This window comes from Natrix helvetica (genome assembly GCF_964273705.1).
Source record: "Natrix helvetica genome assembly, chromosome: 7".
NCBI classification, from domain to species: domain Eukaryota; kingdom Metazoa; phylum Chordata; class Lepidosauria; order Squamata; family Natricidae; genus Natrix; species Natrix helvetica.
In genome coordinates, this window is record NC_138558.1 from 20,376,579 (window position 1) to 20,448,667 (window position 72,089).

The 72,089-nt window shown below is 41.0% G+C and overlaps 3 protein-coding genes and 1 long non-coding RNA gene across 4 annotated transcripts; 1 reads left to right on the top strand and 3 right to left on the bottom strand.

The window, feature by feature from the left end:
• The first annotated feature begins 12,254 nt into the window (after positions 1-12,254).
• On the top strand, positions 12,255-21,086 carry LOC309395727. The gene is made up of 3 exons (XR_014175978.1): positions 12,255-12,648; positions 15,157-15,248; positions 20,119-21,086. It is a non-coding gene; the product is annotated as an uncharacterized lncRNA (long non-coding RNA).
• LOC309395721 (alcohol dehydrogenase 1-like) lies at positions 12,646-27,328 on the bottom strand. Its single transcript, XM_081960215.1, has 10 exons — positions 26,212-27,328; positions 25,783-25,904; positions 22,480-22,581; positions 21,165-21,306; positions 19,849-19,936; positions 19,128-19,350; positions 18,079-18,339; positions 16,249-16,384; positions 14,926-15,064; positions 12,646-13,597 (listed from the first exon to the last, which is right to left on the bottom strand). Exons 2-10 carry the CDS (start codon positions 25,798-25,800, stop codon positions 13,573-13,575), a joined length of 1,134 nt encoding a protein of 377 aa, XP_081816341.1. The 5' UTR covers positions 25,801-25,904; positions 26,212-27,328; the 3' UTR covers positions 12,646-13,572.
• Positions 27,329-32,130: 4,802 nt separating this feature from the next.
• Positions 32,131-50,713, bottom strand: LOC309395723 (alcohol dehydrogenase 1-like). Its single transcript, XM_081960217.1, has 9 exons — positions 50,644-50,713; positions 47,331-47,432; positions 44,823-44,964; positions 43,041-43,128; positions 42,718-42,937; positions 41,122-41,382; positions 38,000-38,135; positions 37,298-37,436; positions 32,131-33,199 (listed from the first exon to the last, which is right to left on the bottom strand). The coding sequence occupies exons 1-9, from the start codon at positions 50,659-50,661 to the stop codon at positions 33,175-33,177; spliced, it is 1,131 nt and encodes a 376-aa protein (XP_081816343.1). The 5' UTR covers positions 50,662-50,713; the 3' UTR covers positions 32,131-33,174.
• Positions 50,714-54,244: 3,531 nt separating this feature from the next.
• Positions 54,245-69,275, bottom strand: LOC309395725 (alcohol dehydrogenase 1B-like). Its single transcript, XM_081960219.1, has 9 exons — positions 69,118-69,275; positions 67,794-67,895; positions 65,705-65,843; positions 64,494-64,581; positions 64,202-64,412; positions 62,716-62,979; positions 60,256-60,391; positions 57,080-57,218; positions 54,245-56,087 (listed from the first exon to the last, which is right to left on the bottom strand). Exons 1-9 carry the CDS (start codon positions 69,133-69,135, stop codon positions 56,063-56,065), a joined length of 1,122 nt encoding a protein of 373 aa, XP_081816345.1. The 5' UTR covers positions 69,136-69,275; the 3' UTR covers positions 54,245-56,062.
• Positions 69,276-72,089: the final 2,814 nt, after the last annotated feature.

Here is a 72,089-nt window from a genome sequence, read left to right on the forward strand (position 1 = left end):
GAACAATTAATCAGTGGAACAACTTGCCTCCAGAAATTGTGAATGCTCCAACACTGGAAGTTTTAAAGAAGAGATTGGACAACCATTCTATTCTAAATTATATATTAATTTCCCTTCTCTCCTTGACAAACCAGCCCTTTGCATTATCATGCTTATTTGTCAGCAAGAAGCATTATTATATGTATTTGTTGCTTTGCTTAAATACCGTATTTTTGGAGTATTAGACACACCTTTTTCCCTCAAAAAAGAGGCTGAAAATCTGAGTGCATCTTATACACTGAATACAATATTTTTGCCTCCCAAAACCCCGCCCCCTTCACCAAAATGGCCACACATAGCCTTTAGGAGGCTTCCAGAGTGCTCCTGGGGGGTGGGGAGGGAAGAAATGAGTGAAAAACGGACCATTTTTTGCTCAATTTTGTCCCCCCCCCAGCCCCCACGAGCACTCTATAAGCCTCCTAAAGGCTATTCATGCCCTTTTTTTGGAAAAAACAAACCCCGAGCCCGTTTTTGTGAAAAATGGGCCGTTTTGGGGAGGTCTGCAGAGTGCAAAAACTTTTTTTTTTTAATTTGCCTTTTCAAAATCTTGGTGTGTCTTATACTCTGAGAAATATGGTATATACAGTATACTATCCTGCCTTCTAACCACACTTTTTTCCCTAGCTATTAGTACATTGTGGCCTTTGATCTTATCCTTAGTCCATGAACAGGAGGATAGTGAATACCGAACTTTGGTGGGAAATTTTCTTTAGGAGAACAGGTTCAACTCTCCATTGATTAGAATTTCTAAAAGCAAGGATTTTTTATCTGAGAAAATTTTCAGGTAGCCTGTTTAAATGTTAGTAACCATCTCCCTCAAATAAGTGTTTTAATGAGCGACATAAGGATATGCTTAAGCAAGCTATTTAGATTATTGAGATTTCAAAGTAAAATATCAGACTACTGTGAATCAAACCACTATGGATCAAAATACAATCATTGGTTTATTTTTGGCAGATAATGTTCTGATGTTTGAGAAGTGTGATTTTAGAGATGTTTGATTTATTTTTATTGCCTATTATTTTGAGCCTTCATTGGGGGTTTACGTATTTTTTAAAAACAATTTAAAACATGAAATGTTTAAATTTTCTGGGCGGCCAACAAAGAGTTAAAAACCAAATCATTCTAATCCCTTTCAATCACAATGTCAGTCATGTGAAAGTTCATATCCATATTGGGATTGTAGACTCGTATGTTTGGACTAAATCCAGTTTTCAGCACTTGCCAAAATTAGTTTTGCTGGCTTACTTTCCCAGTATTACTTTGGACACATCCCAGAAACCAGCTGGCTCTAGTTTCTGCTCAGTGTGAACTGCCAGAACCATGTCAAACCCTTCTTAATTGTTTTGTAAATATACAAGCAGATGGTATCCAGATGCAAGTAAGATATAACCATTTGATAGACTGTTTGCCAAAAAAACGCTATTATACACACACCATGTACAGTACATGCAAAGTTATTTTTTTGCATGAACTCTCTGCATTACAAGGGATGTGTTCCATGGTTGCGTGTCCCTACGGTGCTGTGAGATAGCCAACTTTCTTGAAAAATTAGGTTGATTAATGCTGCATGCTCCAGAGAAAGGGGTAAGTGTGATAATTTTGCAATGCTTTCTGCTGAGCTACAAAGGACAGGATAACTTCCTATTGGTGTGAACTTCTGCCTGCCTCCAGAAACTAAGATGCCCAGTGTCCTAGCTTCTTTCTTCTTGCCGTTTTTTCTGCCAAAATGTAGGGAAGGTCTTGCTGCTTTTGTTATGAAAAATGAAGATTAGGGCTGTGAACAAGGACTGACGGATTTCTTTTCTTGGAATTGCTCTTCCATTGGCTCGCTAGAGGAATTGCGAGCCACCCGAGGGAGTGCTGGAGTGTGCGGAGGCAAAGGGGAGGATAATTGCTGGACACAAAAGATGGCGTGTGTGTGTGTGTGTGTGTGTGTATGAGAGAGAGAGAGAGAGCGAGCGCCAGTAGATATGTGGAAGTGCGTAAGTATTAACTCAGATTAATGCTGGTTTATTCCACTTTCTCTTTTAAAACCAAGCAGGATAGATAGGATCAGGAACAAGGGTGGGTTCCTGCCACCATTACTACTGGTTCGCCTCCGGAAAAATTGTGCGCGCACGCTCATTACGCTCGTGCACAAACACACACTCCGCGTGCATGCACATTTGCACTTAAAACAGTCTGTGCATGCGCACATTAAAAAATGAATAAAAATTACATTTTTTTCATGAAGATTGTTCTGTGCATGTGCAGAACAGAAAATCAAGATCCCGCCGCCGAGGATAGAACCAGTACGGTCATATGTCTGCCAGAGTTACTATCTATTCAGCTGAACCGTACTGTACCGGTAGGAACCCACCTCTGGTCAGGAATGATTGTTCTCTAACACTTATCAAGAATTGCTGACACTCAAGTTTAAAAACTGAAGCAAACCCTGTAATTGACTGTACTCATACTTTCTGCACACTATATACAGTGTAGGCAGAAGGCTGAGGCACAAAATGGTTTGGAGCAGCCCTGAACATTATTCTTTGAAAGCTCTCACTGTGGCAACTTTTGTTTGCGAGTGTGTCATAGTTGATGCTGTGAGTGAGATGACTACATGGTGTGAGATGCTACTTCAAAATGGGCAGAGTGATCCTGAGTCTAGTCCACTCCGGAGTTTTCAGGATTTTCCCACTGTTATTTTTGGAGGAATATTGGGGAAATGGTATCTTCTCAAAACTATATTTCCATTTAAGATTAGCGTGACGTTTACTTCAAAATGTCTCAAAATGGTCATAAATTGGACTTTGGAATTTCAATTCATGATCGGCATTTAAGAGACACCCCACAAATATAATATAATAGACCTCAACTTGCAACCTTTTGTTTAGTGACTATTCAAACTTACAACAGCACTCATGAATTATGACCGGTTTTCACCCTTAGGACTGTTGCAGCATCCCCATTGTTACATGATCAAAATTTGAACGTTTGGAAACTGGCATGTATTTATGACAGTTGCATTGTCCTGGAGTCATGGGACCACCATTTGTGACCTTCCTAGCAAGCTTCTGAGAAGCAAAGTCAATGGGGAAAGCCGGATTCACTTAATGACTGGGTTACTAATTTAATAACTTCAGTGACTCACTTAACTGTGGCACAAAGATTGTAAAATCTCACTTAACAACAGTTTTGCTTAGCAACTCACTTAATAATAGCTTTGCTTAGCAACAGAAATGTTGGGCTCAATTTTGGTCGTAAGTCAAGGACTATCTGTATGGGCCAAAGAACATCAGTTCACAGGGCCAATTAGGTTTGCAATATTGAGGGGGACAGAGTTGTGATAGATTCAGGGTTTGTAGTTGTTGAAATATCATAAACATTTTTCTTAAATTATTTGAACACCTTTGAAAATAATGGACATGAATGAATCCTCTTTATGAGGGTGAATAGGCAATATGGATAGTTAACACTGCTTATAACTTTGCCCTGTGGTGCTGTTTATGTTTTTTTTTTGTGATGGTTTCAGAGCTTTCATGGTCAACCTTACAATTTAAATCCTTGTTTCAAATATCTGCAGGGTTTGCCAAGGGATTTGTTGGTTTTTTAAAAACTCATTCTATCATTTGCGAAGCACTTTGTCCAATACATACATAATTATGATGGCATGAGAAATGGGCTGGATAAGTACAAAGAAAACAATGGTTTCCTGCTGTAGCGAATGCCATTCAATATTTGTTGTAAACATTATTGTAACATATCATTTGTCAAAACGTCCCTTTGTTCCAGAAGGAGGTTCCTGTTGTTTTTTTGCAGCATTTAAATTTGTAACAAGAATTGGCAGCATATTTGCGATATTATATTATTTATAATATAAATAATAATATTTATTATTATATTATAACATTATATTATAATGTTATGGGACACGGTGGCTCAGTGGCTAAGATGGTGAGTTTGTCAATCAGAAAGTTTGGCAGTTTGGCGGTTTGAAACCCTAGCGGTGCGTCCCCGTGTGAGCTCCCGTTACTTGTCCCAGCTTCTGCCAATCTAGCAGTTCGAAAGCATACAAAAATGTAAGTAGAATAATAGGGACCACCTTTGGTGAGAAGGCAACAGTGCTCCGTGCACGTTCAGCATTTATTCATGCTGGCCACGTGACCACGGAGACGTCTTCAGACAATGCTAGCTCTTCAGCTTTGAAACAGAGATGAGCACCGCCCCCTAGAGTCGGGAACGACTAGCACATATGTGCAAGGGGAACCTTTACCTAATATTTATATTCCGTATAAATATTTTGTAAACAATAAGTGTTCAAAGCCTGTAAAATTATTAGAGTGATATTACAGTATTTCCATTATTATTCAGCTATTCTATGGGTTAATTCTTTGGTAAAAGATTGATTGCAGAGTAACATCATGTTGAGGTAGTTGGGCCTTAATGCAATAAATAATCTTATCTCTCCATTCATGCCTCTTTTGTTTTGCTCTGTCAATACTAATTTATTTTCATTAGAACCACTGAAGTGCATTATTCAGTGCGTTCTGTGCTGTGTACTATTACTGATAAGCTGCTCATTCTCATCTTATCGCCTATTCAGATTTGTCCTTTTTTCCCCCCTCTTGTTCATTATGGTTGTTGATTAAGTTTTGTTTGCGACCACGGAGTCAGAACTATTATGAGGGATATAATGATCGTCTTGAACAAATTTTGCTAGCACAAAGGTAGGCAAATATTTGGGACCATGGGCTGATGTTGAAAGATTATTGTGGGCAGTGACGAAATGGGTCATTCGTGACAGCGGCTTATTATTACTCACAAAGTATCTGCCATGGTGAGCCCAGATAGTCATAGAGCAAGGAAATAAGATGATGTGGCCTCCCATCATTCCTTACCAGCATAGATTACTTTTACACGTTTTTCTGACATGGCTGAGCAGGTTTCCAAATGAAGAATAGGGAGCAGTACAGAGTCTATAGATGATTCTCTACTGCAGGGATGTCAAACTCAAGGCCCAAAGCTTGGATCCGGCCAGAAGGGTGCTTAGATCGAGCTCATGGGACCAGCCTGGAAACAGTAAAGTACACCAAAGTGCCTCCGCTAGTAAAATTGGAGCTGGAGGGCTACGCGTGGTTACCCTATGCCACGACAGCCTCCTCCAGTCCCCTGCCAGCGAAAATAGAGTTCCATTTTCATTGGCAGACGGCTACAGGAGGCCATCCAAGCCGAAAATTGGGCACGGGGGTTCACAGCCCCCCCCCCCCGGGTTCCATTTTTGCTGGTAGAGGGCTATCAAAATAAACTAAAAATAAAACAGAAGGAGGAATGTGTCCCCTTTTGCATTTGAGCATGCAAGAAGGAGAAGGGGAAAGAGGAAAAGCAAAGAAAAAGTTGGGAAGATAGCAAGGAAGGGAAAATAAGGAAAGAGGGGAAGGAAGAAGAAAGGAGAATGAAGAGGGAAGGAAAAAGAAGAAAGGGAAGGAAGGAAGGAGATTATAATGAGAGTGAGGGATGGTCTCAGGGAAGTCTTAGCATTTGGCCACTACATGTGCCCCCGACATGAGTCCCATGTCACATCCATCTTGGACATGAGTCATGCTCTCCATGTCCATGCCCACCATGGCTGCACCCTATGCCCCATCCCTCCCTCCAAGTCAAACACAACCCTGATGTGGCCCTCAATGAAGAATTTGACACCACTGTTCTACTGTGTATCTGTTATTGTTTAATTAGCAGAATGTATAGTATTAAAACCATGGGGCAGGAAGGTGGACAGAAGGCAATGGAAATGTATAAAGCCAGCACTGTATCTTCTGCACCATGTTACCTATCCCTATTTCAGGATGTTGCATTGATTTCTTATTCCATATTTGTAGATTGCCTGCAAGTGGACGGTTGGTCAAAAATAGCAAATGCACACTTGCTTTGGAGACTGATGATGGTTCATCTCATTTAGTTCTTTGGTTTTGTGCCTATCTTCTCTATATTTATCATCAACTGTAAAACATGAACCAGTAATTGTCTGCGTTTCCATTTTACTACACAGGTTTTTTCTGCAGTGAGTGAACATTTCATTTTAAGAGGACTTTTAGTCCATCAACAAGTTCCAGGAAACTGAAAGCAGGGTGAGTGACAGAATCATGCTTTTGGTCATTTATGAAGCATCTTAAATGGTTTCTTCATAATTTCTCCCAGGCATTTATCCTCTTAATGACAGTGTATAAATAATTTAATTAGCACTTTGAGAGAAGAATGTGTATTCATGGTAAACATATATAGCAATTAGAAGGATTATAAAGGTAGCACTCTCCTAGTAGCAAATATGTTGCGTAACTTGCTAACTGCTTTGCGTGTTGCCAGGTATCAACCAGTGTTTGTGACAATCTCATAATAGATCTTTTTACTCTTTACAACCAAAATTTAGTCTTCAATTAAAGACTCTTCACACAAAATAGGATATTGTAGATCTAAGAAACTAACAAATAAACACATTCAGTCAATAGAGAAAAGAAGGACTAGGGGGTGACATGATAGCAGTATTCCACTATTTGAGGAGCTGCTACAATGAAGAGGAGGTCAAATTATTTTCCAGAGCACCAGAGGGGAGGACATGAAACAATGGATGGAAACTAATCAAGGAGAAAAGCAACCTGGAATTAAGGAGAAACTTCCTAACAGTGAGGACAATTAACCAACAGAACAGCTGGCCTTCATCACTGGAGGTTTTTAAGAAAAGGCTGGGCAGTCTGAAATGATATAGGGCAGGGGTGTCCAAACTTGGGAACTTTAAGACTTGTGGATTTCAACTCCCAGAATTCCCCAGCCGGCTGGCTGGGGAATTCTGGGAGTTGAAGTCCACAAGTCTTAAAGTTCCCAAGTTTGGACACCCCTGGTATAGGGTCTCCTGCTTGAGCAGGGGATTGGACTAGAAGACCTCCAAAGTCCCTTCCAGCTCTATTCTGATTGAAATTTTGATTAGCTGTCCATTATAATGGAGAAGTTTATACTGTAGATAGCATGAACTGTCTGCAGGAAGAACTTTCAAAGAGGGGCAAATTTTTTTTTGGTGTGTGTGCATTTGGCAAATGGCTTTGAAACATGGCTCTTACAAGAAAGTGATTTATATATTCTGAATTAGATTTCAGTGACCAAGTTTTGTTTATTTTGAACGTAGGATAGTGTGTAAATCCAAGTGTTGCGGTTTCTAAGTTGTGGTTTATGTTTTAGTACTTGTATGAACTTAGCCACTTTTGATTTTAAAAAATGACTTAATACAATGTATAAGCCAGCTGAAAACTCAGTTTCAATTTGTCAATGCTGATATGGATCTTTCAGCACGCCTTATAATACGGGATAGACTTCATTTCAATAGTATTTACAATATAGTGTGTAGCTCATGTATTAACAGATCAGTTATTATGGAACCTTCTATTACTCATTGCATTCTTTTAAAATGTCACACCAATTGTTTAACTTTGTTTTGTTAACAGTTTCAAAGAATAAAAGGGCTTTCAAATGCATCATATGTAACATATTTTTCCTCTTTGATGGAAACAACACTCTATCAAGATATTTCACTAAATATTTAGACTATGAGTTCCTTGTTGGCTGAGCCAAATATTTTACATTAGAAACTTTGTATAAAGTTTCATAGTTCAATTAACAAGAGGTTGTGATTGTAAAAAGACTGTCCTGCCATAAGAAGCAGCTAAATAAACTCTTGAGAGCCAAGTTAAAATAAGCTACAAATGGTAGGTTTTGTATGAAATGTTTTAAGCAGTGGTGAAATTAATCTGGTTCCAACCGGTTCAGGCCAACCAGTAGCGCTGGTGGTGGGAGGCTCCGCCCACCCGCCTGGACGTCATGTCCTTTTTTTGACACACTGCGCATGCGAACCGGTAGTGAAGGTAAGTTTATTTCACCCCTGGCTTTAATGCAAATATCCATTTATGATAATGTACCACACTAAATACAGAATATACCTGTTTTCAATGCCTGGAATTAAAATCTAAAAGTTTCTTGACAGCCGCCTGAACAAGTCTCTGCGGTTTTTGTAGCAAGGTTTATCAGAAGTAGTTTGCCATTGCCTCCTTCCGAGGGCTGAGAGAAAGTAACCGGCCAAAGCTCAGTCTAGAACTCACAGTCTCCTGCCTTCCAGCCTGAAGCCTTAACCACTATATCAAATGGACTCTCAATTATTGTATCATCATTTTAGCCATTGTCTATCCACTGCAGGATGAAGGCCTCTTCTGCATGCTTCCAACCAATACAATCCTGAGCTTTCTTTTGCTAATTGGGCCTGCCATACTTGCTGATGTCGTGGATCCATCTTGTTTTAGGTCTCTTTCGTGGACGCTTTTTATCAAGTTGGATTCATTCTATGACTACCTTGGTCCACCTGCCATCAGTTCTTCTTGCTATGTGAGACCAGGTTTGGTCTCAATTCTTTTACTCTCTTGATGATATTGTGTACTTTTGTTTGTTCTCTAATCCATATGCAGGCTTTTCTATCTTGTCTTGTAATGCCCAGCATGTATCTTTGCACCACTCTTAGCTTTTGTATCTATTGTGAGGTTAGTATCCATGTTTCACCGGCATATGTTAGAGCAGGTAGCACACATTTAGTTTAGAGCCGTGGTGGCGCAGTGGTTAGAATGCAGTACTGCAGGCTACTTCTGCTGACTGCTGGCAGCCAGATGTTTGGCAGTTCAAATCTCACTGACTCAAGGTTGAGTCAGCTTTCCATCCTTCCAGGATTGGTAAAATGTGGACCCAGATTGTTGGGGACATTATGCTGACTCTGTAAACCACTTAGAGAGGGTTGTAAAGCATTGTGAAGTGGTATATAAGTCTAGGTGCTATTGCTTTTTAACACACTATTCAATTTCCTTTATTGTATCATCTTCCATTGAGAGCCATTGGCCAAGGTATATGAAGTGGTCTGCCATGTGTAGTTCTTCTCCAGATATATACCTACTAGTAAATGAATACCACTAAGAAGATATCATGGCATTTGGTCATGTAAGCTAAGAAGTGGCAATTTAAAATCCCCATGCATGGCGTGTTTGTGTTTGTGTCTGCTTACACATCTGAATTTTATACAGTTTTGAGTTCTAAGAAAAATGTGTGTGTGTGTGTGTGTGTGTGTATTTTGGGTAGATATAATGTAGAATAAAATTAGAATAGAATTCTTTATTGGTCAAGTGTGATTGGACACACAAGGAATTGGTCTTCGGTGCAGAAGTTCTCATTGTACATAAAAGCTACAAGTGATAAATCATAACCATAATCATCATAAAAATACACTCATCATAAATAATAAGATGCAATAATGATAGAATCAATGTAAATTGTACTAGGAAACTAAATAAAACAATATCAATCGTAAAGATACAGGTAACAAAGTTATAGTCATAAGTAGAAAAGGGGATAGGTAATAGGAAAAGAGGAGAATAATATTAATACAGTCTTACTAAATAGTTTCACAATTTTGAGAGAATTAGTTGTTTAGCATTAGTTGTTTGGGGGGGGGGGAGAGTTGTCCTTGTGTCTAGTTGTTCTGGTGTGTAGTGCCCTATCATTTTGAGGATAGAAATTGAAACTATTTATATCCAGGATGTGAGGGGTCTATAGATACTCTCACAGCCCTCTTTTTGACTCGTGCAGTATACAGGTCCTCAATGGCAGCTTAATATGGCAGTTTAAACTCAGATCCTCCCTTATCTCTGCTCAGGGTTATACTAGGCAAGTCGTTTCATTTTATGCATCCTGCAACTGGTAATAACCTGAATCAGGCCCAACCCATGTGAAATGGAGGAAGTCTAAGCTTCCAAGACAGCGAAAACACCAACTGTCTCATGCATGAGAGTTTTGTTTGTGTCTATTGAAGGAGAACGAATTGTTTTCAGACAAAGGAGGGGGGAGGAAAAAAAGGAACTTCCTCATATATCCAATTCCATATACTTGCAAGGATTAAATAAACTCCAGATCTGGAACAGAATAAAATACTTTAGTCCTGTTGGTGGATTGAATTACTTATTTCCAAGCCCCGCCAGTTGTATCCTGCTAACTGAAAGCTGAAACCCAAAACTGGGTTGAAATGAACATGTAGTGCTTTGCAATTAAGAATCTACCTCTATCGTCTTAGATTGTTGAGCAAATTCCTTTCAGGTAATCTCTCCTCTCACCCCAGGTATATTCATTAAAAAAAATCACTCTGGCATCCTTTCATGATCGACCTAGTTATCTGCGGGATCGTATCCTGCCCCATACATCCCTTCGGCCGATTCGCTCTCACAGAGAGGGACTCCTCCGGGTGCCGTCCACTAGGCAATGCCAGCGGGCGACGCCCAGGAGTAGGGCCTTCTCTGTGATGGGCCCGACCCTTTGGAATGACCTCCCCCCAGATATCAGGACTACCACCGACCTCCGCTCCTTCCGTAAAAAACTAAAGACCCACCTGTTCAATTTAGCCGGCCTGGCCTAATTCCTAATTCCCAATTTTAGTTCCTCACGCCTGCATTTTTTAAATTTTCTAGGGGTATGCTTTTAGTTGTTTTTAATTTAATTTTTAATTTTTACTTTCTGTACAGTTGTATGAGGTTTAATTCGTTTTTAAGGGTATAGGATATTCGTCTTTTGTTTTCTTTTTAATGACACACCTGTACACCGCCCCGAGTCCCTTCGGGGAGAGGGGGCGGTCTATAAATACTGAAAAATAAATAAATAAATAAATCTGACATAATTGCCACTTTGGCAACAACTTGTTAAGATGTGTGAATTGAGACCTTTCCTCCAGTTGGGTGTAGCTATTAGCATTTAAAAAAAAAAAGTCAAATTAGAGAATGTTAAGATTTAAAGGCCACCTTAGAAACTCCCTGCAGGAGAAGGTTGAAAAAGGAAATGTGAAAAGAAATTGTGGACCAAAGAGCTTTCTACTTGCTGTTCTGCAAAAATATATTTAGGTGGTTTTGTAGGTGTAAAAAGTTAGCACTCACCTCTCTTAGAAGAATGAAATATTTTAGGAACTATTAAAAAGGCAGAATATTATATTTTTCCTAAAGGAGAAACGTGTTTCTAAAGACAGAAATTCAGCCCTAGCTCCCTGCCCTGGGCAGATATTCGGTGCACATTGAGAAGGACTGGACCAGCCTATCTACAAAACAAAAGACCTTCAGCTCTAGGGTGATGGAATTAAGATCCCTCAGGACATAATAGGATTAACCCATCTAGCAGCAGGGCTCACTGCATTGCAAAACCTCCTAAGGACATTACATCAGGCCAGGCTCCAACCAAACTTGATTCAGACAAACATGACCCCCACAGGAGTCTGAAAGTCACCAATAGAATAGATGCCCTTGCCACAGGAACAGGAAGCTCAAGGGAAAGGCCCAAGAGAGGGTACAAATAACCCTCCACTCAGTGTGGTCGGCTACACCAGGACCATGTGTTAAATGATTCTGCTCCATTAAACCAGCTTTCCAATCAGTCTCCATGTTTCCAGTGTCTTCCAATATCCAGAGGGATATTTCTTCCAACAGTAGGAATAGAAAAGGAGTGCCAGATCTGGATACAAGTAGAGAGAAAAGCAGCAAAAAGCCAAGTGGCAAGTGGAGAATTTTGGAGAGCTGTGAGGGGAAGCGAAGTAAGTGGCTGGCATGCAGAGGAGAAAAGGGAAGAGAAGGTGAGAGAAGAAGATGAAGGCAGAGCAGTTCCAAAGATAGAAGAGGAAGAAAGCAGAAAGGATGGGTAGAAAGGTGGTGTAGACTATAGCTGGTTTTAGCCACAGAAATTCAATTTTGTTGAAAAACCTTCATGTTGCTTTTAGGCATCTCATTCTTGGCTCAGATCCTTGCCCTAAAACTCCTAGAAGGTCACACAATAGCCTTATCAAAGAACACGTTTCATTCTGAACGAGGACATGGGAAAAGGGCTGCCTCCCTCTTCATGTTCTAAACAGATTACTTAGAATGTGCTACCTCCTCTCTTCCTATTGCAGATACATTAGCTAGAAAGTTTTGCATACTTGATTATCAGCCTTATCTATTAGGGACAGAAGGGCGAGGGCTGTAATATTTTAGCAAAGAACTGATCTTCTGGCAGGGCCATCCTCTACCAGGGGTGAGAACATTTTATTGCTTATTGCTGATTTCTTGCTAATGATCATGCAGGTTGGTTTTCCAAAAGAGAATAGAAACTATACTACTCCATGTATTGGCGGGGTTCTAGAATTATGATTTAATCCAGAGACAAAAAAAACCCCAATTATGTTAGTCCACAAAATAAATAAATGGAAAAATCTATAATCTATCAATGCCTTTATTATGACCAATGAAAGCGACCAGTGGTGAAATTCAATTTTTTTTACTACCGGTTCTGGGGGCGTGGCTTGGTGGGTATGGTGTGGCTTGGTGGGTGTGGCAGGGGAAGGATACCGCAAAATCTCCATTCTCATCTCATTCCAGGGAAATGATACTGCAAAATCTCCATTCCCACCCCACTCTGGGGCCAGCCAAAGGTGGCATTTGCCGGTTCTCCGAACTTCTCAAAATTTCCGCTACCGGTTCGCCAGAACCTGTCAGAACCTGCTGGATTTCACCCCCAAAAGCGACGCAGAAATGTGTGCAAACATATTGCTTTTATTCTTTCATTCCTACATTCACTCAATTTAGAAGATGCTTAATCACAAAACAATTCAAGGTGGCATACAGGTTTTCTTTTAAATTCAAACCATTTATCATCCTAAAAGAGAAGAACCAGTTATAAAAATGGAAGGATAGTGCAGCACCTCAAGGAAATTATCTAAACTTTAAATATCTCATTTGAGGACAATGTCAACTTGCATCATGGCCCATTGGAAAAATCCTTTTTTAAAAGCTCTCCTGAAAGACATCATGGTGGGGACTGTGCAAACTTTGAAGAAATGTGGTTCTGAAGGGTAGTGGTGGCAGTAGTGTTGACCTAACAAAGAGTATTGTCCCAAGAATGGATTTGACAAAGAAAGTTCAGACAAGTTTGAGCTATGTCATCAAATCTGTTCCAGATTTGGAACAGCAATTTTGGTGGCATGCTAGCTACAAACATAGCAAAAAGCAATCTCATTTGTTTAATAATGGTTAGCTAAAATGCAATAGGTACAAGTCTACTATTCAAAAAGGATTATAATTGATTCCATTTATTATTGCAACATAACACAATTAACATTTCCATTTGTTTGACACAATAGGACATTTCCATCTAAGATTCAAGATTCCATGTTTGCTTTTTCATTGAATCTGGCCAAATGGCAAACATAGCTTGCATGCTGTGGAAAGATGGATGGGTCTCTGCAATGGTGATGGGGAGGATCAGCTCCCCTTAATAGTTTATCAATAGCATTTTTCCACAGCAACTTATAAAATAAATAGCTTTCCATATTTGTTTACCAATGTAATTGGTTATAAATGTTTTCAGCACAGATTAAATGGTTGTACAATATTAATTGAGATGCTATTAAAACTGCACAAGACTGCAAAAGAGACTGTGAGCTAGGTTACATTTGTAGTTTTAAAACAGCAAAACGGAGCGAATGCTGAAAGAAAAAAAAGGAAGAGGATTAATACATTTGCAGTCTCTGTAACAATAGCTAATGTACACTAAGATGATAGTGCAATAATCTTGTCTTCATTTCCATTAATCAATCAATCAATCAATCAATCAATCACATGTATATAGCTGCCCATCTCACAAAAAGCAATTCGACTATTATGTAACAATAGTTTATACAATCATAAACAGATATAAAAATATAAAAATCCACACTAAGAGATAAATATAAAAAAGAATATTTATTAATCAAATTCGTATAGCCACCCAGCTTCCAAAAGTGACTCTGAGCAGCGTGCAAGAATCAAATGTAACAATAAATATAAAAAAACAGTTGTAAAAATCCACATTAAAAGATAAATATTATAAAAATGGTATTTATTTATTTGTGGTATTTATTTATTTAATCAAATTTGTATAAAAACACAAAAAGTTACACTAGGCAGTGTACAACAGTTTGTACAATAACAAGAACAATTTCCATTGATTGCATATTTTATTTGTATAATTTGGCCAAAGCCAATCTTGACATTTCCAAAGTACATGGAAATTCATGTTCTTTGGGCTGGAAAGTGATGTTGATCTCTTGATCAAAAACGTGTGTTCCAGAGGTGGTATTCAGCCGGTTTGGAACTGGTTCTCGCAAACTGGTAGCAGAAATCTTGAGCAGTTCAGAGAACCGGCAAATACCACCCCTGGTTGTCCCCACCCTCCCGCCCCCGTCGTTACCTATCCTACTTTCCCTTCTTTTTTTGCTCAGCTGATTTGTGCGGCACAGCGAATTGCTGCGCCTCAGCTGAGCTAAACAACAGCTCAGCTCACCAGCGCTGACACCAAAGGCGGTCTTTGAGTGCTGCGCACCCGCGAAGCATGCTCTCATAGAACCGGTAGGAAAAGATTTGGAATTGCAACGCTGGTGTGTTCAAATTCCTACAGAACCTCCTTCTGAAGTTCACCGTGAACTTGGTGTTTTCTGAGCTTGGTGGTTTTTTTTTGCAGATGTTACATTACCAAGCTAGATAAAATAATCAGAGCTAGTACTGATGATGGTACCTAGTTTGGTAATAAAACGTCTGCAAGAAAATTTTCAAACTCAGAGAGCACCAAGGCCCCTACTGTTTAACCTGTTCTATAAATATTCTCTTCCATAGGTATGACAGGTTATCCTTGTGACATCACTACTTCTTAGCCTCACGTACTTTAGAGATCAGTTATAATGATGAAACTGTATCAGCATGAAATCTTTAGAAGAAAGATATGAAAAAATGAGAGAAATAAAATGTGACAGCCTATAAAGGGCCAACACAATCATACCTTTTTCCAGAAAGTAAAAGCTCAAATCCTTCACTGATCTTCTCAAAAGGCAATACATGAGATATTAATGCATCTGTATTAAATTTATGTTTCATATAATCCAAAACAAGTTTAGGGAGAGCATCTTTTAATTTCCAACCTGGGTTTTAAAAGAAAACAAACAGGTATACTAATTGAGCTATTCATTTCTTGGCATAAAAGAACTGAACATTTAAATTTTTTTTTTTGCAGGATCACCAACTCTGATGTACCTATAATAAATTTGTCCTTCAAAATATTGAAATGATGCAATTGGAGAACATTAGGCTGGTGAAAGGTGAACTGTAAGCATATTCTCCAATTATATCACAATACTTACAATGGTAAATGCTGTTATACTAGAAAGGGGTTAGTATTTATTATTTATTTGTCATTATAATGTCATTTCTTAAGAAAAATGTAGCTAATCTCAAGGTTTGTCACAAAGAGAGAGAGTCAAGCTATTCTGCAAAGCACCCGAGGGCAGTATAAGGAGCAACGAAAGGAAACTAATCACGGAGAGAAGCAACCTAGAACTAAGAAGAAATTTCCTGAAACTTAGAACAATTAACCAGTGGAACAACTTACCTCCAGAAGTTGTGAATGCTCCAACACTGGAAGTTTTTAAGAAGAGATTGGACAACCATTTGTCTGAAATGGTACAGGGTTTCCTTCCTGAACAGAGTGTTGGACTAGAAGACCTCCAAGGTGCCTTCCAACATTCCATTCCATTCTCCTTCATTCTATTCTATTCTATTCTATTCTATTCTATTCTATTCCATTCTATTCTATTCAAAATATTGAGAATCTTGACCAAAACAGCATTCTTAACCAAAGCTTCCTACTCTCTGCTTAAATTCAGCAATGGAAAATGGAGACAATTCAGAGGCTGAAACGAAGCAGATAGTAGATAGAATTTTTTACAAGACAACTTTATATAATTTTATAACAAGCTGGACCAATCTGAAACTATATCCAGCAGAGGTGAGTTCCTACCGGTTTGACCCGGTTCGGCCGAGTAGATAGTAACTTGGCCTGCCATGCCCGTGAACTGGTTCTATCATCGGCACTGCCATCTTGATATTCTGTGCATGCGCAGAACAATCTTCATTGTAAAAATTTAATTCCCCCCCCCCCTTTTAACATTGTACGCACATGCAGACCTTTTTAGGTGCAAATGCGCACCTAACAAGCAGTACTGCCAGTAGTAACCCACCCCTGATATACAGTACCTTCTTTTGAAAAATGAATCACATACACATACTGGTTAGATGTATCTTATGACCCACATTAGCCAATGCGTACCTCCAATCAGGCAGCCTACTAGTTTCCTTCCTGTGAGCAGGAGAGCAGGGTCAAAAGAGAGCTGTGATTTTGCAGGAGGTGCCCCCACCAGCACACAAATCCCATGGCCCAGGTGGGAAGATGCAAGGGCGCTGACCTATTTCAGACACAAAGAAAAAACAAGCTAAAGAATTCGAGTGAACAGACAGTTGTCTAGGTTTTCCATGGATAGCTTGTACATAATCCTAGAGGTGTTGGCTTATATAAAAAAGAGAATATAACTATATCCAAGAGTGAGCAGGAGATCCTTAGTGCATTTGACTCAGCATTCGGAAACAAGAATTAAAGATGGACAATAGATTCATTCAGATAATGGGGTTTGGTTGTTTGGATGGGTTAGCTGTCTTCCTTGCTAGAACAAGGTACCTCTTTCTCCTCATTTTTGTTCTGATCTAGGCTTCCCCAAAATGCACAAGGCAGAGTCCTGGTCCCGACAAAACCCTTTTTATTAAACGAATGTGAATTCCTCTCATTCGGCATTCAGCAAGGCCTGGCAAACAAGTCTTTCAAAGGTGTGATTATGACTACAGACCTTATCTATCTTGGAAAGCTGCCATGTAAATATTTTCCAAATGAGGTACTGTGCAAGGAAAGACTGGGCACAAAGTCTCTGAGATTCATGGACAGATCTTCACACTCCTGAAACGAATCTAATGACTGAACAACCAAATAGTTTCCTATAAAAGCCCACTCCCCTTTCGCTCCTCTTTTATAATCTATGGAGGAGCCAATAACTTCCACCTGTGACTTTACTCTCACCTCAACCCTGATTTCTGAGTTGTTCTTTTCTTCTGGCAGCTCTGCACATGCGCATACTGGGAACAGGCTCTAGCTGTTCCTCTGCCTCATTGCTGTCTAGCTCAGTAAGCACCTGATCACTGCCAGACGGCCTTGGCCCCATCTCTGCCTCCGATGCAGAATCGTTGTCCGAGCCTTCCCCAGCCTCCAGGACTGGCCGATGCTCCTCCCCAACCTTCTCATTGTCTGACTCTGCGGCCAGCTCTGCTGGCTGCTGGCAGGCCACAGCAACTTCTTTCTTTTACCTAATGTCAAAATATGGGCAGTACAGGTAGTCCTTGACTTACAACAGTTCAACAGCACTGAAAAAAGTGACTCATGACCATTTTTTTACACTTATGACTGTTGCAGCATCCCCTTGGTCACATGGTCAAAAGTCAGATGCTTGGCAACTGACTCACGTTTATGACAGTTGCAATGTCCCGGACTCACGTAATCCACTTTTGCGACCTTCTGACAAGCAAAGTCAATGGGGAATCCAGATTCACTTAGCAACCATGTTACTAACTTAACAAATGCAACGATTCATTTAACAACTGTGGCAAGAAAAGTCGTAAAATGGAGCAAACTCATTTAACAAATGCTTCACTTAGCACCATGAACTTTGGGCTCATTTGTGGTCATAACTCAAGGACTACTTCTATATACTTGTAGTTGGAAGGACCAACCAATACATCAGTTTGCTCATTTGTCCTCTGGGTAACAGAAGAAGAGGAGGAGGAGGAGGAGAATGTGGTTACTTATAATCATAATCCCAGATGTGACTCACAGACACTACTACAAAGATACCAAAGTGTGCGTGTGTTGGACATATATTTAATGTTCACATTTTTTCCTAAAAAATGGAAAAAGATTCCCCCCAAATATAGAATATGTGATCACAAAACACTATAATATTTTCTGCTTGAATGTTAATCCTAATATCTGAAGGTGTTTTCTGATACAAAATGGAAATTGGAACCTAAGAGATTATTGCCAACACAAATTACATACTTCTGTGTCAATGCGTCCAATCACTTCAAATGTATAGTCCACTCCAAGACCAGTCTTCTGTACAAGCACCTCGTGAATCGGCTTCTCAAAATCTCGGGGGCAGAGGCATTCAGTGGCTCCTAATTCTTTGGCCTTCATAAATTTATCCTTGTTGATGTCAATCCCAATAATCCGGGATGCTCCAGCTGCTTTACAACCCATGATCACAGACAAACCAACACCTCCTAAGCCAAAGACGGCACAGGAAGAACCAGGCTCAACCTGAAAGATAATCACACAAAGAAGAATCCTGTGTTGGAAGACACCCAAACAAAACCAGGAGCTGGATGGATGAAGATGGCATGAGAACTAAGAAAACCTAGATTCTAGGCTTTAGAACAAAAAGGCAAACATGGACACAAAACTCAAGAGTCACCTCAAACCACAAGATGGGTAGCATCTAAATTTAATAAATAAAATAACTAAAACTGAGCAGAATGCAATAAAAGTAGTTTTAGTTTCAAGAAAAAAAGAGCAATGGCACAAAATCAACCAATGGACTATAACAAGAAGGTTGGAATACATATGTAAAAAAAGATATAACAGGACTGGAAAGAGTACAGAAAATATAATTTATTGCATGATGTGTAATAAATTGACAAAAATGTTTGACATTACTTCTCTGTGTCCAAACTAGCAGCATGATATCCTTGCAACACTTGTGTGTTTAGAGCCATGATTGAGTTTCCATGTTACAATAAGCCATTGTTTGCCACTCTGTTGTACTAAGCCACGAACCATGATTTACAAATCTTAATAATTGGATTCACAAGATATATCAAGCCAAAATCACACAAGCCAGAGACTGACATCAAGTTAACCCATGGTTTACAGGTTAACACCATATTTGCAATGTAAATCAATCACAATAGATCAGGATTACTCAAATCATAGTAGTTGTATTTATACCACAAGCTACAACAAAAGCCAAACAAATCAAGGTTCATTTCTAGAAGATATGGAACAAACTCATCTCCCAACCTATGCAGGAAGCATGAAGTTCTTCTTACCTTGGCACAATTGATGGCAGCCCCATAGCCAGTTGAGAAGCCACAGCCAAAAAGACAAACTTTATCCAGAGGCGCATCATCGTCAATTCTTACAATAGATGCCTCAGGCATCACCGTATACTCGGAGAAGGTACTTATCCACAGGAAGTGATGAATCTGTTTACCCCGGCAGGTAAACCTGCTGGTTCCATCTGGCATCACACTTTGAAAAGCTTTATAAATGCTGTTTGAGGAGATTCAAGTCAGTGTTTTGTCAATAAACTAGATTGGTCAGAAATGGTCACTGTAACTCAGGGGTGTCAAACTCGATTTCATTGAGGGCTGAATCAGGGTTGTGTTTGACCTCAGGGGTGGGTGTGGCCAGCTTGACGTCACTCGTGTCAGGGGCAACTGTGGCGGCCTGAGCATCCTGCCAGCGAAAAAGGGGTTCCTGAGCTCCATTTTCAGCCATGACGGCTTCCTGCAACCCTCTGCCAGCAAAAACAGAGCTTGGGTGGGCCACGCATGCCCCCCCAGCCACGTATTTGCTGGCAGAGACGCTGCGGGCTGGTCCTTCGCTGTTTCCAGGGTGGCTCCACGGGCCAGATCTAAGCACCGGGCCTTGAGTTTGACACCCCTGCTCTAACTGGAAAACCCAAATAAGTAATATGTACAACAATAACCAATTTTGTTGTATTTAAGTACAATGACAATAAAGATTATACTCTAATCTCAAACTTACTGGGATTTGAGACAGCAGTTTGCTTTTGGGCTCAAGCAGCAGTCACATTGTCCGCACTGAGGAACACAGAGAGGAATGACTTTGTCACCTTGCGGGGAATAAAAATCAATCTTAATGTGAACTTTAAAAATCTCACAGCATATTAATAATAATTCAAGGAACCAATATTTAAGCTATACACACAGAGAATAATTCCTAGGATGTATTTCAGATCTTAGGTCATCACCTCTTTGCTATTCTTTAAAACAGCTTATATATATTTTTTTCCAGGCTTTTGCATGAGCCAGGAGGAAAGATGCTGCTGTTTTAAGAAGTCAACAGAGGTGGATGCCTACCAGCTCGGGGGCCTGCCACGCCCCCGAACCAGTTCTATTGGCGGCACCATAGGCAGCGCCAGCTTGTTTTTTGTTTCTGTGCATGTGCAGAAGCTTTTCTTTACTACTGCGCATGCGCACAAAGTGCCCCCCTTCAAAGTGCATTCCTGAGCAGAAGGAGAAGCTGGAACCCACCCCTGGAAGTCAACTGTTAACAAAGTTTTTAAGTAGCTGCACCTTCCCCCCACTGGGGGAAGTTTTTACAGCCTACCCATTAGAAGAGTTTGGATGAAATCAGAGGTGGTATTCAGCCAGTTCTGACAGGTTCTGGAGAACCGGTAGCAGAAATTTTGAGTAGTTCGGAGAACGGGTAAATTGGCTGGCCCTGCCCCCACTGCCTCCCAGCTGATCTTTTGTTGCCCTGAACAGGAGAATGGAGCCTGAAAGCAGGTTAATGGGGTGAAGAAGGAATGGGGATTTTGCAGTATCTTTCCCCTGCCACGCCCACCAAGCCATGCCAACCAAGCCACGCCAGGCCACACCCACCAAGCCACGCTCACAGAATCGGTAGTAAACATGTTTGAATCCCACCACTGGATGAGATACAACAAAATAAAAATATAAAATAGTTCAGAACAATATTGGAACTCTTAAAAAAAGCTTGGTAATGCATGGGCATTCTGGATCCTCCAGGAGTAGAAATTTCTATTGTGTATGAGCTGCAGCAGAAAAGGCATCCGTGGTTCATGACTCTAACCACTAAGGCAGGGGTCTTCCATCAATACGCATCAAGTTCTTCCGAACAACCAACAATGTTGGAATACATACAGTGTAGTATACGTGTGCATTCAGTGTGTGTGGCCTTTTGTAATTATTATCAAAAGAGAGTAAGGAACCTGATGCCTTTTGAATATTTCAAAATATAGATGCATATTCAAAATTGCCTGAAATTTTTAGTACTGTGCTATTCCAATGTGAATAATTTATCTATCTTATTCTTACCTGGTTTTACACAAGTGACCTCTGGCCCAATACTTTCAACGATACCTGCTCCTTCATGGCCCCCAATAACAGGGAAGTCTATATTTGGAAAAAACCCTTTCCATACATGATCATCGGTCCGGCAGATCCCAGTGGCTACCATCTGTATGAATAAGAGTATGTCATCTCAATGCTTAGGTCCCATTCATATTTTTACCTAAAAGGTTTCACCAGAACCAAAGCCCATCTAATCCAGCATTCTCTTTGCACAGTGAATCCAGCAGATGCTTGGTGGAAGCCTTCAAAGACAACATTCCTCCCAATCATACCACATAACAGTTATGCAGTTAAAGGAAAGGAGACTAAGGGTTTTTACTTTGCCTGGAGATCCCAAGAAAGAACACCAAATGTATTGGTCTCTGTGTTGCACTTTTCAAAATGAGTTGTTTTGGGTGTTATCAAAATTTGAAATGTGGTCTCATTAAAAACTAGATCGATCAAGTAGATACTAGTTGTCGTCTTTATTCTGGATGCAGAATATTCATTGATGCATAATCTGTTGTTGACAGGTAAGATGTTGTAGCAGACAATTTTGTGTACTGTGCTTAGATGATACTGCAGGGGACGTAATTCCAGATTGTCCAAGCTCAAAATTTCAAGTCTGGTGGCATAGGGAATTTTATTGTGAGTAGAGGAGTGGAGTACTCTTCTCGCGAAGTACCTCTGGATCCACTCAATCGTATTAATGTCCAATGCACAGTGTGGATTCCAGGCAGATGAGCTGTATTCGAGAATTGGCCTGGCAAAGGTTTTGTATGCCCTAGTTAGCAATACAATGTTACCGTAAGCGCCGAAGAGCTCAAATACAGGTAAGGATGGCGGGCGGTTGGGCGGGCTCTCTGGAGCACCGGAACGGAATGGTACCCAGAGCTCTTGGCAAGCACCGGTACGCCTGTACCAGGGCGTACTGCCTGCAACCCACCACTGATATGTATGTATGTCTATGGACCACCAATAATGTGATATAGTCAAGAACCTATTTCACAAACAGGTACCCGAGCACAAAAGGGGGGTCAAGAAGCTGTGCAGCAATACAAAACATTTATTCCAAAATGATTCTGAAGGGAAATCCTTTTGGGAAAAAAAATCTAACAAGAAGTGGATGATTGATAGAGCAACCATCAACAGGAACATTTCGGATAGCAGCATCTTGGTTCACATCTTGTTTGTTATTTATGTTTTTCTAAGCATTAGCCTTTCCAGCAAGTCTCAATAGTTTTAGGTATTAAGATAACTGCCAATTTTTATTACAATAATAATTGATTCACTGCATTACCTTCACTCGAATTTCATGACTCTTTGGTGGTGCTACTTCTATCTCTTCAATCGAAAATGGTTTGCCTGGCTCCCAGCTGACTGCAGCTTTACATTTAATCACCTGTGTATACAAGGACCATCAAAAGAAGTCAGAGGAATGAGCAAACATATCCTCAAAATACATCTTGTAAGCCAGAGGAGTGACAAGAACTGTTAACCCGGGAAATGAAGGCGGTTAAACCTGGCAGAGGGTTGCAGGAGGCTGTTGCAGCTGAAAATGGCGCTCGGAAGCCTGTTTTCTCTGGCAGAGCATTTAGGCCACCACAGGCGCCCCCGACACAAGTGACGTCTAGCTAACCACGCCAACCCTGGCCACGGCCACCCCAGCCCCCCAAGATCAAACACAATCCTGATGCAGCCCTCAATGAAATTGAGTGTGACACCCCTGAGTCATATTGGAGCAGATGGTTTGCTGGTGACCCTGAGAAGTCAGAAAATTGAAGGCAGCTTTTCTGGCATGGGACATGAGGATGTTATTGTTGATCTGCAAGCCAAAAGGAAGACAACTCAAATTGCAATCAAGACTACCAATTCTATGCTTGTTTAGTTTTCTGCAGGGTTATAGATGGGCGAACACTTTAAATAGTGGGAGGAGGGATGTCTCCTACTCATATTTATGCAGAATATTAACTGGGCTTTACTTTCAGCTAACTGTGTATACAATTGCAGCTTAAAATATTTGTAATCTTCAATGGGTTCACCAAAGGAAAAAAAGTATTTATCACAGAAGGTCTTGCCTTATGTTAGGAGATATGCTTGCAAATACAATATACAGAATTGCAGCTAAACTTCCATGGAAAGATGTTCATAGAAAGATGTTCACATACTAATTAACTGAACTTGCAAAAATCAGAAACTAAGAAAATGTTTTTTAGAAAAAGAAAACTGTACTCTTTGTACTATCTGGAAATACTACAGAACTTCCACCTGTTGCCAAAAAGTAGTTTGTAAATTTTAACTATGTAATTAATTATAGACCAGATCTGAGGTGGGTTGCTGCCGGTTTGGCGGAACCGATAGCAGCCTGGAGCAGCTGAGAGCGAACCGGTACGGTGGCTTGTTTGGCCCAAACGCCCAGGCTCTATACCTGTTTTTTGGCAAAAGGCAAATTGCGCATGTGTACATAACGTGTGGCACCTGTGCGAGCCCCAACAATCAGCTGGTTGTCACAAGGGTGGTGGATTGCACACGCACGCGCAGCGTGTCAGGCATGTGCACAAACGGAATGTGCTTCCGCATGATCAGCAAACCGGTAGTGAAAGTAAGTGCAACCCACCACTGGACCAGATAGATAGACAGACAGAAGTAGGTTGGTCAGTACATAGGTAAGTAGGTAAGTAATAACAGAAGTTAATTTACTTATGAACCAGTTTGTGTAGTGGTTAAGGTTCCAGGCTAGTTACCAGGAGTCAAAAACAGATTTAAAGGCACACAACTGACACAAATAATAAAAGAATACATAGCATAAAGAGTAAAGGAATGTCTAACATGTACAGTTATGTTATGCATAACAACTATTCCCAGCTTTCATTTCTGGTCTGGTTGTAATTGTACAACCTCTGTTCACATGTAAGAAATGGGTTTCCCTCGCCCCAAGCACACATACATTCACTTTGTCTCAAAATAGTTCTCTTTTAAGTTTTACCAGAGTTTGCAAGTCATAATATTTTACATGTTTTATAATTTATTACTAGGTTAAAAAAAAGCTACTGGAGAGTCTCGTATACCATAAATGCAAAACAAACGAAAGAGGGAAAGTTGTCCCCATATTTAGATGAGCTTGTAAAGCCACAAAAAGAGATTCAAAGAGGGAGAAGTATTAGCTAAATACTAAATCCAATGACTTCTGAAAACCCTGCTCTGAACATTACTCTGGAAACAACACACACAGGCACATACACACACACTATTTTTCTTTACTCTTGGCACATTTCTCTTAAACGGCAGTGAGATTCAATTAGTTTTCTGCACGGAAGAAGAAAAATAAGATTTTATTATTGTTATAAATAACTCAAAGCTCAAGGTAGCAAGCATACTTAAGTCTCTTCTCCCGCCTATTTTCCATACAACAACAGCCCTGTGAGGCGAGGTGAGAGTGACTGGCCCAAAGCAGAGGTGGGTTCCTACCGGTTCGGATTGGTTCGGCTTAGCAGGTAATAACTTGGCGGCCTGAATTGCTGGAAGTGGCAGCGCCCCAGGCCTGCCACGCCCCTGAACCGGTTCTCTCAGTTCATCTTGTTTTTGGCTTCTGCGCATGCGCAGAAGCATTTTTTTAGTACTGCGCATGCACAGCGTGCATCAAGCGCGTCTGCGCATGAAGTGTCCCTGAGCGAACTGGTAGTAGCAGCTGCCGCAACCCACCCCTGGCCCAAAGTCACTCAGTTGGCTTTCAAGCCTAAAGTGGGATTAAAGCTCAGAGTCTCCTGATTTTTAGACCGGTGTCTTCCCCAATAGACCAAACTGGCCCTCAATAATGTTGGTCTTCTGCATGGTGAAGAACAAAGGCTTGTCTACATTCCCATCACCAAACCCTTTGAATGAAAATACTATCCATTTAAATCCAAACATGGTACAATATTTAAAGCCCCCGAAGGTGAAACTGCCTAATAACATATTTGGGAACTAATACTTGTCCACATGGCTGATTAGATGCTCCTGCTCCTGCTCTCATCCTGGAAATTCCTCAACAGAACAAAATAACAGGAAACACAACAACATAGTTTTCTACCCTGTGCCGATACTATAAATTAGATTGTGATTCCATGATCACTAACCAACATCTCCAATGCAATCTTGAAATGACTCGAGAAAATCCAATACATAGGAAGAAGATATTGTGAGTGTTTTAAACACTCCATAGACAGTACTAAGTCTTAGTACTGTAAGCACAAGACCGATTGGGTCAGCATTTTCCTGCCTAGAGTTCAGGTGAAGGATAAGAGTACTATACTCTAATAAACCAACCAAATGACTATACGCTTCCCCCCCCCCCCCCCGGCAGAATTTTAACAGTCATTTTAACAATGCTCCAGAATGCTTAATTTTTTTACTTGTCAGGCAGCTTTGCTTTTTGAATTCACAAGTGTTGAATGGTCCTTCAAGGCTGACCTTTGCAGAATATATAGAGCAAATCAGTACTGGTGAAATTCACACAATGCTCCATACGTTTTTATGGAGCACTTAATGCTTCCATTTTAGAAGTGGTCTAATAACCCTGTACATTAAGCTGCCCAGGCAGGTTTTGATTAAGAGTCTTCCTTACCTTCCCAGCAGTCGCCATGTATGCCAAGATCCCTGCTTAGAATCTGTCCAAGCTCTTCTATAAATGACTTCTCTCCTTGATTACTTTGGCTCTGAGAGATACATGAGCAACTTTTCTCCACCCTGTGCAACACATAAAATGTTTAATCTATGATAGGTCGGCTCAGGAAGGGGAGGGTTCGTTTGCAACTGTACTAAGAAGTTCAATGTTTTTCCAAGAGTTTTGCTTAAAACAATCCCAGAAGAAGCCATCCAAAGATAACTACCATCTAGACCCAGAAGATAGATTCTAAAAGCGTACAGACCTCAGGGCTTAGTTCCAAAGAAGTTTCTGATTAAGAACTAGTCTGTACCAGCAAATAAAAATAAAAATAAACCAGAACAAAACACAAACATCTTTGATTGATGTTCTCTTGCTTAAATTACTTACATAAAGGATAAGTACAGAGTACATGATGCATTTGGGCAACCGTATTAATCCCACAGGTTTGGTCTCTCCCTAGGATCATAATTGAGAAATATTAGTCCTTGTGGAATAGCTGTTAGACTTGCATTGTACATATAACACATTTGCCAAGGCGAAGATTTGTTAAAATAAGTGACAGTTCGTATGACCAAATAATATCAATGGAAAAGCAGCGCTTCTTTTTTATGGACCTTTAGCAAAATTAGCCCCAAAAGTACAGCTGTAAATTTCTCACATTGCCTTGGAAATGTGAAACATCAAACATTAAATGACTCCTCACAGAAAACAGCCACACAAAAGCTGAAATTGCATGCTGTGCTTAACCATAATTGATTTATTTTATTCATTAATCCATGGCTTCTTAAGATTGATTCAATTATCCCATTTTTATTATAGCTTATTATAGCTTAAAATAATTGTCAAATTCTACTCGTGTGTTCCTGGAATGCAAGGCTACAATGTATTCTCTATTGACCCAATACACTGAACTATGAACTAACTCTTCCGGTTATGTTTGCATAATAATCTAGACTAGATGTATCAAACTTGATTTCATTGAGGGCGGCATCAGGGTTGTGTTTGACCTTGAGGGGAGGGGCCGGGGGGGCATGGCCAGGTTGGGTGTGGCCAGTTTGACATCATTCGTGTCGGGGGCGCCTGTGGTGACCCAAGGGCTTTGCCAGAGAAAACGGGCTCCCGAGCTCCGTTTTCAGCTGTGACGGCCTTCTGCAACCCTCTGCCAGCACAAACGGAGCTCGGGAGGGCTGTGTGGAGGCCGGTCCTTCACTGTTTCCAGGCTGGCCCTGTGGGCCAGATCTAAGCACCCCGCGAGCCAACTCCGGTCCCTGGGCCTTAAGTTTGACATCCCTGTTCTACGCTGAAATATATTTGACTATTTTGTGTGTCAGTATATCACACAAGCACAGCTAGTGCACTATGTTCTAGGCAAAATTGAGCCAAATAAAACAGCCTAAAAATAAATGCCGCTGCAATCAGTGAATAGAATTGAAGCATAAACAACAACTGTAGCAATCACACTTGAATATGAAATTACTTCAGCGGTTTCCTGGTAGAAACGTACTTGGCTGGCACAATACAGAAGAGAAATTTTCAAAAACAAAACACAGAAAGGGGGAGAGGGGGAATCTTCATTAAAAAAACTAAAATGGTTTAAATAAAGAAAAACTTAAATCATGGATCATGTTATAATAAAATATATTTTTTAACCAGGAGGGAGGGAGATGGATGGATGGATGGATGGGTGGATAGATGGATGGGATGATAGGCAGGCAGGCAGACTTAAACATAGCACAATCTCTAGGACACTCAGCTCCTGTTGGTAAACCAGTTGGAAGTTATGCTCAGCTTCAGTTGGTGCACCAATTGTGTGCCCATTTCTGGAACAGGGGATGTTGTAACCTTCATCATGCCCTCATCACTTTAAATTTGGACCATTAATTCACTGTCCACAAGTCTGCCTTTCAACACCATCAAGAAACGGCAGTTAGCCAAAACGTCCACAATCCGGTACTGCTTTGTAACACCAATGATACAGGAGTTGAATCAGTAGTCCCTATTCAGGATGCTGGTTATATTCTTTAAAGCCTTATGTGGCTTAAGAACTGATTATTTGTTATTGAGGTGTACTGTGAAGGAAGCATTTTCTCTTGTAGGTTCCTCCCGTGAAATGTTTTACCAACAAGAACTGTATTATCACTCCTGATATTTAGAAAGTATCTTTTTCAAATAATATTTAGGTTGTAAAAACTAGGAATTATTATTTTGAATTTGTTATATGATTTAACGTATATGGTTATAGGGTGTTTTTGTGTGTGACTACTATACATTGATGTTACTGTATTTTTGCTTGCGATTAGTTTAGAGGTAAAATGATTTAAATTGCAAAAAATCATTTGTGATAAATAAAACAAATGGTTTATTGCTAAGCATAGCATATACTGCAAATTACCTAATTGGGACTTGTTCAGCAGCCCAATAAACATGATCTAATATCATGCATAAATTGAATTCTTGTCTGATCTGAATAAATCACTGGGTCATGAATCAAAGATTGTACAATGACAAGGAACAGTACTTTACAAAAAAAAACCAACAACACCCTGCTATCAAATACTGTCTTTTTTTCTCTTTCAGCCACAATTTAAACAGAATGCTTTATAGCCGTGATGACAAACCTATAGCACGCATGCCGGAAGTGACACGCAGAGCCGCCTCTCTGGGCACGCGAGCTGTTGCCCATTGCTCTTCCAGGTTCCAGCGCACTGCCCAGTTGGTCTTCAAGTACATGGTAGTTCCGGAAACCAGAAGAGTAGCTGCCTGGTGTGCATGCGCACACCGAGAAGACGATCTTCCAGTTTGCAGTGCGTGCATGTGCACTGGCCAGCTGGTCTTCCGGTTTCTGGCACACGCACATGCTCCCGTTTTGGAACATTGTGCCGAAAAGGTTTGCACCAACACTGCTCTATAGCAAGTTTTATTAAGATGAAAGGGGCATACAAGATTTTCAGCAAGTATTTTCACGTCAACACCAAGCTAGATTTGTGCACACGAAGATCAAAATTCCAATTCTCTTTCTCACAGGAAGGAGGCAGGATTCCTTCTTGATTATGGGAAACATAAGAGTTTAGTTGTTTAAATAATGGTCTCCTAAATCTTAATCAAGAAGATAAAATATTTTCGGAGAACTGTCTCCTATACTGTCTCTCAAAAGCTTTTTTAAAAGCCATTTTGTTTCGCTTACGGCAGTGTTTCTCAATTTTGGCAAACTGAAAATGTGTGGACTTCAGCTCCCAGAATCCCCCAGCCTGCAGTTTCATCCATAAGTAGACATTCAAATTTGCAAAACAGTGTGCAGCTCTATATCATGTAATGATTTTTTGTCAACTTCTATTTACTTAAGAGATTTAGGAAAACAAAGTATTGCATGCAGCGCAAGGGTGAAATACTACTGGTTCTGACTGGTTCGCCTGAACCCATAGTAAAAAAAAATGCTACTGGTTCGGACAAACCTGTAGCTCTGATGATCAGCTGTGCGACAATCAGCTGTGCTGCATGATTTATATTAGCTAGAAAGCAGGAAATCCTGCTTCCTAGCGAATCTAAATCGCACAGCACAGCTGCCCCCCCCCCGCTGTTCTACTTACCTTTGCAGACTCAGAAAAGGCTTCTTAATCCTTTTGCGGTGTTGCGCGGTAGCGCCTGCTGTGCGCCTGCACCCGCGCAGCAAACCAGTAGCAAAGCGAACCGATAGCAGCCTTCCCAGCATTTCACCCCTGGTGCAACTACAGGTAGTCCTCCACTTACAACCATAGTTTACATGTTTCTGGGCTCAAGGGGAGGGCGTTTAAGTGATTTGTGCCTCATTTTACCCATCTTTCTTGCCACAACCAGGTCATGGCAGTTGTTAAGTGAATCATGTCGTTAAGAGAATCCAGCTTCCCCCGTTGACTTTGCTTGTCAGAAGCTGGGTGGGAAGGTTACAAATGGTGATCACATGACCCCAGGACAGTGCAATTATCATAAATACGTGTCTGTTTACCAAGTGACCAAATTTTGATCACATGACCACAGGGATGCTGGAACTTGTGTGTGAAAACTGGCCCTGCCATTTTTTCCCCGATGCTGTTATGTCTTTCAATGGTTACTAAACATATGGATGTAAGTTGAGGACTACCTGAATATTTTAAAAAAGAGTTCTCTAAGGCTGCCTTTCATGAGGATTTCTAAAACAACTTCTCTCATATCAGCATTTTTTTTACTAGCAGTGCATAATGTAAAAAAAAAAATAGCATCCGACTCTATTTAAATGAAAGCGTTTTTAAAACTGCCTTTGATATTCAATCTTCTTCGAGTCCCGAGATATACTCTGACGGCTAACCTTTTTGTCATAGCGTGCGGAAAGCATGTGCCTGCGCACGAGACATACCCTGCAATGTGCGCATGACACCCCATGTGCGCCCTGCCTGTGTGTGCAACCCCCTGCACTCCCCTCGTACATGCACATGTGACCCCCCCAGCCCCCCCACCTCCCTGTGCCACATTTTGGCCTAGTTGGCCTCCCTGCAGCCTCCTGAGAGCAAAAACAGACCGCAGGGGGGACACGCCGTACCCCCCAAACCCCGTTTTGGGCCTAGTAGGCCTCCCTGCAGCCTCCTGACAGCGAAAATGGGGTGTGGGGGACACACTGCACCCCCCGGTACCACATTTTGGGCCTCCCTGCAGCCTCCTGAGACCAAAAACAGGCCATGGGGGGGGGGCGCCACAACCCCGTGCTTCCCCTACCTACGCATGCGATCCCCCCATGCATCTGCCCACGTCTCCCGCATGCGCCCTTCCTCCCGTGCATGCGTGACAGAGACCCAAAAATCAGCCGGCCATTGGAAGGCGTGCGCACATGCACGGTGCAATTGAGCTGGGGTGATGGCTTTCATGCCTTCAGAGAGGATCATAGGTTCCCCATCATGGCTCTAACTTGTTCAAGGCTTCCAATATCTGACTGGGTAACACAAAAGGTAACATAAAGCATTCCTATTTTCGTCCTGTCAGCACAAAAGACCACACAACACAAATGATTTCACTTCATATAAATCCAAACAAAATGGCTGGTATCAATTGAAAAAGATTCCCCCCCCCCATCTTTTCTCTTTTCAAAATAAGATCAAATCTTTTGATCTCTTTTCTACTCCAAAGCATAACCCGAATTGAGCTTTCAGTAATTTTCAATTCAATAGTCTCCGAACTTTTAGCCAGCAATTTATTATCAATATCATATCCCGTCTTAATTTTGAAGCCCAGAAAGGTATTTTATTCATTCATTTATGATAGAAATCACCCATGTCCTTCTCAGAGGGACCCTGGATGATGTACAAATAAAATATTAACATGTAAAATGTTGAAACAGGATAAACAAATGTGAACATTTAGAACAGGCTTATAGTTAAAATATAACTTTAAAAGTTAATTATCAAGGGATACCATTGGCAAACAGTTCTTAATGTCCAGTTTCATCAAGCTTTTCCAAGATAGGTGTTCTGTAATTGTTGGACCTCAATTTGTATAATCCCCAACTGGGTAGTCTGGAATTTGAAGTCCACACATTTGACAGGCACTCAATACAGGAAGTATATCAAAGAGGCTGACAGTTGATTTATGCTACGGACACTGTAACAGCATGGTTTACTCCAGCGGTGGGATTCACATACCTTCCCCACTGGTTTGCAAATGGGAGCATATGTACTGCATCTGTGCATATGCATTGTCTTCTGCACATGAGCAGTGCTCACGCATTATGTTGGGGCAGTTGGGCGGAGCCTCCCATAGCCGCCGCTACTGGTCTGCCCGAACCAGAGAGAACTGGCTGAATACTACCTCTGGTTTAGTCTTGTCCTCATGATTGCTGGCTCTAGGTATCAGTATGACTTTGAGATCAATGGCTTTGCGTTACAGAGGCAGATCTTCAGTATTTAAAATCTACTTGGTAAATTTGGGAAGGGTGGGGAAATATCAACAGTACTTAAACATTTATAGCTCCGTAGTACTTTACAGCACTCTCTGAGCAGTGTACAATGCCAGCATATTGGCCCCAATAATCCAGATCCTCATTTTATTGACCTTGGAAGAATGGAAGTCACCCTCGAGCCATGTCAGGATCGAACCCCTGACTGTGGGTAGAGTAAGCCTACAATACTGCATTCTAATCATTCCACCACCAGGGAAATGGATGTTGGCTAAAAGAACTGTAAAATACTGCAATGGAAAATGTGGACATGATTTATGACTAAAGATTTTTTTACAGCTATGTGTTGCCAAATTTAAATTAACCCCTTTCAACCAAAAGACAAGGAAGAAAACTTTAAAGCCATGTAATCAAAAAGTTGTATTTATTTAATTTATATCCCACCTTTACTGTTTTTATAAACAACTCAAAGTGCCGAACATAATTAATACTCCTTTCTCTGCGGGCACGCTCCTTCTGTCACGCTAACGGCCACCGCAAAAAGAGGGGCAGCTCCAGCTATGCGCAACATAGCAACAGCCATGAGGTGACCACGCTCGTCGCTTCCTACACCTCAAAGCTAATAAGAGCTCCCCGAAAATAATAAGCCCTTATTTCGGGGCTCAAAAGAAAATAAGACCCTGTCTTATTTTCAGGGAAACATGGGGCACATTTTATATACCGTATTTTTCAGAGTATAAGATGCACCAGAGTATAAGACACACCAAGATTTCAAAGAGGCAAATTAAAAAAAAAGTGTTTGCACTCTGCAGACCTCCCAAAAACGGCCTGTTTTTTGCGAAAACAGGCCTGTTTTTTTTAAAAGGGGCATGAATAGCCTTTAGGAGGTTTGTAGAGTGCTCCTGGGAGATGTGGGCGGGGGGGGGGGAGCAAAAATGAGCAAAAATCAGCCCGTTTTTGGCTCATTTCTGCCCTCCCCAGCCCCCAAGAGCACTCTGAAAACTTCCTAGAGGCTATGCACGACCATTTTGGTGAAGGGGGAGGGGTTTCAGGCCAAAAATGCTATATTCAGTGTAGAAGACGCACCCAGATTTTCAGCCTCTTTTTTGAGGGGAAAAGGTGCATCTTATACTCCAAAAAATACGGTAGATACAATTGATTCCCCTTCCCCCCACTTTAGAGCCTTAAAATTGGATTATGCTCTTTCTGTGATAATTAAAACTAAGATCATGATTTGGATTATTATTTTTTGCATCTGGGGCCAAGTAAAATCAACTTTCCATCGTGTAAATCGTGTTGTTTATGCTATGGCCCAAACATAAACACGCCGAGAAACAAAATAGGAATGTCTTTTTCCAGTATTTTCAGAACAAACGTAGGGCCAAGGAAAAGGGTAATCTTCGTGGTTCCCATGCTAAAGACTTCCAGACCGATTCAGCAAGCTGAGCCACTTAAAACATCAAGACCGTACGAATGCTGAAAAATAAAACACAGGCTTCACTTTCCACATCCTCTCGTAAAGGAACATGATCAAAACACAAGTATTTTTAAATTCAGGGCCTGTGACTGATTTCCTATTTTCAAAGCTTGCTGACAGATATTATTGTTAATCTCGGAATATGGGAAAGGCAGGCTGTGCAGTTGGGAAATGGGACGGTTGCACTTGCTTGTGGCAATGTCAGGACACCAGCACTTGCCATTCGTAAGAAATCAGTGCTGTGGAAAGCTCATCTAGTCAAGTAGCTATGGGCCACAGAGAATGGCACGCAATGTGTGTATAGTGTAGATCAGCGGTCACTAACTGCTCATCTGTGGACCACTGGTGGTCTGCGAGAAAATTTTGGTGGTCCGTAGAAAAATAAATTGCATTTTTTTATATTAATCAGGGGTCCTCAAACTACGTCCCCTAGGATGGATACATGCAATGAATATTCGTGTTAGTGCAGAGAGTCTCCCCTTTCGGGGTCTTTTTGTGCTGGTCAGAGGGGGGGGCAGAAATTCCGACTTGGGGTCTGCTTCAGCCTCCTGGTGCGGGGCTTTGGGTGAAGGCTGGAGGGAAGTGCCGCTGGTGGAAAAAGCTGGAGAACCTTGTTTCAGTGAGACTGCATGATGGCCTGGAACTGGCTGGCCATCTCAGCCCTCTTAGCCTCCAGGTGCCGGTACCTGGCCTTGCACTCCCACATATCTTCCATCTGCTTGGAATGCCTATACTCGTAGTCCTCAGAGAGGTGCTTCTACTGAGCCTCCTTCTCCAGTCAGATCCAATTTGAACTAATTTGAACTAATCAAGGAGAGAAGCAACTTAGAACTGAGGAGAAATTTCCTGACAGTTAGAACAATTAATCAGTGGAACAGCTTGCCTCCAGAAGTTGTGAATGCCCCAACACTGGAAGTCTTTAAGAAGATGTTGGATAGCTATTTGTCTGAAACGGTATAGGGTTTCCTGCCTAGGCAGGGGGTTGGACTAGAAGACCTCCAAGGTCCCTTCCAACTCTACTATTGTATTGTATTGTATTGTATTGTATTGAACTGAGCTGTTTTGCCAACTCTTTCTCGTGGTGGCTGCTTAGCTCCAACAACTATTTCCTGTTGGGGCCCTAAGCAGCCCAGGCGGGGAGGCAAGGAGTGGCTGGGAGGCAAGGGGGGAGTAGAGCTGGCGAGGTGCCTCTCGATGTGAGTGACATTGAGTTGGCCATGCCCACCCATTCACATGACCACCTAGCGACATCCACCCAGCCAGTCATTAGGCAGATCACATTAGTGGTCCGCGGGATTTAAAATTATGAATTGAGTGGTCCCTGAGGTCCGAAAGGTTGGTGACCCCTGGTGTAGATTCACTCCTGAGGCAACTCACCACACAATGGAGGAATCTGGGAAATCAGCACCAAAAGCTGCATGCAGATCTGAGCAATCTCCTGAACTTTATTGCCGCATAGAACTTTGCTCCAACCACTTATCAATTGCTTCAACAGCCTTGCTTCAATATGAGAAGAAAGCCAGAAACGGAGCCCCGCACAAGGCAAAAAAAAATGCAAAGTAATTTTAGAGTGTTATCTCACTTGGTAGCCCCTTGTTAAAAACGCTGTCAGTACGTATAGAAGTGAAACTGCCTTGGTAAGCTTCATGGATGATGAACAGAAACAAAGGGAATATGAATTCTGACTTTCTCGGTTCTCCTAACAGCTCCTCATCTCAATGGCCTTGGTATCTTTCTTGACAACTTTGCAACCTTGGAAATTTATTTTTATTTTATTATTAAATTTACTTGCCACCCATCTTGTGCCAAATGACTCTGGGCAGCTTGCAACATAAAAGCATGAAAACTATCAGATATAAAACGACACAGCAGTTAAAATAAAATCACTTAACCTAAGATGGAGAAGGAGAAGTACATACATGGGGGGGGGGGGGAGATGGATGAGGTGGGATTGCCCCAAACAAGTGCAGCGGTCAGATTTCCCAGCTGCACAGGCTGCCTCTCCCATATTCCAAGCTTAACAATAATATATGTCAGTAGATATTAGTCAAGCATCTCCAGTTTGAAGTACCCCCCCCCCCACGCACAAATGGGTCCCCAAGTCATCTGGCAGAACCAGATCTTAAAACTCTTATGAACAGTCAAGAGGTTGGGAAGCAAACACACCTTAGGTGGCAGAAGCGGGGCCTTGCTTTGAGTGGCTCCCTCCCTATCTGGCAGGATAGTCCCAGATGGTACTGCTTGGGGCCTACTGTCCCATAAACGAGGAACTGGGATGTGAAATCCGTCAAGGCTGCTTTTGATCTACAGTGCTTTTCAAATGAACCCATCAATTGTTGGGACGGGACCAGTGGTGAGTTCTGGATCCTGGTGCAACCGGTACGGTGCAATGGGGCCCGGCGGCTCCTACATGCATGTGAGCAGCACGTGCGTGCACATGCGTCTTTACCTCTGGGATGCCTCCGGGAAACTCGAGTTGCTCGGCTGAGCATCGTACAGCTGCCGTACGCTCTGTACGCAGAAGTGCCGAAGGGCTCAAATACAGGTAAGGAGCTCGGGCAGGCGGGTAGTCTCTCCGGAGCACTGTACCAGAATGGTACCCGGTGTTCCCGGCAGCCACCGGTACGGCTGTACCAGGGCGTATCGCCTGCAACCCACCACTGGACGGGACCTTGAAATCCAATTAACTAGATAACACTATCAGGCAATGGTGTAGCTCCCTTGAAGGTTTGCCTAAGGATAGTGACGGGCTGAATGAAGGAAAACAAATTGAAACCGAATCCACGTAAGACAAAAATATTCATTGTGAAAGGTCATCCCTCTAGGTTTTGCATGGAGCTATTCTTGATGAAATCACTCTCTCCCAAAAAGAGTGAGCATACAGCTTAGGAGTGACTCTGGATTAGATCAGCATCTAGTTATAACTTCCAGGCTTATCTTATGCATTATATAAGGTTGTTCATGTGTGCAACTTCAAAGCTTTAACTGGGACAAACTGCTACAGCCAGGTCAACGTTTCATTTATCCCCTAGAGCCCACATCATGCTAATGTTAAGTCAGGTGCCAATTTGCATTCAGGTGCAATACAAGTTATATAGCTTATTGTTGAAAGTGGCTTAGACCTGGGATACCTAAAACCGTGTCATCTCCTCCTCCGAGACTCCTAGTGAGATCGGCTGAGTATAGCTGGTTGATCTGGCTGCCAGCTGGGGCTACTTTTTTTCGGGGGAGGGGGAGAGGAGGACTTTGTGTATATAGAGACCATGAGAACAATGACTTAGTTAGTAGAATTAAACCTTTACAAGGCTTTAATATGCACTCTTTCAATTAACATTTCACTTTATCTAGAGAACTCTTAGACTCAGCATAGCTGCTCTGCGAAATAAACATCTAAGAAAAGTGCAGCAAATACTTCAGTTTCCTGGCAAGCCCTTTTGGTCTTTACGGAGCTTCAAAATTAATATTTGCTCTATGTGTAGATAAAACTGAATTTATTTGTTATTTATATCCTGTATTTATTAAGTTGATAAATAACTCAAGGCAGGAACTATACCTAATACTCCTCCTTCCTCCTATTTACCCCACATCAACTTCCTTGTGTGGTAGGGTTGGCTGAGAGAGAGTGATTGGCTCAAGGTCACCCAACTGGCTTTCATGTATAAGGTGGGAGTAGAACTCAGAGTCTCCTGGTTTCTAGCCTTGAACCTTAACCACTAAACCAGGGGTCAGCAACCTGCGGCTCTGGAGCCGCATGTGGCTCTGGAGCCGCATGTGGCTCTGGAGCCGCATGTGGCTCTTTTATCCCTTTACTACGGCTCCCCGTCGCCAGTCGGCTCCACAATTGATAGGGCTTTCGGTTAGGACAGGTAGAGGAAAAAGGACGCCGCATTAGGAGGAGACTCTATGGTGGTGGAACCGGATTTCTGGTTGGCTCCAGAAATGAACCGGGGGCTTCTGGTTAGGACCTTTGTGGCTCTTTTGAGTGTTTAAGGTTGCCGACCCCTGCACTACGCCAATCTGGCTTTTGGAATCCAAACTGAAGTCTGAGCTGAAACTACTTCTGTTAGAAATAGGTAACGATGGGGAAGAAATCTCACCTCTTTCCAGCACGAAGCAAGTCAAATCCTTCCCCAATATCACTGAATGGTAAAATGTGAGTGATCAGAACATCTGGTTTAAATTTTCCTTCCATGTAACTGGAGACCAGTTGAGGAATTGAATCTTTCATCTTCCAGCCTAGAAGAAAAGAACAAAAATGTAACTTACTAGATGTTTGGCTCTTCTTCCCATGAACATTTTTGCAATTTGTCAAACTTTTTTTTTTTTTGGCAAATTGCAAAAGCGCTCATAACAAAACTTGTAACATTACTTTTTTGTCATTTGTAAAATCAAATGTAGAATAATAAAATAAAACTGGGAGCACATGAATTGCTAAATGTTTACTCTTCACTGCTGCTTCATTTTCTGGAGGAAAGATGGCAGCTTTTTCCTGACCTGGTATCCAGATGAAGTCTCTGTCTCTGTCTCCCTCCCTCTCCCTCTGCCTCTCTCACAATTATCTGACCACCCATCTCACAAAACCTGATGCACCGGCCACCTGATTTCCTTGTTTTCCTGCATGCATGTGTTCCCGTTTCGGCACTCAGGGCCGAAAAGGTTCGCCAACACAGTCCTAGGACAAACTCTGGTTTATAGGTATGTTCACAAACCATCATTTCCACCGTCATTCCATACTAAAAAAAGGCAAATAAAATATCTGCTTATGGGTGCATTCCCCTATCTTTCATCTTTCAACATACCTCCAATGAAACTCCCTTTTATGGTGCGCCCTGTAAGAAGCAGCATAGGATCCAATGGGAATTTGGCACCTAGGGGGGGCATCCCAATCACCACACAGATCCCACAGCCCATGTGGCAAGAGGCCAAAGCAGCTGCCTGGTTGGAAAAAGGGAAGAAATTAAGAAAGTTTTTGCTGCGCAAAGGAAAAAGGGACAATGGATGAACATTAAACATACTGGTATTTGACCCTGGAAATAGTAAAGATAAATAACAGCTGGTTTCGTATAAAGCAGGAGTGTCAAACTGGATTTCTTCAAAGGCCGGATCAGCATTGTAGTTCTCTTCCGCGGGCTGGCTGTGGAGGGTGGGGGGAGATAGGACGGACGCCTCCTGCAGCAACTTGCCAGGCAAAACAGGTGCAGAGACCTTGCCCCATTTTCAACCTGGATGGCCTCCTGCAGCACATTGCCGGCCAAAATGGGGCGCGGGGACGATGATGTGTGCAGTCCTCCCGTGCTCCATTTTGGCTGCCAGAGGCACCGTGGGCCGGTCCTTTGCTATTTCCAGGCCAGCCTCATGGGCCAAATTTAAGCACCCCTTGGACTGGATGCAGCCCATGGGCCTTGAGTTTGACACCCCTGGTATAAAGCAAATTGAATGTTCTGCAATCGTCATACAGCCACTACTGATGCTCATGCCTCTCAATAATTATTGAGCTACCTACTTCCCAAAATGAATTTTTTTACCACCAACAATTCTCTGAAGTTACATCTGAATCTGCTGATAGCATTCCAAAGGTTCTCTGATCTTTCTGGAAAGTTGATCAGTGACTTTTTTCAGGACTGACAGTTTGAGAATCCTTAAATAGCACCCGTCCATTTGCTCCTTAAGAAGCTCAATACAATTACAATTCTTGTAATTATAGGGTTTCCTGCCTAGGCAGTGGGTTGGACTAGAAGACCTCCAAGGTCCCTTCCAACTCTACTATTGTATTGTATTGTATTGTATTGTATTGTATTGTATTGTTTATATATTTGCTGTGTTTTATTTGGTTGTTGAACGCTGTCCGGGGTGCCTGTTGTGAGATGAGCAACTGCATGAATTATTTTTAGGATAGATAAATAAGTAAAAATAGATTTGATCTTCCGACTATTTTAACTGAACAATGTATAGGCTCTAGCTACTAACAATGAAGAGTTTAATCTCAAACAAGAGGACTTCCTTGGCAGTCTGCCTGAAGGGCAGGATATTTGAAATAAAAAGGGATCAATTTTTAAACAGTGTACCAGGGGTGGGTTGCTGTCAGTTTTACTACCGGTTTGCAACCACAATGCGCATTAAACGCGCATTACATGTGTGTGCGCTGTTCAATGCAATTTGTTCTGCGCACAGGCACAGAACAATTTACAGTGAACTGCGCACATGCAGTCAATAAAATCCAACATGGCAGCGACATCAGCGGTGGCAAGGTACCGGTTCAGGGGAGTGTCGGGCCCGGGTTGCTGCCAGTTCCGGGACCCAGGCCTGAATTCCACTACTAGTTGGGCCGAACTGGACTGAATGGCCGCAATCCACCTCTGCAGTGTACTATGAACTCATTGTCTTGAGAAATGGTGATGGCTACTGAATGAGGTTGTTCAAAAGAGGAAACTACTGTGGAGTTTTTGTGGTTGACAATGGACTTGAACTTCTCTCTTCCCAACCCTGATTGAAGATCTTTAACCACTACACCCCAACAACTGATCCACAGAGGGATGAACTATCGTTTGTTGTCTTGATGACCATTTACTGTCTCTGAATGCTTTGAACCCCAGCTGTCAAGAAGCAGGAAGGGAAGAGGACTCATATCCCTATTCTATTTCAGACACTGTAGGGGTGTCAAACTCAAAGTGCTTAGATCTGGACCGCTGGACTGCCCTGAAAACAGTGGCAGACCAGCCCGCAGTGCTCCGTTTTTGCTGGCAGCGGGGTTGCAGGAGGCCATTGCAGCCAAAAACGGACCTCGCAAGGGCCTCGTGTGGCCCACCTGAGCTCTGCTTTTGATGGCAGAGGGTCGCAGGAAGCCGTCACAGCTGAAAACAGAGCTCGGGAGCCCGTTTTCACTGGCAGAGCACTCGGGCCACCACAGCGTCCCCGTCATGAGTGACGTTGAGCTGGCCACGCCCACCCTGGTCCCCCAAGGCCAAACACCACCCTGATGCGGCCCTCAATGTAATCGAGTTTGACACCCCTGCTATAGAAAGACAGCCATGTTAGTCAAAGGAAGCCAAAAATCAGAAAGATTTTAAGATTAACCAATATTTATTTTGAGCTTTCATAAGTTTCAGACTGCTTTCTAAAATGCAGAAGGGCTTGATTGATGTGAGATTATAAATATAAGGATTGATGTGAGGTTAGATAAACCTTGATAAATGATTAAGTGCTTAAAACGCTTTCCTGGACAACTTTCATCTATATTACTATTCTGCCATCTCCTTCTCTTTTCCCCCCTTGTGCCTTATAGCTGTATATTTCAAACTCACTCAAGTCACTGATCAAGTGACTCGCAGCTCATAAAAGTTTAAAATAAACACTGGTTAAACTTACAAGATGCTACCAGGCTCATCCCATTTGACAGTTTCCCAAATGAACCTATTAGGTTACTGGGAGACAGAGAACACTGAATCGGAGGATCCTTTGGGCTGGTTTTTATGAAATAACCATTTTACTGCAGCGACAAATATTTCACAAAAATATCAATACAGCAAACCTGGAGAAAACATACATACAGTAGCATCCAGACTTAATGGTTTTTCAAACTTTGGATACAGTGGACAAAATCTGTGTTCCAGTATCTCTCCAAAATATCAGACTAAGTCCATTATATCCAAAGTAATTCAGGCAATTTGTTTAAATTTGGATTAATGATTTAAATTGTATTATCACTTGCATATTGATGCGATTTATAGCACTTGCATAAGAATGGATTTATGCAAATAAAGTAAAACGTAGACTGTTTACACAAATGAGGTATATTCAAATAGCTGGTAGTAGTAGATGTCTTATCCTGAATGTTCTTTTAAATCAAAATTTCATCATAGTGCTTTGATTGAATCTAGCATCAAATGGCAAAAGAGCCAATATATTTTGATTAAATACATACCAGTGTTTCCAAACTTCCAGCAACCTCAAAGGCATAATCTACACCATGTCCAGTCATTTCCAGCACTACTTCTTGAATGGGTTTCTTGTAATCTTGAGGGTTGATACATTCTGTGGCTCCCAGTTCTTTTGCCTTTCCAAATTTGTCGCTGTTAATGTCAATCCCAATGATACGAGATGCTCCAGCTGTTTTGCATCCCATGATCACAGAGAGACCAACTCCTCCCAAACCAAAAACTGCACAGATGGATCCAGGTGTAACCTATGGAGTCATGGAGAAAGAGAGCTGAGATACATTCAAGCTATCCCCAGCAGTGTAACGAATTGATGGAGAAGGTCTTAAATAAAATTTGAGAGCCGATCAGAACTTATAAACAGTCCCAAAGGTGCTTTGTTTTAGAGGCAACTGGACTTTCTGGTTTTTCTTTGAAGATGTTTCGTTTCTCATCCAAGAAGCTTCTTCAGCTCTGACTGGATGGTGGGAAATGGAAGGATTTATACTCCTTGTAGACAGCTGGACATTTGCATTCTTTTAGTGGGCCGTTAAGGTCACCTGGGACGCGGTGGCTCAGTGGCTAAGATGCTGAGCTTGTTGATCAGAAAGGTCGGCAGTTCAATGGTTCAAATCCCTAGCGCCACATAATGGAGTGAGCTCCCATTACTTGTCCCAGCTTCTGCCAACCTAGCAGTTCAAAAGCACGTAAAAAATGCAAGTAGAAAAATAGGGACCACTTTGGTGGGTGGGAAGGTAACAGCACTCCGTGCGCAGGGCTGGATTTTCCTATAGGCTATCTAGGCTTCAGCCTAGGGCCTCAAGATCAAGAGGGGCCTTTTATTTTTATTTATTATCCGTCCCACATTTTTTATAAAGGTTAGTACCAATTACAACATGTTTCATTTAATATATTGATATATATCACAGTAATGATGTATTTTATTATCTCTCATGTAATTTACAAACTTAAAAATGGGAGGTGAAAGGACCCCATAAGTGGAATAGCCTAGGGCCTCTTTTCATCTAAATCCGGCCCTGTCCGTGCGCCTTCAATGTTTAGTCATGCCGGCCACATGACCACAGAGATGGCAGATAGACAGCGCTGGCTCTTCAGCTTAGAAATGGAGGAGAGCACAGCCTCCTAGATCCAGAAACAACTAGCATGCATGTGCCAGGGAACCTTTACATTTTGGTCACCTGGAGGCGTATCTGTGTCCTCAGGGTCACCTGAGTGGTGCAAATGGGTGCGGAGCCTTCTTGGAACTGTTGAAAGGACTGTGTTGTAGATTGGAGAGAGAGAATGTCGTATCCCTCCTCCTCTGTTCAGTTTTGACATAGATGGCCTCTTTGACCCCCCTTTCAAACCAGCCATCCTCTCTGTCCAAAATATGGACTTTGTTGTCTTCAAGAGTGACCTGTGTCTTTTAAATGCAGATGGACTGCTGAATCTAGTCCTGAAGCTTTTTGGATGAGAAGCAAAACATCTTCAAATAAAAACCACAAAGTCCAGTTTGCCTCTTGGGGAAAAAAAGCACCTTTGGGACCACCATGACCTGGATGATGGAGACTCTCCGTAGACAACTTATAAATAGGTTTTCTCACCTGGGCTGTATTGAGGGCGGCCCCATAACCAGTAGAGAACCCGCAGCCAAAAAGACAGACTTTATCCAGAGGTGCACCAGCATCAATTTTAACAACGGTAGAGTCAGGCATGACTGTATATTCAGAGAAAGTGCTAATCCAAAGGAAGTGATGAATTTGCTTCCCTTTGCAGCTGAATCTACTGGTTTTGTCAGGCATCAGATTTTGTGGTTCAGAGATGCTGTTTCAGAGATAAACGGACTTGTCAGGAGGAAAAGAAACTTTATGTGCAACGCCCTGAATCCAAAAATATGCAAAAAAAATAAGTTTTTAAAGGAACTCACTGGGTTTTCAGGCAACAGTTGGTGTTTGATTTTAAACATGAGTTGCATTCTCCACACTGGGGCACACAAAGAGGAATAACTTTGTCTCCTTCAAATACAAAGGAAAAAACATGAAACCTCTGGATCAAAAGATCATGTTTATTACCCGCATTGTTATAAATCAAGATTTATAAAGCAGACTTTTCCTGATATATTTACCATAGTTGAAACAGCCTTCTGAATGCACTCATTAAAATTCAGATTGTAATTCATTGTGAATTGGGGAGGGGAAGCAATACTAAATCAGATGTCCTAGAAGCAGTTCATTTCACTTAACCATATTTAAACATTCTTCACTCACACTGCACCACGGCTTAGCATATTGGTTGAATTTAGCATCTGTGGTTTTAAAGTAGAAACTTAAAGTCTACAGCTTTGCAATCTATGGTTCATGGCAAGTCCATGTACCATCATTGCATAAGTTTGCATAGACCAAAGGTTATTTCATCAGGTGTGCAAAGTACAGGTCCGAGCGAGAGAAAATTTCTTTATTATACATACAGCTTCTTTGGGAAGAGGAAGATTGAAGGGGTGAAGGGGCACTAAGAGTCACAATTGCTCTAGATGTGTCTAAATCGAGTCAAAAAGAGGGCCGTGAAAATATTTACAGACCCCTCACATCCTGGACGTAAATTGTTTCAACTCCTACCCTCAAAACGACATCATAGAGCACTGCATACCAAGACAACTAGACACAAGAACAGTTTTTTCCTGAACGTCATCACTCTGCTAAACAAATAATTCCCTCATCACTGTCAAACCATTCACTAAGGCTGCATTACTATTAGTCTTCTCATCGTTCCTATCATCCATCTCCTCCCACTTATGACTGCATGACTGTAACTTGTTGCTTGTATCCTTACGATTGATATTGATATTGATTGTTTCCTGATTGCTTATTTGTACCCTATGGCTATCATTAAGTGTTGCACCTTATGATTCTTGACGAATGTATCTTGTGTTTTTATGTACATTTGAGTGCATATACACCAAAGACTTGTGTATCCAATCACTCTTGGCCAATAAAAAATTCTATTCTATTCTATTCTATTCTATTCTATTCTAAATATGAAGTCATATGACAGAGAAATCTGTGCAATAAATAGCAAATTCAGTTATGTAGTGTGACAAGATCTCCCTGACCTCTGGTGTAGTCTAGGAAAAATAGTGTTATAAACACAGTCTATATAGGTAGTTCTCAACTTATGATCACAATTAGGACCAGGATTTCTCTTGCTAAACAAAGCTGTTAAGTGAGTCACACCCAATCCTATGAGCTTTTCCTCCCACAGTTAAGCGGATCACTGCAATTGTTATGTGAATGATGGGATCATTAGGGGAATCCAGATTTTCCCATTGACTTCGCTTGTCAGAAGGTGGCTGGGAAAATTGCCAAGAGTGGTCACATGACCCCAAGATGTTGCAACCAACGTAAATACATATCAGTTGTCAAGCACCCAGATTTTGATCAGGTTATTGTGGGGATGCTGAGAAGGTCATTAGTGTGAGGACTGATTGTAAGTCTTTTTTTCAGGGCCCGGAGAAGGGTGGTCTCTAAGCAAGTGGTTTTAAGTCGAGGACTACCTCCAGTTAAAGAAATAATGGTCTGTAGTATCTGAACTCAGTTCTGTACAATGCAGACTCTATGCAACAGTGTATGGCAAATACAGTATGCTGGATACCCATTGCATTTTGACTATATTAAAATGCACATGAAAAAGCCAGAGAAGCTCTTTTCTGTACCTGGTTTTACACATGTCACTCCTGGCCCAACACTCTCTACTATTCCGGCTCCTTCATGGCCAGGAATGACCGGATACTCTACTTTGGGGAAAGAACCTTCCAGAACATGGTCATCTGTCCCACATATTCCAGTGGCTATTATCTGTAGTAGAGAACAAAGAGAAATAGAGAACAAAGAGTTATGTCCAACCATAGTGGGCATTTACTAGGGGCTTCCAATGACCTATGCATAATAATCTCGTATGAATATGGACAAGCCAATGGATTCTCAACAGTGGAGGAAAACACAATGTAAAAATGCTATTACTCTGATGCCACAAACCATGGGGCAGAATGGTGTTTATTTTTTACCAGTGGAATGCATGCTATTCACTCCACTCATCCATCTTGACCATTCTCCTAAAGACAGAAAAAAGATGAATAATATTTTGGCAGTGGTTTGCTCTCCAAGCTTGTTTCAATTTAGTTTCTGAACGTTTTGTTACCAGACTGGGTAACATCATCAGCAGGATTGTCTAGTCCTATTCTCCCTAGTTTATAAATGTCTTGTGTGCCAGTGTGGTCATTTGGTTGGTTGTTCATTTGGAGCCATATTTAAGTTCTGAGCTCCAAATGAACAACCAACCAAATGACCACACTGGCACACAAGACACTTATAAGCTAAGGAGAATAGGACAAGATCATTCTACTGATGATGTTACCTAGTCTGGTAACAAAACATTCAGAAACTAAATTGAAACAAGCTTGGAGACCAAACCACTGCCAAAATCTAAAACCCGAGCTACAAGTATTTTCTATTATTTCAAAATGAATAATATTTATTGTACGTCTTGGCTTCTAAGCATAATTCTTCGTAAGTGTGCAATGATTTTGTAAACAGGGCAAAATATTTTTCAGCAGTGTCTTAAGTAAGTCATATTGCATGTAAGCTGTGAAACACTTGTTTGTCTATTGCAATTTCTGTGCAAGATAGAAACTGTCAATTCAATTTGTCTCTCCCTGATATCAAAGCAGCGCTCATCAATGTCATTAGCGACTTGATAGCTCTTCTCGTGCCATTTTGGATTTCTGATTCAAACATTGCAAGAGGTACACAGGCAAAATTTTCTTATGTTTGTTAAAAGCCTCCTTCTTAAATGGATCAAAGTGTTCCGATTCATATTTCTTCACACTATCCTCCACAATTTATCTTTTGTGAGTGCCTTAATTTATCATTCCTTCTAACTGCACTGGAAAATGCTGCTCTAATTTATCAGCAGTCTTCTTTATACCGCAGTTATGTAAAATAGTATGGAATTTCATATGGAGTACGAAAAATAAATATTCCATAATTTTTATGGCAAATGAAGCACTGAAGTAAGATCATTGCAAAATGATGCCACATAGTTTCTTGGATTAGGAAGCATTCATGCCTCAATCGCTTCATCTTTCGGGAAAATGGGATGGGAGGTTATGCCAAAACTAATAGCAGCAAACTCAAACTCAGAAGGAGTCTTCACATCCCTGTCCACCCCACTATTTTCATTCAGATCTATGGAGCAGACCTGAGCACTGCGTTGGATTGGAAGGTGAAAGGTGCTTTGAAAACACGGGAGCCCATATATCGAATCTATTTACAACACTTTAAATTAGCTGTGTCATTTCTTGGGATCAGAAAAGACTCACAATTTTTAAAACATCAGGGATCAATTTTGCACCTTTAAGCCTGTTCTTATCTAGTATGATATAGTGATTTATTTGATGGACTAGGAATTGGGAGATCATAGTTTTATTTTATCCTAAGACTAGTGGTGAAATTCAAATTTCTTTACTACCGATTCTGTGGCCGTGGCTTGGTAGGCGTGGAAGGGGAAGGATACTGCAAGGATACTGCAAAATCTCCATTCCCTCCCCACTCTGGGGCCAGCCAGAAGTGGTATTTGCCGGTTCTCTGAACTACTCAAAATTTCCGCTACCGGTTCTCCAGAACCTGTCAGAACCTGCTGAATTTCACCCCTGCCTCAGACCCAGAAGCTCATTGGGTAACTGAGCCAGTCACAGTTTCTCTCTCTCTTTGCTCAAACTACTTCATAGGATTGTTGTTTTGGGAACAAGTAGGAAGAAGTACTGGGTGCACTGTTGTGACTCCCAAATAAAAGTTGGAATATAAATCTAATACATATACTGAAAAATGAGTGTAAGAGGTCACAAATGGGGTGCCAGAAGAATTGCACGTAAACTAGAGATTACAAATGACAATTCAATGAAAGCAAAACTGCATTTAGTAGGACACATTTAGTAAACCCTATACAGAGCACACCGTGATCTGCGAATGAAACATAATTCCCACTTACTTTTCTCTTAGCCTTTCAAGGGTTGCCAATGTACAAGCATTTATTTAGCAAACTGCTTTGCAAATGCTTGAAAAACAGATTAATGAAAGTGACAAGTTGAAGCTTTCCTTCAAGAACAAAACAGTGCTTTCCAAAATAGAGGGCTGTAGAAAATTACTCATAAAAATGGAACTACCTTAACACGAACTTCATGAGACCTTGGTGGAGCCACTTCTACCTCTTCAATAGAAAGTGGTTTACCGACTTCCCAAGCCACAGCTGCTCTACATTTGATAACCTAGGAGAGTCAAACCAAAAGCAAATATGTTTAGCATCATCCTATGCAAAGCACAAAGCAGATGAAACCAAGAAGCAGAATTTCCCCCCTTATTGTAGCATCACGAGTTGGTCTACGCCTAAAACCCTTCTCAATGTAGCATCTCATAGTGAGGGTCATAGAGAAAACCTCTTATGCTGTTCCAGTAGGAGTAATCAGCTCTTTTGAGATATAGCACCAGAGGCCTCCACAGGAGGCTCAAATGAGAAACTTAATGTCCCATAGTTGCACCACAAGCTCTACTCCCTTTGGACATGCATCAAGAGGATGTGCATGTGTATAAAAGGAGCAGAACTTGCATTGAAAGGGTGTAATGCTGCTCTAGTCATTTCAATGAAAGCCTCCATCCTGTAGACAATTCCGTATAACACATTTTTTTGCAATAAAGGAGCACAACAGGGCGCACTTGAAGGCAGTGATCTTTTTGCAATTTGGGAAAAATGGAAATTAATCCATCATGTTATCTATTGTACATCTGAGAGTGATCTTTCTCATCCCTTTCTCATCCTCATCTCAACCCCTCTGACTAGAGGGGCTGAAAACTGTCGGTGCTTTTCTACTTTTTGGGACAACTGTAAGTGCAAGCTGGAGACAAACTGGGCATACATGTTAAGTGTGTCTGTGTGTGTGTGCGTGCGCGCCCCCCCCTCCTGACAGACTCCCTCTCCCATCAGAAATTCGGTAGTGTCTGTGGCATAACATGAATTCACTTTCTCAAAATGTTAATTCTGGCTTCCAGCCACCTAAAAAAAATGTCCATTTTTAATTTACTTTGAAACTTGGACTTGGACAAAGTAGTAAATGAAATCTACAACAGCTCTACAACTGAACTATGACCCCAAGTCTAGTGGTGCAACAGGGTGCCCTTTCCTCTTTGGGAAATTATATATTAACAGTATTATTTTAACAAATCACTTGGTTTTTAACCTGAGGTTTTTAATCCCCCCTCAGTGCAATCAGTGACTTATAATATAGTCTAATACATTTTCCAGAAATCATATACACACTAGATAATGTATTACACAGTGCTGTATTGAATTATTATATGTTCTAAGTAAGGGATGAATGCAGCCATGTATGCACTTAGGACTTCCTGTAACTTAAATCCCTAGTTATATGTGCTTCAAATGTCAATCTAGCTGCAATAGCATGAAAATTAGATTGCAATTGTAACCATTTTGGGTGGTAGAATGCCTTCAAGGCAATCTTGATTCCTGGTGACTGCCTAGACAACTCCCTGAGGTTTTCTTGGCAAGATTTCCAAAATGGTTTGACATTGCCTGCTTTCAAGGGCTAGGAGAGAGTGACTGGCTCAAGGTCATCCAGTTGGCTTTGTGTTATAGGAAGTTAGCGCTCATCCCTCTCCTAGAAAAATGAAATATCCTAGAAAATCTTGAAAAGGCAGCATATTATATTTCCCTGGATAAGAAATGGAGAAACATGTTTTTAGGCAGGAAACAGACTCACTCTTAATAGCCCCCACTTTCCTTAATGGTCCATTAAAATGCCCAAGCCAGTCTATTCTACATAATAAAGAGTTCTCCCCTTCAGCGCCAGGGTGATGGGATTAAGGCATGATAGTATTAGCCTTCCACAGAAACTCACCCCATGGCATCTGGAAACTCAAAGTTGGCCCCATGGGAGTCTGACAACCAATCATAATACATTTCTTATATAGGAAAAGGAAACAGAGAGGTGGGGCCGAACAGAGAGTATAAAGCCAGGAACTTTCAGCATCTCTCTCTCTTCTCTTCACCCAACATTGAAACATGTGATCAACTTTTCTGTTCAGGATTCAAGGCATGTGGTCCTGTCCACCATTAAACCATCTTTCCAAGCAGCCTCCATGTCTCCAGTATCTTTTCCCACACTTGAAGATGAACCCAGAAGGACATTTCTCCCAACAGTGTCTAAATCAGGATTACAACTCACAATTTCCCAGTTTCTTGCCTGACGCCTTAACTCTTACCTTAATCTGATCTCTCAACTGTAAACATATTTAAATAGGAATCGATCCCACTGAACATTCTGTTTGGATTCATAGTGAACAACAAAGAAGTTAACCGCATTATAGTCTAGCATATTTCGAGAGCGCCGCCCATCTGAGTTGCGTTAGGCTTACTAAATGAAGCATAGTGCAATAACTACAGCTACAGTCTTGCAAGCAAAGCCATTAAGATCTATTTACTTAGGATGTCTCAGTTTAAGGGCAAACCGTGATCCAACAAGCAAGACAAATATTTGCTCATTGTCTATGCATTGGGCCAACTGGGGGTGATTGTAGTCCAGTGTAGTCAATACAATACAATAGTAGAGTTGGAAGGCACCTTGGAGGTCTTCTAGTCCAACCCCCTGCCTAGGCAGGAAACCCTATACCGTTTCAGACAAATAGCTATCCAACATCTTCTTAAAGACTTCCAGTGTTGGGGCATTCCCAACTTCTGGAGGCAAGCTGTTCCACTGATTAATTGTTCTAACTGTCAGGAAGTTTCTCCTCAGTTCTAAGTTGCTTCTCTCCTTGATTAGTTTCCACCCATTGCTTCTTGTTGTACCCTCAGGTGCCTTGGAGAATAGCTTGACTCCCTCTTCTTTGTGGCAACCCCTGAGATATTGGAACACTGCTATCATGTCTCCCCTAGTCCTTCTTTCTATTAAACTAGACATATCTAGTTCCTGCAACCGTTCTTCATATGTTTTAGTCTCCAGTCCCCTAATCATCTTTGTTGCTCTTCTCTGCACTCTTTCTAGAGTCTCCACATCTTTTTTACATCGTGGCGACCAGAACTGAATGCAGTATTCCAAGTGTGGCCTTACCATTATATAATTGAATACAATTAAGCAAAAATTGGATTTCTAGCTATATAATTCTTGCACATTGCTTCATTCATTCTTACCGTTGCCATTTATTCACAGAAAAGCATGCAAGATGGTATGCCGTCTGAAACTTTGCATTAAGCCCTAGTTTTGCTTAACTGTGGTTTACTCTATGTAAACTATACGTTCTTCTATTCGTTTTACACAGAAGAGGGAAGCCCCGGCCATCATTTACATATCCTAACAGGGGGCTCGCACCAAACATTAACCACAAATTAGCAGACGCATTCCCCGTTTAAATGAGTTCACAATTTAGATTAGATTACTTCTTCCCTAAGAAGAATAAGCCGTTTCTTACTTTCCCAGAAGTGTCCATGTCTGCAAACTACCTACTGCAACGAAGATCTTTCCACTCCGCTTTCGGAGAACCCTGGTCTACCGCTTTGGAAAATTGGGGGGGCAGAAAATAGAAGCGACTTCAGTAAACCAATATCGCCAACGATATTGACTTCCAGCATCGAGATTCCTTTTAGGGTCAAAGAGCGGTCCAAAGGCAATCTTTCTTTCAGTTGAACTCTTCGCTTGCCGTAGGCGCGCCGCGGAGGACTCTGGGGAATGCAGTCAAATCTGCCTACAATATTGCCTATGGAAGCGCTAGCTAGCCTATTCTCTCAAGGCATCCGCATGTGATAATATGCTGTAACCGTCACAAGAATACTCCTTACCTGGCAGTTTGAATCCAAGGATTGTGTAAATTCGTTTTCCATATATACACGGACTTTTTCGTATGCAAAGGACATTATTTGATTTACCAGACGAAGGGGAAGAAGATTACAACTCTGAAATACCGTGCATGCAATAGGACAGTGTTTCTCAACTGTGGCAACTTGAAGATGTCTGAACTTCAACTCTGGCTGGGGAATTCTGGCTGGGGAATTCTGGGCGTTGAAGTCCAGGCATCTTCAAGTTGCCACGGTTGAGAAACACTGCAATAGGACAATGAACCTTTTTCTTTCTTTTTTTTTTTTTTGTTATAGGTGATTTGGAGAGAAGCAGAAACACTTTCGTCCTTAAAAGACTTTGAAAATAGCTTTTCATGTTGGACTGGGACCAGAGAAACCAGCAACCAAAGTTGTCTGGGAGATTTGGGTCTCTTTCTCAACCCAATCTGTACTTGCTGTGGGGGGAAATGGAAGGAGGGACTTATGTGTGTGCTACTGTACTTGGTGCTGCTGGAGAAAAAGCAGTGTATTAAACAACTAGGAGGTAATAACAGGATGATACTTTCCCCTGAAAAATGGGGGACTATCTTCAATTCTTCAGTAATGTCTAATCCATCTGGCAGCTGGTTACTACCACTTATATTATTGAATTTATATCCTGCATTCCTATTTAAAGGAACACTTGAGTTGGGTTAAAGGTATAACCAACTAGGCTAACCTCTGCAGGGGTTTTGTTTTTGCAAAGAAAGGATTTGCTATTGTTTCCTTCCTAAGGGTGAATGACTGTCCCTCACTGAATGTAAATGCAAGGTAAAATCAGTGTAAATGCTGATTTTAAGACTAGAGAGAGACTAAAATTCATGTGCCCTAGCCGCTGTACCAAACTGCCTTTCTTGATATAACGGTTACAAAGCCAAAATAAAACAATGACATTGGGTGTGAGCTAAGTCTTGTACAATGAGGCTCAGTATAATGGCACATTGCCTGGTTACACTGAATTCACATTGCATTTTGAAGATATTAAAATGCATGTCATAAAAGTCAGGGAGGGATCTTCCCTGACCGGGTTTTACACATGTGTCCCCTGCTCTCTTATCATTCTGGCTTGGAATTATTGGATATTTTATTTTGGAAAATAACATGCCAGAATGTAGTGATCCATCCAACATATTCCTGTGGTTTATGTGGGTACTTATTAGGAGCTTCCAGTGACTTCTTTTTTGTATCATAAACTAGCTGATAATAGGGTGTAGCCCGGGTATATATTTATCCCAATGCTGTATTAGAGGGAGCCCCCTTGTGGAGTACTGCGAAGCTGTTACCATGGCAACTCCACTGTGCTGTACAGTAGAATCCATTTTAAGGCACAACAGGCTGTATCTTAACAGAACTTGAATCCAAAATGCACACTATCACTTTCAAAAGTACTGTGACTTGACACTATAGATATAATTCAGTCCTTTTCATTTCAGTGGTCCAGGCATTCTGGAGATATGCTGGAACACACACACACACACACACACACACACACACACACACACACACACACGTACACGTATATGTATATACAGTAGTTAGTGTTAAGTAATTGAGAAGTTTTGCATGAAAGAAACATCTCTTTTTCAAATTTCTATATGGTCTGATTTGGTTACTCAAAAGAAAACTGTTCATATTCTGAAAAGAAATCTTTGAATTATAACATCTGTACTATGAGTCAGTATTATAATTTTCTAGTTAACAAGGGTGGCTGCAGCTAAATACTCAAAATAAATAAACAAGTATGACAGTTCATAAGAAACATCATTTTTTTTATAAAAAGCAAATCTATTCCAAATCATTCCATACTCAGTTTAGTCATTGATTAAAAATGCAACAGTATAAATATTCCTGGTAAATCAAACTAGGTTTTTTTAAATGCTTGCTGCCAGAAGCTGGGTTATGTTTTTTTTTAAAAAGATAGAATGAATTTCCAATGGTATGTTTACCCATTACTGGAAAGGGACATAGTGCATGCATATACACAGAATGTGGTAGCTAGAATTGTATTTGCACAATATTGGAAATGTGAAGAGATTCCAACTGAAGAGAAGGTGATTAGGAAAATATTAGAATGTGCAGAAATGCATAGACTAACATTGGCAATTAAGGAGAAAGAACAAACTGAATAAGAACTTCCATTATTATATGATAATGGAAGTGTTTTACCAATGGTTAGAGAATAAAAAAGGAAACTGGAAATAAAAGAAGGCAAAAAGAAGAATACAAATATATCAAGATAGAGATAAAAATAAAATGGCAATTGTTAGTATTAGTATGATGAGAACAACTATGTTTAATATTATTGTACTTTTACTAGAAGATACGTTAAGGAGGAAATGAAGAGCTTTACAATGTTTAAATGTTCAATGTATTATAATCTATGGAAGGATGTTTGCACAGAAATATTTGTACCCAGGCGACACACTGCTTAAGGAAAGATGAAATATTTATATTTTTTAAATTGAAAAATAGATAAAACACTATGTATGTGTATATATATGTATATGTATACATGTATGTGTGTATACATATACATATACATACATACACACAAACACATACACATATACGTATATATATATGTTTACGTGTATGTGTAAAAAAAAAGAAAGACAATATGGTAAAGGAAAAAAACACCCCGAAATGATTTTTGTTGCTACTATTTCATCCACGAATTTCTTTCCTCCAACACACAGAAACCACACAATTGAGATCATGATCCATGAGGTAAAATTCTAATTTGCATCTGACGTTCTCTACTTTCTGTATTGCTCATAATTCCTGGATCCCAGATCATTATGGATCCTAGATCATTATGGATTAGTTAGGGTGTCTTTTCTGACATGGGTTTCAGCCAGTTCCAGAGAAAGAAATGTGATATGAACAAAGACAAAGAAATGAAAATGGCACCAGATCCTTTGACTTCTGCTCTTGTACTTGTTTGGTTCCTCGGAATTTGATTTTCAGAGTTTTCTGAGATCTTTGCCAATATACCTTGATAGATAGATCTACATTTCTCTTTGATTCTTTCAGTGCCTGAACTTTCTGAGATGGGATTTTTCTTTGAACAGCTATGGTAGTGAAAATAAATGTTTTGAAGCGTGATATTATGTCGGTAGATAATGCCTTCATTCCTTTGTTTGTGGGTTTTCTGAAGGCACCCATATAAGCATTGAGGAAGAAAATAAACAAGTCATCTGATCCAAGAGGTTTATTATTTTACAATAACATCATATGGGAATGCTCAAAATTACTTACCCAATAGTATCTCAAATCCCTTGGGGATAGCGAATCCCTAGCCAATGTTCTATCAAGTTGTCTCATTTATAAGTGAAGTCTCTTCCAAAATATTTTGGCTCTTACTCCTTGGCACTCTTAAGTGATCAAAAGTGCCAAACAATTATAAAAGAATTATAAGGGATAAAGTTAATCTCTTCACCTTTCATCCATTCTTCTATGTTAAAGGAGAAGGACAAAGCTATGAACCCATTATTGATGCTTGTGATTTTTTTTTAAGTGGAAGTGAATAGTCAATCTAACTGTAAATGAATAACCAACAGTTTTTTTTCTTCTAATCTTGTCTTTCCATCTTGGCATGTATTGGGTTACAGATTGGCACTATGTGAGAGGCAATTCAATAATGCCAATTTATTTTTTCATCCTACCTTTATGATTTTATAAAGAACTCAAGCCAATGAATGTACTTAATATATCTTTCGCTTGCTATTTTGCCCAGTATATTTGCTATTTTATCCACAGTACCAATCCTGTTATGTGAGCGGGGCTAAGAGAGACCCAAAGCCACCCACCTGACTTTTCATGCCTAAAGTGGGACTAGTGTTCACCGTATCCTGCTTTCTAGCTTGGTGCCTTAACTTTTAGATCAAACTGGCTCTCTTTATTTTATTTACTTATACTTGAAAAAAATATTCTAACCCCAGAAGAACTTCGACAAGCTGTTAATATTTATACCAAGTAAAAAGCCGTGTACCATTTTCCATCTTGAATTTGTAAAAATATAAATTCCATCCTGCCACTCCAAAAAGTGGGAGAATAAATAAAAGCACAGAAATTGTGATAAAATAAATCTATGTTTCTAGAACTGGCAGTAGTTAGGCTTCTTGTAAATCATTACTGCTACTGAATTATCTAGTTTTTGGTTATATTTAATTGTTTGTTTACTTGTTGCATTTAACCAAGATGATGAGTATTTCCCCAAGCACATTTGTCTGTAAATGGCAGGAATAGGAGGGAAATGTGAGGTCAATGAGTTATCAGATAGACAATATAACTAGAAGCCTTGAGTATATTTAAATGGGACCTATTAATGAGACAATGAAGTGTAAATATGCAGGATTTTCCTTGGACATGAAGCCCAACGGAAACATCTTTCTGAACTTATTTCATCCTTGCAAACTGACTGAAAAATAAAGCGTAATACTATGATAATCTCTTTCCTAGTTTTTACCCCAGTTTAGGGAGAATAGGATGAGTTACAACTTCAACAAAGCACCAGACTACATCTATTTCTCTACCCATAAGAGCCACTGAATCTTATGCATTGGCCTTGCATTTATCTATTTCTCTATGTTGTGAAAATAATTTGTGAGAAAAAAGGTTGTGAGCACACATGCACACAATTTTTTAAATCCCCTGTCTTTAAGGGGCACATAATTAACCAATCACGAGAGAGAGAGAGAGTGGGGTGGGAAGGTGGGAGATAATGAAATAGGAAAAGTATACAAAACACAGGAATGTTAAGCATGTTTATAACTATATTTTGCCTAATCTTTGTTTTCCTGTGGGAGCGCCTTAATTTCAGGGTTGTCTTCCTTGAGGGTAAATTTAGCAGTAATAATAACACATGAACCAGACTGGGAAGATAGAAAGAAAAGAAATAATTCTGTTTCTGTTGGCTGGTTTATTGAAGTCTACATTCTGCATAATGCATTTCTGGTGGATTTCAGAGACAAGACAAAAATGATGGTTTTCTATTTTTCTTCCAAACCAGGGGCTTTAAAACGTCAGGACGCAGCGGATGCTGAAACATCAGAAAAAAGTTAAATGTGGTTATTTTTGTTCTTAGCAAATTCAAGAAATTTTATTTATATTTCAAATAATCCCAGTGATAATAAATATTCATGACTATTTTTATCAATAGATTAATATTGTAAGAACTTCCAAGGCAGATTAAAGGGAGGGTAAAAATAAACAGAGGAAAATGGACTAATTCTGCCAAAATTAAACCTTTCTAACATTCCATTATTTCTGTGGAAGAATTAATAACACACATAAACCTGTATTCTCTTTTGCAAACGAGGCACTCCCCTACTGTATGTTTTTGTACAGCATAAAAGACAGCTCCAATAACAACGGTAGCCTTCTGATAGAAAGTATGAGGAAGAAATAATTTGGTGGCGCATATCTTCACACAAATATGGGGAAGCACCAGTCTTTCCTGTGACATTTCTTAATCTTTTAGATAATTATCAGCATTCATTTCAGTTGATTATCACCTTATTGGTGCCTTTATTCATTAATAATGAACTGAAATACATAGTATTCATTGATTTGTCACCTTTAGCCAAAATTGTCAGACTAGCTAATATAATTAAAATGGCAACAAAATCAATTTCTCAGTATAAAATGGCAAGTATTTGAAAACTTTAGTTTTAATCTAGTTTCTATAAGAAATGGGGGGTTTCTGGAATGGAATTAAAAATTCAAGATACAGCCACAACAATGTGATCACCTCTGTTATATCATCCCAACTGTACAATTAAGCAAAGTAAGTAATATTTTCTCCAAATTCTCTTAGTACAATTTGCTTCTTTCTAGAATTTAGGCATCTTGCCTGAAACTCAAGGCATGTAGCTATTTTGCAAAGCTTTTGTTGGCAAAACAAACAATTCCTCAATATGAATTTTGACTTTTAATTATGTGAGTACTTAATGCAATTCATTATCTTTTGGACCATATTTATTCATTTTAAGATGGGTGGGGGAAACCTTTTTTTTTTAAAGGAAGTCTTACCATTTTCCTGAGTGAAGCAAATCAAAACCTTCGTTGATTTTATCAAACGGTAAAGTGTGAGTAATTAATGGATCTAGGCTAAACCTTTTGTTCATGAAATCCGAAACCAACTTAGGAACTGTATCTTTACTTTTCCAGTCTGAAGGTAAAAAAGGGTATAAAGATATTGCATTAATTTTACAAGGTCATTTCAAATGCACTTCTACAGCTTTTCTTGAGCCAGTAACTCTTAATAAGATTGGACTAGGTGTCATCAGGGGTGGGATTCTACTGGTTTGGTCAACCAGTACCTCCGACTACCAGCTGGGAGCGAACCGGTTTGCTCCGACTTTTGAAGTGGGCCTGCCCATCCGCCCCTGTGCTATACTCGCCTATATTTCCTTTTCCGAAGCCCAGCCGATCAGCGCAGCAGAATGGATTGCTGCGCCTAGAGCTGTTTTCCTCGCCAGCAGTAATGCGGAAGGTAAGTTTTCTATAAACTGCATGCGCGCACAGCGCATGTCAGGCGCATGTGCAATTGAAGCGTGCACTCAGCGAACCAGTTGTTAAACCAGTAGGATCCCACCCCTGGGTATCATGTGTTATCAGATGATCTGCTGATCCCAGAGCTGAGGAGTTTACTATCAATTGAGGAATTTATGGTATAACTGTATTGGATAACCTATGGACTCTGTTCAAATTCCCATGATCCCATCTATTCCTCATTCTTAAAATCCTGGTTCTCAAGGAGTAGGAATCAACCCATTCTAAAATTCTTGCTTCAATATTTGTTTCTATGCATTAGGAAAGTATTAGGGAAACAATATTATCATGTCTGTCCTTTGTAAAGATTACTGGACCGTCATTGTAAAGCAACCTTCCTTGACCTTGTGTTTTCCATAAGTATTGGCCTTTAAAGATTACATTGTCTGAGAAATGCTGGTATTCAAGTCTAGCATTTCTGGAGAATATTAAATTGGGGAAGCTCGATACCAATAACTAAATAGCAGTACCACTAGAACAACCATATGGCTTCATAAGGACTTTGAGAATTCTAATTCTATTTCTTATGGATTTTTCTCTGCCTCTCAGTACAATTTGCATTTATATAATGCAGGAGATGAATCATTGGTGCGCTGACTTTTTTAATAAAATAATTAGAGCTATGAAAGGGGAAATTGGGATATTCCCCAGACTCAGTTCTCACTTCCTCTGCAACTAATATTACTTTCTTTTTGGAAAAAAACAGATTGATGTTTTTTGCCTGCAACAATAATATCCTGAAAGAGAGCAATTTTCAGAAAATCAAAACAAAAAATATATATTGCAAAATGTTTAAACTCTTTTTCCAGCAACTCTGCTACTTGACTTCTTCTCCCTGCTACTTCTGCTTTTAAGTTTTTAAAAACATCCCTCGAAGGAGTCAGATATTCCAATTTATATCAAGACATATTGAAATTCTGGTAAAGTTTGTGGATCCTGTTTTACTTAAACATCGTCATTTACGAAATTTACTGTTGTGTTTGAAAGAACTTTGCTGGTCCTTTTAGTAACTTGTTGCAGGAGAAGTAGCATCTGCTGGTTGTTGGATGTCCTCCAGCTGTTCATCCAACTATGTAAGAGAAATGATGAGAGTTCTCCTCTAACTTGAAGGGCAATTGGGCTTGTGAGTAATAGCAGAACTACATCTGATTTTATGCTTTGGTGACAAGATCAAGTAAAGTGTGGGACAACCTTTGGTGGCAGGAGGCTACTGTTGTGGCCCACCAGCTGCCAGCAGAGCTGGCAGTAGACTCAGACGATGAGGAGTTTGGGGAGGAACTTGAGCTAGTCCTGGAATCTGGGGAAGGCTCTGATGGAGGTTCTGCATCCTGTCCGACATTCTTTAGCTGCCTTCAGAGTCAGATAAGTGGGGAAGAGGAACAGCTGGGGCCTGTTCCAGATGCGCATGCACAGAACTGTCAGGAGAGGCAAACAACTGAATACCAGGAGCCAACTCGTGAGGAAAGGCACATGTGGACGCTGAATGGCCCCTCTCTAGGGGATAAATAGAAGCAAAAGGGGAGTGGTGTCATAGGAGACAACTGTTTGGATTTATTTTAGAAGATTTGTTCCTTGTGATAGGGGTCTCACAGACTGTGTGGGAGAGTTTAATTTACAGCTTTGGGGCTAGCAGCTCCCAGCCTGGCAATTATTCAAGGAGCTAATAAGGTCTGTACTTCAATTAACCCTTGGAAGGATTATTGCCTGGACTTTTCTGTGTGTGAATGCTATGAATTCACAGTAGCTAAATAAAGAGAGGGAGTTTTTGGGACAAGGAGTCTGTTTCTTGGTTCTGCTAAGGCTGGGTCAGAACAGCTACATATAGGGTATGGGGTGATGATTGCTGTGATGGGTCAATCCATGCATAATGGATGGAAGGATGGGATGTTTAATACAGGTTGATAAACACAGTTTTCATTTATTTCTGGGTGGAGTTCAATAACTATTTCTTAAAGTATGTGAAATCTATTAACATTAGCAGTTTTTGTGTCTCTCTTGCCTCAAAGTAATAGGAAACCATATCATTATCTTTAAACAAGAGTGGTCTGTCAAGATTTCAGTGACTGCAAACAAAATGTTAAGAACAAATCAGAGTATCTTGTTCCAATATGCTGATAACAGAACATTAGATGCAATGAGCATCTTCCTCATCTGGTGCTTTCCAACTATGTTGCAATACAGCTACCGTTGCTGCAAATGAAACCATAGGGAATACCACTTGGGGATGATAGAAACAGAAGACTAAGTGATTGGGACGGTACACAGGATTTCAGCTGTTTAGGCGTTGAGATGACTGACAGTTTGTAAGCTAAGTTGGTCTTGATCCTCATCACCTATCTATTATATAATGAGCCATGGTGGTGCAGTACTGCAGGCTACTTCTACTGCCTGCCAGCTGCCTGCAATTTGGCACTTTAAATCTCATCAGGCTCAAGGTTGACTCAGCCTTCCATCCTTCCGAGGTGGGTAAAATGGGGATCCAGATTGTTGGGGGCAATATGCTGACTCTGTAAACCACTTAAAGAGGGCTGCAAAGCACTATAAAGCGGTATATGTGCTATTGCTATATTATGCTGGTAATATTGAGCTTCCCATAGTATAGGGTACAAAAGAGAGAGAGAATGTATTAATAGCCAAATAGGGGCCCTACCTACCTCCAAATAGAGTTCCTTTCCAAGTGCGGCCTGTGAAGAGAAGTCCTGGAGAAAAGGTAATCATAGAACCCGTAGGCGGTACTCCCACAATGAGGCACTTTCCATAATTTATTTGGCAGGAATTCAAGGCAGCCAGCTAAAGTCAACCCAAAGACATATACGTGAATCAAACAAAAGCCAATGTTTACCACTCCAACCACAATTCTTCCATTCACCTTTCACATAGGATTTTATTGTTCCAAATGTATCAATAATAACATCTCCTCAAATGGCCTGTTGTGGCAATGCCTTCCTATGATAAAGTAATTTGCAGAAAGAAAGTTTTCTATTTCTCTATTTCATGGTCTCCTGTATCTACTATGGTGCCTTGATCACTATATCAAACTGGCCAGGGGTGGGATTCAAATAATTTAACAACCGGTTCTCTGCCCTAATGACCAGTTGGGTGGGCATGGCCAAATTGATTAGTCTCACTCTTAGGAAATTTCTCCTTAGTTCAACTCACAATAAATAGCACAATAAAATAGCACTGTTCCAATATTTAGAATGGAAATAGAATAACAGAGTTGGAAGGAACCTTGGAGGTGTTCTAGTCCAACCTCCTGCTTAGGAAGGAAACCCTACTCCACTTCAGACAAATGGTTATCCAATCTCCTCTTTAAAACTTCTAGTGTTGGAGCATTTACAACTTCTAGAGATAAGTTGTTCCACTGTTCTGTTAGGAAATTTGGGGGGCTCCTACAAAAATGAGGCAGTCAAACTATTTTCCATAGCACCAAAAAGCATGACAAGAAACAATGGATGGAAACTAACCAAAGAGAGAAGCAACCTAGATTAAGAAGAAATTTCCTAAGGGTGAGACCAATCAATGGAATAGCTTGCCTTCAGAAGTTGTGGGTGCTCCATCACAGTTAACAAGATAATTTGAAATCTTTATAGTCTAATACTGCAAGCTAACTCTTAAATGCTGAAAATGCAGGATCAAAATACATAAACATAGAAACAGCATTGCAACCCTGTACCAAATTAATAAATCAATTCTGCTAATTAAAATGTGTATTTAAAAAGACACAAGAACTCTCACAAGAAACTCCTGCTCTGTATTAACATTTTAAAACCTCCTTCCCTGGCCTTATCCTGTCCAGAACAAGGAAAGATTCAACCTAGAAATAAGGAGCAATTTCCTGACAGTGAGAATAATCAACCAAGGGAACAGAAGTTGCCTTCCGAAGTTGTGAGAGTGTCATCACCAGAGGCTTTCACGAAGTGATTGGACTGCCATTTATCAGAAATGGTGGTAGGGTCTCGTGCTTGGGCAGGGGGGGTTGACTAGATGACTGACAAGGTCCTTTCCAACTCTGTTAATCTATATGATGTGTAAATTTCTATTGTTTCTATGCTGACTACCTTTCTGAAGTTTTGTTATCGCAACTAAGTATTCGCCTGTTAAATGGTTCTTGACTGTCTTCCCTGGGCTGGAGCTATTAATTGAAGGGAGAGAGAAATGGGGGGGGGGGGGGGAAGGGAGGGAATCTCTTGTACTTTAAGCCTGAGTTCTAAAGGGGCTGGATTTTTTCTGCTGAGGAAATGGCTATGTGATTATTTCTTCTTTTTCTTTTCCCTTCCTTTGGTAATTTACAAATTTGCAGGAACGTCTGAGGTGTGTGAGAGCTACTGGAATCATTAAGCTAGCAGGGAGGCACACCTTAACTGTTGAGCTTCTTTTGCAGAACTCCACAAAGAGTTAACAAACGGTTCTCCTGAACCGGTGTGAACAGGTTGAATCACACCACTGAAACTGGTGCTCTCCTAATCACATGACTCCTTTACCAAATTGAAAGGTGCAATACCTGCTGTGACTATATGGAATGGGATGCAGAAGAAATACAGTAAGCAGTTTCTTTGCCTGCAGCCATCCCTGTTGAAGTAAAAATAGAGTAACCATGCCCTATTTCTGGTTTCCCCAGATAAAATCCCTGCTGCATTTAGGTTCCCCTGCACATCCATGCTAGTCGTTCCCGACTCTAGGGGGCGTTGCTCATTTCCATTTCAAAGCTGAAGAGCCAGCGCTGTCCGAAGACGTCTCCATGGTCATGTGGCCGCCATGACTAAACGCCGAAGGCGCATGGAATGCTGTTACCTTCCCACCAAAGTGGTTCCTATTTTTCTACTTGCATTTTTACATGCTTTCGAACTGCTAGGTTGGCAGAAGCTGGGACAAGTAACAGGAGCTTACTCCATTATGCCACACTAGGGATTTGAACCTCTGAACTGCTGACCTTCTGATCGACAAGCTCAGCATCTTAGCCACTGACCCACTGCATCCCTTTGTTACTTAGCACTCTACAATTACTGCAAAGATTATTTCAATAAAGCCCACAGAAATGTTGGCTTTTAGTCAAAGATCTCTCTCATGTCCCTTTTAGTTCTTCCGTTCTGGTACTTCCTTAATGCACATACCATGGTTTCAGGTTTTCCAATGGCTTCAAAGGAATATTCTACACCGTCACCCCCAGTCAAGTCAAAGATCACTTCATTGATGGGTTTCTGGTAATCCTTGGGATTGACACAGTCTGTGACACCAATTTCTTTAGCCTTAGGGAATTTGTCCTTGTTGATATCAATTCCAATGATTCGGGAAGCTCCAGCTTCCTTGCAGCCCATGACTGCTGAGAGACCAACTCCTCCGAGTCCAAAAACGGCACAGGTAGAACCAGGCCGCACCTTTGTTAGCATAAAAAAATGGGGCATTATGGTTATGTACTAACAGGGTTAATGAATCTCTTTTAGTCCAAAGGTATGAACCAATATGGAATTTTGAGAGCATCTTATGTGTATGATCACAAAATAGACACCACGGAAAGAATTGCACATTCATTGAATGGCTGCTATAAAATGTGACCAGTCACAAATATCTACTTTCTACAAGGCTAACTAGACAAATAGCTTTCCATCAATATCTCTAATCTCCCCAAAATGATCTCTTCTACCTTTCAACTTTGTCTGGCAGGGAGTACACTTTTAAAGTGTACACTGGCCTGCAGCCAACCAACATTTTTAATTATAGAAATGTCTAATTCCATCATGGAATTAAAATGAAGTCAAACCATTATGAGCAGGTATATGGCACTATAGTGTTCTGATCTAGGCTTCCCAAGAGCATGAAGCAAACTCTTTCTCCCGACAAAAAACCCTTTTATTAATTTACTGTGAATTCTGCTCATTCATATCCAGCAAAGCCTTTCAAGGGAGCATTTACAGTCACAGGAGAGCTGACAGGTCGATATCTGCAAAACCTGGCAAAGAGTCTCAAAGAGTCACAAACCAATTAAGCGAACTGATTGTCTCCTGCAAACTCCACTCCCCTTTTGCTCCTCTTTTATTTCCTCTGGGAGGGGCCTTTCATCACCCACCTGTAGCCTTACTCCCAAGTCAACCCCTGTTCATTAGCTGTTCCCTTTGTCTGGCAATTCTGCACATGCTGAAAGAGACTCCAACTGTTCGTCTGCCTCATTGATGTCTGACTGTGAAGGCAGCTGATTACTGGCATACAACTCTGCCCCCTCCCCGCTCTGCCTCCAACACAGAGCCCTCATCAGAGCCTTCCCCATACTCCAGGACTAGTCCATGTTACTCCCAACCTCCTCACTGTCCAAATATGCTGCCAGCTTCACTGACCCCTGGCGGGCCACAACACATAACTGATGTGACATACCCTAGAACAGTTGTTCTCCACCTGTGGTCCACAGATCTCTGGGGGCGTGCAATGCCATCATAGGGCATCTGTGAAGGCTTGAAGAAATGTTATGACTTAAATCTTGAGTTGGGTTTTGGAGGTCTGTGGCCCTGGTCTGTGACCACAAAAGGTATTTAAAGTGGGTCCATGGTGAAGAAAAGGTTCAGAACCACTATCCTGACCTTGAACATGGAGCTAACAAGAGCTTACCTTTGCAGCATTTATGGCAGCACCATAGCCAGTAGAAAACCCACAGCTAATAAGACACACTTTTTCAGGAGGCGCTGCAGCATCGATTTTGACAACTGAATCCTCGTGTACTACAGTATATTCGGTAAAAGTGCTGGTACCAACAAAATTGTGCAGTGGTATTCCTTTGTGAGTGAATCTACTGGTGCCATCCTCCATTAATCCGGACGCTCTGTGAAAAACATGGCAGGGGAAATCAGAATAATCGATCATGGGGCTATTAGGCAGAACAAGGAAGTACAGTACTACTCACTGATCCTTCTTGCAGAGGTTGCCTGTAGGATGCATACAAGTACTGCATTTGCCACATTGGGGGAGAAAAATCGGAATGACTTGGTCTCCTGAGAATGAGAAAAAGATCATTATCAATGGGCTTGAAACTTCCAGACAGCTTAGTGGCAGTATTTTACCAGCACAATAGTTGGCAGGATTTTAACAGCAAAACAGTCAATTCCACTCTATTCAGTATTGCTATAATAGGATTTTATTTTGTTTGATTATCATTTCCAGACAATTTTGCATTTTCTCCCAATATTCTCTTGCTTTATTACACATCTACTACATGTGGTAAAAGGTACCTGGGATCTTAATTTTATACAGATTTTAAAATTCTGTTACTTAAACCAGAGGTCCCTAATCCCTGGTCTGTGGATTGGCACTGCCACGACCCATCAGGAACCAGTCTGCACAAGCAAGCAATGACCCATCTGCCCATGTGCAGGCAGCGTGTGGAACTATGGCCCCTGCTCCCTGATGCCCAAAAGATTGGGGGCCGCTGATTTAAACAATGCAGATGATGAACATGTGGCAGACATGTTAAAGTTTAGCTGCTTCTTGTTGAAACGGAATTAATAGCAAAAGGATATTTATTATTATTATTATTAAACTAATCTTGTTCGTTCTGGAGAGAACAATAATGCTTGTGGTTTATTGTAGGATATAGTTGAGGAGATGCTACTAACCCACTGCTAGTATTTTCATTCAGAATTCCAGTAGCACTGCTAACTTTCTGAACTCAAAAGACCAACAAGTAGTCCTTAACTTATGACCACAATGGAGCCCAAAATGTATGTTTGCTAAGTGAGACATTTGTTAAGTGAGTTTTGCCTCGTTTTATGACCTTTCTTGCCACAGTTGTTAAGTCAATCACTGCAGTTGTTAAGTTAGTAACCCGGTTAAGTGAACCTGGCTTCCCCATTGACACTTTGCTTGTCAGAAGATCACAAAAGGTGATGTTCCATGATCCCGGAACATTGCAACTGTCATGAATACATGCCAGTTGCCAAACATCATGTGGTCATGGGGATGCTGCAACAGTCGTAAGTGTGAAAAACAGTCATTTGTTGGGTCGCTGAACCAATAGTTGTAAGTCGAGGCCTTCCTGTATGTAATTTTTAATTTCCTTATTGATTACCTTATTGATTTTATTCTTACTGGGAAGGGTTTTGCACTCAATTTCCATACCTGGTTTCATGCTGGTAATACCTTCCCCCACACTCTCAACCACGCCAACTGCTTCATGTCCAAGAATAATAGGTAACTTGGTCTTTACTGCACCCCTTACAATATGGGAATCTGAGCCACAGATTCCAGTAGCCAAAATCTAGAACAAAGGCAGAAGATAACTCATTGGAGTACATTATTTTAGGCTTAACTTACAATAATGTGATTTCTCTGTTAAATCCTTCAACCTCAACTTTCAGGAAGAGCTATAAGTACAATGATTACAATTGGTAACTTCCCGTAGAAAAGTGCAGTTAATTTTTTTTAAAGTATTGGAATTATTTAAAGATTACAAGACTCACTTCTAAAACCTCATTCATTTCAAAAAGCGAGATAACAAAAATAGAGAGAGAGATTGGTCTAGTGGTTAAAACTCCTCTGCTCACAGTAGAATCCCTTACGCCACCAGGCTCGAAATTTTGGGTTTGGACAACCTGGAACTATGCCGCCTAAAGTCTGACCTAAGCACAGTACGCAAAATTGTCTGCTACAATGTCCTACCTGTCAACAACTTCTTCAGCTTCAACCTCAATAATACATGGGCAAACAATAGATACAAACTCAAGGTTAACAGCTCCAAACTCGATTGCAGAAAGTACGACTTCAGCAACAGAGTGGTCAATGACTGGAATGTTCCACCTGACCCTGTTGTTACATCCTCAAACCCACACAGCTTCAAACTGTCTACTGTGGACCTCATCCCATTCCTAAGAGGTCCGTAAAAGGGGCGTGCATAAGCGTATCAGTGTGCCTTCCATCCCTGTCCTACTGTCCCCATTTATTTCTACTCATTTTCCTTTTTCATGTCCATGTTTATACTTATACCTGTTATCTTGTACATGTTTGAATAAACAAGCAAACAAATAAATAAATAAAGCAAGCAAGCTCCAGGCCAGAGACGAGAAGACTGTAAGTAATATTCCCGCCTCAGGCATGACAGCTGGCTGTGTGCTTTTGGGCCACTTATGTCAGATTATAATATAAGGTTTAGTTGATGAGCTGGTCAGTCAATTCCTGTTGAAACTAACAGATCAATATTTGATTGATCTAAAAAAAAATGGGCAGCCTGCACTTGTGAACAAATTCTAGGAAAGAAAAAGACATTAAAAAAAAAAGAAAATAGTCTTACACGGCATCTTTGCCTAGCACGGAAAAATAATGATTAATCTTTGTGGACTTTCTTGATGACAAATTTCCAAGGGTGTGATACCATGTATGTTCTGTCACATAAATATCAACTCCTACAACAGAAACACATGGAAGAAGGCATCAGCAGGTGTCAATAGTATAGGCCCAAGCACGTGTTGGAGAAGTCAGTATTTATGAAGTGACTGACATCCAGGAGATTTAAGATATTGCAAATATCCTGGCACCTCAAACTGCATTAAGCAGCAAGTTGAGCCTTTGAATAAGAAGACAACATTTTCTCAATAACTGGCATCTGTTCATATTCCAGGTGCTGCCTTATCTACTAAATGTTCTGCTTTCAAGAAAGCCCACTGGTAAGCTAGTTGAGATACTTGGTGACATGATGTTAAATACCTAGCTGGCTCAAAAATCATACCTAAAGAGTATTCCTAATCAAAATGGATCAGTGCAGATAGTCAAGGAATTAGAAGCTAAATCCTATGAGGCAGTGGTGGGTTGCAGGCAGTACGCCCGGTACGGGCGTACCGGTGCCTGCCCGGAACACTGGGTACCGTTCCGGTACGGTGGTCTGGATGGCACACCCACCCACCCGTGTTCCTTACCTGTCTTTAAAGTCTTCGGCGCTTCCGCACACGCGCACAGTGCGTACAGCACCTGCGCTATGCTACGCCGAGCAGCTGGAGCGTCGTGGAGACTTGCGGAGACGTCGCAGGATGGTAAGATGCATGCGTGGGGTGTGCACATGTGCGCACACCACACGCATTCATGTAGAGGGGCCCGTTGCAACCATACCAGTTGCAATGGGATCTGGAACCCACCACTGCTATGAGGAGAAGTTACAACAACTAAAAATATTTAACTTTGAGAAGAAAAATGATAGAAGCACATTTATTTCCTTTACCTTGATGCGAACTTCATATGCTTTTGGTGGAGCCACTTCTATTTCCACAATACTAAATGGTTCTTTAGGTTTCCAGAGTAATGCTGCCTTGCATTTGATTACCTGAGAAAATGGAAGCAAGAGATGGTTTACTCTAAGAGAAGACACCCATTAATTCATTGATTAATCAGGCATTTATAGGAAAGCCTACTCTTTTGGCATCTGAAATTCCTTCCTTCCTAGCTGTCAGTTGAGATTAATTTTGACCAACCAAGTTCTGTCTCTGACAACCCCTTTTCCTACAATCAGACATGCTACAGAGTAATCCACGTTAACATTTTGTCGTTCCTCAACTTCTTTCCTGTTCCATGTATTGGCAAGCCATTGAAATGTTTCTTGCTTAATTAATTTGAATGGATTGATTTACTTTAAAAAGAAAAACCAGGAGCCAAAGGACTCAGCTTAAGTCCACCAAATGTAAATGGGCACGTGAGATTTGTATTTGTTGAACAGACTCTCACCTCCAACGCCACCTCTGTACTGTGGACGGAATGAACTTTTGGAATTACAGATTTACAGATTAACAGAGTTGGAAGGGGCCTTGTAGGTGATCTAGTCCAACCTCCCCCCAAGCAAGAGACCCTACACCAGTTCTGACAAATGGCAGTCCAATCTCTTCTTGAAAGCCTCCAGTGATGAAGCTCCTGCAACTTTCAAAGGCAAGACGTTCCATTGGTTGATTGTTCTCACTGTCAGAAAGTTCCTCCTTATTTGTAGGTCGAATCTCTCCTTGTTCAGTTTCCATCCATTATTCCTTGTCTGGCCTTCAGGTGCTTTGGAAAATAGCGTGATCTCCTCCTCTCTGTTGCAGCCCCTCAAATATTGGGACGCTGCTATCACGTCTTCCCTGGTCCTTCTCTTCACTAGACTAGCCATGCCCAGTTCCTGCAACCGTCCTTCATATGTTTTAGCCTCCAGTCTCCTACTCATCCTGGTTGCTCTTCTCTGCACTTTTTCTAGAATCTCAACATCTTTTTAATAGTGTGGTGACTAAATGTGTGTGAAGCGAAATGTCTTCAAAGGAAAACCAGAAAGTCCACTTGCCTCTTGAACTCTAGAAAAAAGCGCAGAGAAGAGCAACCAGGATGATGAATGGTTTTAAATGCAGTAAGAGTTTTTCAGAGCGCTACCCTGTCAAAAAAAAAAGTGCCAAGGGTGAGGGGGGAATTCAGGAAAACTTTGGATCAGTTTCTGGCAATTTGCCAACCACAGTGGAAACAATTCTATACCGTAGCATACCTCAGAAATGAATAATCACCATTAAAAGAAATAATAGTTTACTTACTTTCCCTGCAGTGCCCATGGTGCTTGACTTTGTAATACACTTCAACTCTTCTAGGTATTCTACTTGGTGCAAAGCAGTTTGCCTTCAAAATATGGCTTGCAAAAAGCTTACTTCTCTTTTAGCTAACTATTGTACTTTCCGAGCCCCAGCCAACAAGCTTAACCACTCCTTTACTTTCATCAGGGTGTTTTGTAACATCAAACAATTAGGCAATTAGGTTCATAGATTGCCAGGAATGTTTAGCTTCAATGTAGATATTATTAACCAGAGAAGTAATGCCTCAAGAGTTGTGTTACGTAGGCCCAAGAAACAGCAATTCGCCTGGGCACTTGTGAAAAATGCAAATACATTGGCAAGCTCAAGAAAAAGCATAGAAAACAAACTACCAGTCTAGTACGATTACAGATGAAATAATGTACTTTTTGGTTCTTGACTTTTTAAAAGAAGCATTGTCGAATTGTAAAAGATGGTGAATGGAGAGCTGTAGCAACTTTGCTTTGAGAATATGACAATGATATTTTCAGATTAGAAGAAATGGTGATTATTGATCATTATGCATGGTGTGGAGCAGGGGCGTCAAACTCGATTTCATTGAAGGCCGCATCAGGGTTGTGTTTGACCTCGGGGCCAGGGTGGGTGGGGCCGAGTGAGCGGGGCCAGCTCGACATCACTTGTGTCAGGGGTACCCCTCCCAGGTTCCGTTTTTGGCTGTGACGGCCTCTTGCAGTGCTCTGCCTGCAAAAATGGAGCTCTGTTTTCACTGGCAGAGCACTGCAGGAGGCCGTCACAGCCAAAAACAGAGCTCAGGAGGGCCATGCACCACCCTCCCAAACTCCATTGCTGCTGGCAGAGGTACTGTGGGCCAGTTCTTCGCTGTTTCCAGGGTGGCCCCATGGGTCAGATCTAAGCACCCTGCAGGCACCCTGCAGGCCAGATCTGGCCCTGGAGCCTTGAGTTTGACACTCCAGGTGTGGAGTGACAGTGATGAGAGGATACTGTTGCAGAAAATAACAAGACTTAGATGTCTCGGGATTCGAGGAGAGGTTTATTGGCAGCCAGGTTCAGAAAACTAGTCAAAGGCTAGAATGCAAGTTCTGAACAACCCTTATCATCGAAACACGCATTCTTATACATTCTCAAAAGCAGCGCAACATGGAAACACTTAACTCATTTCTTATTGGTTATCTTGAGGAAAGAAGCCTTATAAGTCGATTTTGTCTTACTTCTCCTTTTGTCTTGGGCCATAGGTACTGACTACGTGTCTCTGTACGAAGTTTAGCTGAACTCTGTGGTTTTGGGCTTTTGACATAAGACCTTTTACTGGAACCTTTACCTGACTTCTGTGGTTTAGGGCTTTTGACATTTTCCTGTTTTTGTACATGTCTTACAAGCAGGTTTTTATCTCTCCCTTCTGCCACGTCTTACTTTTATATTTTAATTCACATTTTATCCTGCTTTAATACAAAGCAAAGGAAAAAAAATCCCTCTTTTATAATAATAGAACTCAGAATCATTTAATGAAATTAAATCCTGGGATGACTCCAAAAATAGTGAAGACCTGAAAGCAATGTTTATGGTTCATGGACCTACAAAGAGAACTTAGACTTTGCATTGCTGCTTTATAGAGCCGAACACTATTCTCCGTACTTTTTTTTAAATGGCAGTTGCTGATAGACAGGAGACTGCTGGGTACAATTGCCCTTGTTGAGTTTCAGATTATACCATTGAACCTTTGCTCTTAAATAAGAGGATAAAAGGTAGAAATTGTAAATAGGTGCTTAAAAGCAACATTTATATCCAATATACAACACATATTGAAATGGCTTATATGGTTGCAAGGCAAAGGTGGGTTTGCTCCTGATTTGGCCCAGATCGGGCGAATTGGTGATAGTTGTGAAGAGAGGCTCCGCCCACCTGCCTGGACACTTCTGCGCGTGCGAACTAGGAGTAAAAAAATTGGCAACCCACCACTGTTGCAGGGTAAGTGAAATCTGTGAAGAGGCCATAAAATGCAATGTTCCTCCTTTGATAAAGGAAAGGAGAGGGACATCACAACGGCACCATCTTCCAGTTGTGTTGTTTTATTTTATCTTTTACAGATGCACTTATATTTCAAATGTTTCCAGCCTCAGAAGGATCTTGACAAACTTGAACATTGGGCACTATCTAATAAAATGAAATTCAATGGTGAAAAGAGTAAGGTTCTACATTTAGGCAACAAAAACAGAATGCACAGGTACAGTATAGGTGGTGCCTTGCTCAACGGTAGTAACTGTGAAAGGGATCTTGGAGTTCTAGTGGACAACGATTTAAATATGAGCCAGCAGTGTGCAGCAGCTGCCAAAAAAGCCAACACAGTTCTAGGCTGCATCAACAGAGGGATAGAATCAAGATCACGTGAAGTGTTAATACCACTTTATAATGCTTTGGTAAGGCCACACTTGGAATACTGCATTCAGCTTTGGTTGCCACGATGTAAAAAAGATGTTGAGGCTCTAGAAAAAGTGCAGAGAAGAGCAACAAAGATGATTAGGGGACTGGAGACTAAAACATATGAAGAACCATTGCAGGAACTGGGTATGTCTAGCTTAATAGAAAGAAGGACTAGGGGAGACATGACAGCAGTGTTCCAATATGTCAGGGGTTGCCCCAAAGAAGAGGGCGTCCAACTATTCTCCAAGGCACCTGAGGGTAGAACAAGAAGCAATGGGTGGAAACTAATCAAGGAGAGAAGCAACTTAGAACTGAGGAGAAATTTCCTGACAGAACAATTAATCAGTGGAACAGCTTGCCTCCAGAAGTTGTGAATGCCCCAACGCTCGAAGTCTTTAAGAAGATGTTGGATAGCCATTTGTCTGGTATAGGGTTTCCTGCCTAGGCAGGTTGGACTAGAAGATCTCCAAGGTCCCTTCCAACTCTGCTATTGTATTGTATTGTATAAATATATAATATCAGCTCCTGCCCCCCTGCTT

Bases quoted from the DNA above. Each gene is read 5' to 3' on its own strand.
- LOC309395721 (XM_081960215.1), bottom strand. The intron at 18,340-19,127 runs GTAAGAAGAACT...ATTATCTTTCAG, and splicing joins CTGCCATCAATTGTGCCAAG to GTTGAGCCTGGTTCTTCCTG. The intron at 15,065-16,248 runs GTACGCATTGGC...TTTAAAACCCAG, and splicing joins AGTAGGCTGCCTGATTGGAG to GTTGGAAATTAAAAGATGCT.
- LOC309395723 (XM_081960217.1), bottom strand. The intron at 43,129-44,822 runs GTACAGAAAAGA...TTGTATTTGAAG, and splicing joins AGTGACATGTGTAAAACCAG to GAGACAAAGTTATTCCTCTT. The intron at 41,383-42,717 runs GTGAGAAAACCT...ATGACTCCATAG, and splicing joins CCGCCCTCAATACAGCCCAG to GTTACACCTGGATCCATCTG.
- LOC309395725 (XM_081960219.1), bottom strand. The intron at 57,219-60,255 runs GTAGGTAGGGCC...TTTTACCTTCAG, and splicing joins GAAAGGAACTCTATTTGGAG to ACTGGAAAAGTAAAGATACA. The intron at 56,088-57,079 runs GTAAGACTTCCT...CTGATGTTTCAG, and splicing joins TTGCTTCACTCAGGAAAATG to CATCCGCTGCGTCCTGACGT.